The 72089-nt window shown below is 41.8% G+C and overlaps 3 protein-coding genes across 7 annotated transcripts; 1 reads left to right on the top strand and 2 right to left on the bottom strand.

The window, feature by feature from the left end:
* Positions 1–548: 548 nt before the first annotated feature.
* LOC105050722 (uncharacterized) lies at positions 549–13030 on the bottom strand. 3 transcript variants are annotated; one of them, XM_010930849.3, is made up of 10 exons: positions 12596–13030; positions 11911–12025; positions 5995–6105; positions 5634–5806; positions 5214–5540; positions 4994–5119; positions 3730–4545; positions 2939–3644; positions 2729–2822; positions 549–609 (listed from the first exon to the last, which is right to left on the bottom strand). In XM_010930849.3, the coding sequence occupies exons 1-8, from the start codon at positions 12875–12877 to the stop codon at positions 3012–3014; spliced, it is 2583 nt and encodes an 860-aa protein (XP_010929151.2). In that variant the 5' UTR covers positions 12878–13030; the 3' UTR covers positions 549–609; positions 2729–2822; positions 2939–3011. The 3 variants fall into 3 exon arrangements, with proteins under 3 accessions (XP_010929151.2, XP_019708101.1, XP_073117800.1); XM_019852542.3 differs by lacking the exon at positions 549–609 and adding an exon at positions 1257–2195; XM_073261699.1 differs by lacking the exon at positions 549–609 and having other exon boundaries at positions 2411–2822.
* A 15010-nt stretch (positions 13031–28040) lies between these two features.
* Positions 28041–30640, top strand: LOC105050723 (BTB/POZ domain-containing protein At2g24240). Its single transcript, XM_029266268.2, has 2 exons — positions 28041–28296; positions 28416–30640. The coding sequence occupies exon 2, from the start codon at positions 28530–28532 to the stop codon at positions 29862–29864; it is 1335 nt and encodes a 444-aa protein (XP_029122101.1). The 5' UTR covers positions 28041–28296; positions 28416–28529; the 3' UTR covers positions 29865–30640.
* Positions 30641–45648: 15008 nt separating this feature from the next.
* Positions 45649–49443, bottom strand: LOC105050724 (probable WRKY transcription factor 40). 3 transcript variants are annotated; one of them, XM_029266269.2, is made up of 5 exons: positions 49145–49443; positions 48984–49048; positions 48097–48342; positions 47872–47988; positions 45649–46118 (listed from the first exon to the last, which is right to left on the bottom strand). In XM_029266269.2, the coding sequence occupies exons 2-5, from the start codon at positions 49017–49019 to the stop codon at positions 45744–45746; spliced, it is 774 nt and encodes a 257-aa protein (XP_029122102.2). In that variant the 5' UTR covers positions 49020–49048; positions 49145–49443; the 3' UTR covers positions 45649–45743. The 3 variants fall into 3 exon arrangements, with proteins under 3 accessions (XP_029122102.2, XP_073099008.1, XP_073099007.1); XM_073242907.1 differs by having other exon boundaries at positions 48097–48353; positions 48984–49442; XM_073242906.1 differs by having other exon boundaries at positions 48984–49442.
* Positions 49444–72089: the final 22646 nt, after the last annotated feature.

Below are 72089 nucleotides of genomic sequence, written 5' to 3'. Positions count from 1 at the left end.
AAATATTTTTATTCTGATCGATGAAACAAATGGGCAAAAAGATTTAGAATCTCCAAAAATAACTTTGTACTAACTTTTCCGGATAACATGAAATGAATTATGAAATAAGTTGAAAAAATGATTTTATTTCCAAATAACCCAAGGTAATCCCATAATTTGACACTGCTTTTGATTGGTAAGGCATGGGTGAAAGCAAGTTTTCAGCACACTGAGCCAGCAATAAGTGAAGGAAACGTGTTCGCATGTACTCAGAGCCTGTGATGCAGAAGTGGAGAAGGACAAAAAGCTCATACAGGTTGTTTATTCTCAACTTCGTTGTCAGTAAATAGCAAGTCTCGGTGGCTGGTGCTCATTCCGCTCTTCAAAAGAAAAACAAAATCAAAAACATGAATTAATTATAACACTAAAACATGGGCTACAATAACAACAATTTGCTCCTTTCTTTTTCGCCATCATATCCTGAATGGTTGATTCCCAGATCTGGTCTGGTCCATCTTCATCTTCTGCTGTGCTTTTACCCAGCAAGTCTCCTGGAATGGGTTTGGTCTCCCAAAAAATTGTCTGCATTTCTTTACCTTCCTCACCTTCCCTCGGTCATACTCCTCATCCCTGAAAATTATCAGACATAATCAGCAGGAAGAACAAATTGGAACAACTAATGATCACTGAAATCGCCAAAAATGGATTATTAGAGGTAGGGAATGTTAACTGGCCTTATAATTGGTTAGACAGTGGAATGCAGAATCTAAAATTATTTTTGAGTGGCTGCAGCAGGAAACATACTCTATTCAGTGTCAATGACGGTTGGAACTTCACGACAGCGTGAAAGAAAATCATATCGCCGAGCCCGATAAGTATGAGACTCATGTCAGATAGTTGGAAAGTAAAACTCTTCCAACAGTGAGTACAACAAAGCACTCAATCAAATCCCACAATTGTCTTAGAAGTAAGCTTTTGTTATTTCCGGTGCCTGGTTACTTAAAACTGTTATGTCATAAAACCTGTAAGATTTGAGGTTTCAACTGTAGTATGGATGAGTAACATATGCTCTGATCCCTAATACCGTCCAGAAGCCATGCAACGCAATTTTAAGTTTTTAGAACCACGCTTAAGATACCATATTACCACCATGCTTGCATCCTTTTTCACAATTCTTAACACTCATGCCTTTTAGTCTTAATAAACTATAACAAACAAAGATTTTTGCTTTTCATGATTATTATTTGCGGCCAATTTTAAGGTCTGCGAAGGCAATATAAATCAGTATTCCACATTTTAATATACTAGGTAGAAATCGAGCACCATCTTGTCACATGAATTGACTAAATACCAACGGGCACTTTACAACAAGAGAAGCAATTTCTCGAATTAATATATATAATTTTAGTAGTTCATGTACTACACTATTATAAAAACTTTCCACGCTCTTTTACCTCTCTTGACGCTCTTGCCAAATCAGACACTCAAATGCACTCTAACCCAACTCTTGCATCCACATCCATGCAACACCAGTTATTTGTTCGCACTGTTTGTTCAAGTAGTAACAGCTAATTGCATTCAGACAATACCAAGAAAGCTGTCTTAAATGATCCAACAAAACCATCTGCAGCAACTGCATATTCATTGGTAAAAACCACCAAACCAATAAAAATAATTTGTGGCTCACTTTATGCATGCTCCCTTTGCCATTCATTCCTTCAGAAAACTGCATCTGTTGTCCTTTGCAGCTTTTTGAACTCTCGTGCATCTTTTATCCGTATTATCTTCTCTTTTCCTTGCTTGACCCTTCAATGCAAATCTAAGCCTGTATCATTATCAGGCCCTTAACAGATTTAATTGAAGATGCTCATACAATTTTACTTGTTCCCTATCACTCTTAACAGTGATGGAAAGATTATGCTTCCACTATATTCACTTCAAACCCCCCTTATCAAATATATCCAGCAAAATGAGCCACTGTGTCACAGACTTGGGTCTGAGATTAGAGCAAGAATTCGTGTTAAATCTTTGGATCCTTCCAATTTTTGAGAACTACTTACAGATGACATCCATTTTCCATAGTGACACCCATTTGTTGTGGGTTTTTTGGAGTAAATTGAATGGTCCAGAAAATGTAGTGGGACCATAAAATCATGGCTTAAAAATCCGTAATTTATGCATGTTGCCTAAAACATTCTGGTTTTCGCATAGCCAAGCTGAAAAAAAAAAAAAGGGATCAGTTTATACCTTCACCAGTTCATTTATATAGTCAGTTTGTTAGTTAATGTTCAAGTTTATAACATTCTTCTGCATTTTGACTAAAATAACTTTCACTCCCAAAGTCAGGCAGCGGCTCAAGTTTATGATGCAGTGATAGTAATAATATATCATATAAAACATGACCATTTCATGATAAATAATAACCTCATAGTACACAGAAATTAGACATAAGATTCCAACATCAATGAATTTGAGTTTTTAATGTTTGAAGGAAGCTTAATCAATCTACAGGATGAATACTGAAATCAACACATCTAGATTTTTATATTCCCTCTTTCTAATCTGGGAACCAACTTAAAATGGCTATGCCAAAGATTATTGGGTGTGGCTAGGTAATTATATACCAACCACCTAAAGACTGATCAGCCAACATAATATCTGACAATAAAGTTACTAGTTAATCATAGTTTTTGGACTCTGTGATATCATTCTTAGCTCACTGTTTATCCTGCATGGTTAGGAAACTCACCATTTATCCAGCACATAACCAATGCTGTTATTTCTTAAATTTTTTGGTCCCTGTGCCTCAGACTTCGGCAATTCTAAGTCATCCCACCGTGTAACTGCATACAAGAAAGTGGACCTTGATTAGCTTGCTACAATTCAAGTGCAAAAAATATAAAAATGAAGGGAATCAAAACAGGAATGGCAAAACCCGTAAAGCATGTCAAATACACACCAGTAGTTTCTTTCAAACCCCTCATCAACAGACTCATAAATTCATACTGACGTGGCCCTTTGTCATTTGCATCTTATTCTCTCGAGTTGCATTGATTTGCTGCAGAGTTCAAACACCTTTTCACTCGCTTTGATGCAGCAAGCATGGAAATATTTTTATCATTTCTCTCCTGTATTTGTCCATCAGCATCCGCAGAATCACCATTACAGTAACTATTATCATTTGCTCCCTGGCTATAATTATCTTTGATAGCACTAGAATGGGGGCGTTTTCTATGGGAATGCTTGGAATGCATACCAACTTTAATGGCCTGAGATGTTGACATTGTTTGCTCACTTGTGCCAAGATCATCTAGGACTCCATTTTTTGTTGCGTTTCTATAACGTAACTGGTGTTTTCTGCTTCTCTTGTCTTTTCTACTTTTATGCAGGCTTAAAGAAGTGAAAAATAGTCGCTTGCATCCAAAATACATGCCCTTTGATGAACATTTTGCAAGCTTCCTCAGCTTCCTGTCTGTTTGGTAGAACTGACCAACTGAATGTTCTCTGCCAGTTTCCGCAAAAGCTTCCTTCCGACCATAAGCATCTGAAGTGCTTTGTTGCGTTGAAAGATTGACCAACCTAGGTTCACTCAGCTTAAGAAGGTTTTCCTCATCATTCTGGCATGGAATGTTGCTTGAGTACTTCTCATTCTCACTGCCAGTGTCCTGGATGAACAAACAGAAGAAAAACTTTAGCTTGATTCAAGCAAATCAATCATGGAAGCTGCAACATAAAGTGAAACAATGCTACCTGCTGCCCCACGTGTTTTTTGCTAAACACCTCCTTCTGAATGGACTGTTTCATGGGACTTGATTGGTTGGGAACATTAAAAGGCTTATTTTTGCTGTCCATCATGTTGTTCTCTGTGAGAAGTTTCTTGGTATGTTTCTCAGTAGTTTTGGGGAAGGCATTGACACTCGGCTTCACAGTAAGGATATCTGACTTCATGCCTGCCCTACAACCATTAGAAAGATGAAATCTATCATTTGATTGGACACCATGGATAAAGGAGGTATCACTTCCATGATTAGTGGTGGTGACAGTATTGTCCTTTAGCAAAGCTTGCTGTGCTAAGTCTTCATTCAACTTCTGGTCCTCAGTGGATGTTACAATGGGCATCTTCGGATCTTTATAAAATGGCAGCTCTTTAGGATCTGGCAACTGCAGTCCCTCAGATATAACACCACCATTTCTGTGCAAATTTGAAGCATCTTTTGGCATCACTTGGCCACTATTTTGTGAGTTCTGCACTGAAGAAACTACTTCCTGTGAGGGGTGATCTGATGAAATGCCACCCACAAAATCAGATTGGTGATTAGCATCAGATTTAATTTCAGCAGAGATACACTCTGCAGTGCTTAATTTTCTTTCAACTCCACAATTTTTAACTGCAGTATTTGAGGTTACAGCAGACTGAGAAAATAGTTTATTTACAGGGCCATTAGCAGAAAGGTTATCTTTGTGAGCCACATCGACTGATCTCCTGATTGAAGAACTTCTATCACGGACATAGAATAACATGTAGGCTTTCTGTGCCAATACAGTCTTCTCACTGACTTGGCTGACCTGCAATGACATGAACATAAAACCCACTTAAGAAAAATATAAAATTATACATGTACATACAACAAACTTCCATTGACATGATTCATTCTTTATAACACCTAAGTTGGTTTCCCATTTCATCCATTATTTCTCTTCCCCTACAAATATTCCATTCCAAGACCAAAAACTTTTCATCATTAGATCTTCCAAAAATTGATTGAACATGGGATATAATTCATTCCTCTCCCTTCTCTTCTCTTTTTTTTACTTTGTTATATCTGGTGGTAAGCTGTGCTGATATATGAGCAAGGTTATAGGGAAAAAATCAAATATCTAAAATTTCAATCAGAATGGATTGCAAAGGATTCACCAGGCATACAAACATAAAGACAAGAAAACAACAATAAATGAATTAGCAACAGAATTACATAAATAAGATAATGACATGGAAGGTTGTCCGTGATCTCACCTGGTTATCATCAAGCGAATGCCACATGCCACTTGAAGTACGAACATAACAGTAATAATGGCCAGAGTGGATACTCCAACCCACATGTACCAGTACACCATAAAGAGTATATTTTAAATTTCCTTCCTGCAAATATGGATGAAGAGTTGTATAGTTAACAAGGAAAAGGTAATGGAATTTTTCAAGATGATGAAAGCCCAAAGAATAAGTGTACACTGACATGTGCATCACTGATGAACGGTTTCAAGTCTAGAGTGGGCTCAAACTCAACTTGTCTGTTAATCTTTTGTCCAGGAATATGAGAACCAAAACGCTTAAGATGAATTGTGAGGACATATGGGGCCTTATCAATAGTAAGCTGCTTCAGGGCTCTAACTTTTTCTTTGCACCTTTGGCATTGGTACTGCCTCTCCCCTCCATCTAACTGCTCCACTGCAGTGAAATGTGCAAGTGCCTTGCATAAAGAATCAGCCTTCACTATTTCCAGACTCAAATCTAAGAAGGGATCAAACTTATTGGAACAGTAGGAACACTGCATGCATTTCACCTGCAGCACGTTATACAGTGCTCAGCAATAAACATATTTGAGAGAATGTTTTCATTGGCAAGCATCTGTTATAGAAGTATCTCCCTAAGTTACCTGACTCCTGAGACGACCCCCAAATATCTTATGGACCAAACTTTTTTCATAAGCACTACGAGACTCACTTGGGACTCCAGAAGGCAAACAGCATTTGTGCATGGACTCAAGCAAGTTAACCATGTACTCATGTGCATCTTCTTGTCTGTAATTACGAAAATTCCGAGATATGCCTGATGATGTAGTCAAGAATTTCAATTCTCACACCAAGGTAAACAGCAAAGGTCAAGAACTACAATACCAATTATCATTCATGAACCATCCATTCCAACATTTTAACAAAGTCTAAGAAGATGCTGTCTTACATTAAAAAAAAAAAAAAAAAACAGAAAAGAAAAAGAGGAATCTGCATTGAGGATACATCGCAAGTTCTTGACAATATGAGAAGGTGACAATATCTTCCCAGTTGATTGTAGAGCAACCATGACATGATTCTGAAGAGCGCACATTGCACAAAATCCAGTAGTATGGCCTACAAAAACAAATATCGACTAGAAGTTAGCAAACAAAATGACAATAACCAATAGCAGCAACGAACTCAACATGTACTAAGTGCAGTTTACGTATTGAATGCACTTGCATGCATAAAAGGTATTATTTTAACTGCATAAATTAGAACAATAATCACGACATTTCATCAATTTGCAGACAATGTTGTGCTTCATTACTTAAGAATATCAGTCAGAAAAAACATTCTGACATAGCTAACCTGTATCTGGACTATTTTTTTCTTTTAAAAGACAATTCTAAATTTCAGCAATATTCAAGGAATATTATGTCAGTCAATTTTTGTTCCCAAAATCATCCAAGGTTGCTGGTCATTTGGATAGGTTTTCCCCTTTTTTTTTAACTTATTAACAGCAAATCCAATCAGATCTCATTTTCCTTTCCAAATATGATCATACTGAGTGCCATCTAATCTAAACTCCACATTTCATCAACTAATATCTTTAATATGAGAAAGATAGAGAGAGAAGCTTGTTTGGAGGAAGACTAGCAGGGAGGAGGACATTCTTTTCTTTCTTCAACCAATACCACAATTCCATATATATTTGCTCGACATTTTACCTTTGTCTCGACTACAATTTCTCCTTTGACATCTCCTGTTAATTCCCTCAAAATATGGTGTGCTTATCAATGTGTAGGAGTGATTTTTGCAGAGCCCAACCATGACACCAAAAGCTTTTCCGGCTCCATTGGCATGCCAGCTGGCACAATGGGATTGGTTCACTTCATGGCATCAGTGTGATCAACAACAAATTGTTGAATGAAGCACCCATCCTCTTGTGTCACATGGCATGGCCAAAGAGCTAGTAGAATATGGAATTTATAAGAAAATCCAAACCACAGAAACAGTACACAAGAAAGGTAAGTCTTCCAAGTTATGGGGAGAGTTATAGTGAATTTACAAGAAACAATACAAAATCAGGGGAAAAAAACAAGGCAATTTTGCAATTCACTGCTGTGAATTTTTTTTTTCATATTACACTGGAAAACAAGCTACCACTTAAACAACTATCTAGTAAGAGGCCTATGATTAGTTGTCCACTCAATGACCTTACTGTTGAAAAATAGTGCATATAACTGACACATAACAGAACAACAAAAGGACCTCTAAAACCTGACTTGCAGCTCCATTCACTTAACAGAGGCTTTAGAGATTATACCATTAATTACTCAAGTACCATCTAAGCCTCAGATATGACATGCAATCTTTAGCATGATACAATTCTACCTCAAATTCATTTATTGTTAGCTAATTTAAAAGACTGTTAGGTTTCACCTATAATACCTAATAGCTTGCACCTATTATCCTTTCTATCAAATATGCGTTGGCTTCTTATTTATCATTAAATACATTTATCATTAAACAGAACCTTGGTGCTCCTAGTGAACATGCAGTATCTGATGACACACCGTCAAAATTCTTAACCAGATAGACAAGTGCATTTGGCCAACAAGTGAACAATTGTATAGGCAGATGGACATGGGCATCAGGCAAACAAGCGAACACCTTCATCAACAAAGATTGTAATGACTTGCCAGATGAGGTGTCATATCCTTAAGCTGCTCATGAGTAAATGTTATTGCCAGACCATCCCTGCAGATTCTAGGAGCTTCATATGGTTGAATTTATAAATGTTTCAAAAGGTTGTACTCTTGAGATATGATGCCCCAATCATCAGTCAGTTTAAGGGTAGACTAAAACCAAATCATTAGGTTTCTGCAATCTCTAAACCATGCACCCTCCTTCTGATAGGTTAAGATGTTTGGTCATTTTTATCAAAAGTTCTTCCAATGCAAAGACACCAAACATGGAAAGTCATCAGGTCGTGAACATATGGCAGAAATCGGAGTATCTTTATCATTCGAAAAAAGAAAGCTCATACAGATTTTCCAAGCTCATCAAAATTTTCAAAAAGGCAATCAATTTTAGTGTTTAGACATCTTTTGAGCCCTCAACTCCAATTCCTTTCATAATTACCATATTGGCAAAATGCTAAGCATTTAACTCATTAAAACTCTACTCATTTGTTTTATACATCAAATTCTTACCAGGATGCCCACAAGAATGATGAACACGGGCTAACAAAGTTTGATGAGCTCATAACCACCTGCATTAAGTTCAACTAGTGCTCATAATATTTGCTTGCCTAGACTTGATTTAGTTGTATTAAGCCTACAATGGCAGACCCACTTAACCCTTATTATGGCCTTTGACTTATACTAAAGAAATACAAATGAGACTACGATCAAGAAGAAACATATGAGATAATCAGAGTTTTGACAGTCTCGCATTAATCATCAAGATTATACTTTAATTTGGCTATATCATGTCCACACTCAAGGATAAAAAAGGGTTGATTTGTAGTTGATATAGCACAAAAACAACACTTTCTTAATGCATGCTATTGCGGTGGGTCAAGCCAGGCTCATGAGGTCGGATCCGGCTCCTGAGAACGCACCTGTAGCTTGGAATGGACGTAGGGCGGCTCCACCCGCATGTGAAGTATTGCCTGCTTTGGGCGTCCCCATGGGGTCCCCTCACAACTTTGTCCCTTTGGGCCGCTTTGCGGGCCAAAAGGCGCATCACAAGAGGCTGGAGGGTCTCCTTTCCTTATAAGCAAGGGTTCCTGACTCAACTGTCCGATGTGGGACTAAAGTCCCATCTCCACTTCAACAGTAGCCCCCCCAGTCAGGAAACCGCAGCCTACTCCTAACGAATTTGCCCTTCAGCTCGGATCTTTACCGAGAAGGCACTATATTGCGGTTACCAGTGTTTCGGTCGGTCAAGCCAAGCTCACGAAGTCAGATCCAGCTCCTGAGAATGCACCGGTAGTCCGGATGGGCATAAGGCAGTCCCACTCGCATGTGAAGTATTGTCCGCTTTGGACGTCCCGTGGGGTCCTCTCAGGGCTTTTTTCCTTTGGGCCGCTTTGCGGGCCAAAAGGCGCCTCACAAGGGACTGGAGGGTCTCCTTTCCTTATAAGCAAGAGTCCCTGATTCAACTGTCCGATGTGGGACTAAAATCCCATTCCTGCCTCAACAGTAGCCCCCCCCCAGTCAGGGAGCCGCAGCCTACTTCGAATAAATTCGCCCTTCAGCTCGAACCTTTATCGAGAAGATATTGTATTTTGAGGGACATGCATAGGCCACCAGTGTTGCGGTCGGTCAAGCCAGGCTCATGAGGTCGGATTCGACTCCTGAGAACGCATTTGCAGCACGGGATGGACGTAAGGCGGCCTCATCCGCATGTGAAGTATTGTCCGCTTTGGACATCCCCGTGGGGTCCCCCACAGCTTTGTTCCTTTGGACCGCTTTGCGAGCCAAAAGGTGCCTCATAAGGGACTGGAGGATCTCCTTTCCTTATAAGCAAGGGTCTCTGACTCAACTATCCGATGTGGGACTAAAGTCCCATCCCCACCTCAATAGTAACCCCCCCAATCAAGGAGCCGCAGCCTACTCCAAACGAATTCACCCTTCAACTCGGACCTTTATCGAGAAGACACTATATTTTGAGGGGCCTACATGGGCCACCAGTGTTGCGGTCGGTCAAGCCAGACTCATGAGGTCGGATCGACTCCTGAGAATGCACCCATAGCCGGGATGGGCGTAAGGCGGCCCCACCTGCATGTGAAGTAGTGTCTGCTTTGGACGTCCTCGTGGGGTCTCCTCACGGCTTTATCCTTTTGGGCCGCTTTGCAGGCCAAAAGATGCCTCACAAGGGGCTGGAGGGTCTCCTTTCCTTATAAGCAAGGGTTCCTGACTCAACTGTCCATGTGGAATTAAAATGCTATCCCCACCTCAATAGTAGCCCCCCCAATTAGGGAGCCGCAGCATACTCCGGATGAATTCGCCCCTCAGATCGGACGTTTATCGAGAAGACAATGTATTTTGGGAGGACTTGCATGGGCCGCCAGTGTTGCGGCAGTCAAGCCAGACTCATGAGGTCGGATCCGGCTCTTGAGAACGCACCCGTAGCCTGGGATGGGCGTAAGGTGGCCCCACCCGCATGTGAAGTATTGTCTGCTTTGGGTATCCCCATGAGGTCCCCTCATAGCTTTGTCCCTTTGGGCTGCTTTGTGGGCCAAAAGACGCCTCACAGGGGATTGGAGGGTCTCCTTTCCTTATAAGTAAGGGTCCTGACTCAACTGTCTGATGTGGGACTAAAGTCCCATCCCCGCCTCAACAGTAGCCCCCATAGTCAGGAAGCCACAGCCTACTCCGAACGAATTTGCCCTTTAGCTCGGACCTTTACCAAGAAGACACTGTATTTTGGGGAGACTTGCATAGGCCACTAGTGTTGCGGTTGGTCAAACCAAGCTCATGAGGTCGGATCCGCTCCTAAGAATGCACCCGTAGTTCGAGATGGGCGTAAAGTGGCCCCACCTACATATGAAGTATTGTCCACTTTGGGCATCCCCGTGGGATCCCCTCACGGTTTCGTCCCTTTGGGCCGCTTTGCGGGCCAAAAGGTGTCCCACAAGGGGCTGGAGGGTCTCCTTTCCTTATAAGCAAGGATCCCTGACTCAACTGTCCGATGTGGAACTAAAGTTCCATCCCCGCCTCAACAGTAGCCCCCCCAGTCAGGGAGCCGCAGCCTACTTCGGATGAATTCACCCTTCAGCTCGGATCTTTATCGAGAAGACACTATATTTTGGGGGGATCTGCATGGGCCACCAGTGTTACGGTTGGTCAAGCCAGGCTCATGAGGTTGGATCCAGCTCCTGAGAATACACCCGTAGCCAGGATGGGCGTAAGACAACCCCACCCACATGTGAAGTATTGTCTGCTTTGGGTGTCCCCGTGGGATCCCCTCACGGCTTTGTTCCGTTGGGCCGCTTTGCGGGCCAAAAGGCATCTCATAAGGAGCTGAAGGGTCTCCTTTCCTTATAAGCAAGGGTCCCCGACTCAACTTCCTATGTGGGACTAAAGTCCCATCCCCGCCTTGACACATACTGTCGCAATGTCAGCATAATGCTTTTGAACATAGAAAAGGACCAAAAAGCCTTTGCTTTATTATTGATACATATCAAAGCTTTCTAGGGTTTTGCTCACATACAGAATAAGCATGCCCAGACAACGGAACAAAAATTTAATGATTGATTTGATACTTCACAGAAGGTGCTTATAAAGTGTTCAGATTGTTTAAGTGTATCGACCCAGCATACTAACCTCAACAAGGAATCCAATCCACTCTCACGATCTGCCACCAACTAGTCAATTATCTTAAAAATTGAACATGCTATTATTATACCATTGAGAAATGCATATGACGTTTAAACTGAATGTTAATGTACCTTCTGATAGATTAATAAAGCATGGGTGGCTCCTTTGCCCCCCTTACCGTTCAAAAAAAAAAAAAAAAAAAAAAAAAAAAGAAATGTGCAAGTGCTTGTCCTCCTTGCCCCCTCTAGTGCATTCTACTAATTTTCCCTGCGTGATAATTTAAGTATACCTATTGCTATTATTTTTCCATCCAAAATCCAATTTACAACTATCCACTTCAGCCGCCAAGATTCTCTAAGACCCAATTAAACATTACCTGTGGTGCATTGACACAAATAAACCTATAATGATTAGAATTGAAAAATAATATAATTCCTTAAGCGTTTTTTTTTTTTTTTGTCAAAAAGAAGAAAAATTTCTTTCAGTGAGAAGAATCGGATAGATACTAAGAAGACATGATCAAGCTGCATTGTATGGAGTATTGCAAGTATTGCAACAGAAACAACAAACTCAAAAGCAGAAGAAATTAAGGAAAAATAATACTTACATGAAGATTTATGTTTGCCGCTTTGCAAATAAGCAGCAAAAGGTTCAGTGTATGTCAAGCATTGGAGAACCGAATTAAGAAAACAAGTGTTTCCAAGATTCTGCAAACCAGCACCCTGCAAGATATCACAGATTTTTGTCATCTACTAAAGAAAAAGATTGACTGACCAGACATAATTTTCATGAAAAAAAATGCAAAATAATCAGCTCATGACTGCATATATAGATTACTGGAAAGGGAAACTACCAAAGCGATTGAACTAATTTTTCTCAAAAGAATGAATAAAACCAACAAATTGATGCCCAAACAACTTGAAGCATTAATTAAACACATCAAAACTATCATCCGAAATGGGGAAAGAAAATGCCCAAACTTACAATAAAAAGAAAAATTGAATGCCACGTGCTATAAGCAATGTTAACAATTTTAGGAAAAACAACATTAAAGAATGTTAACAGATAAATCCTGCAACTTGTCCCCGATAATCCAATAAATAAAATATAATAACCGAATCACCGTCAAAAAAATACAGAGATCCAGAACTCCAGCAAACCAGAAGCGAGAAAACCATACAGACTGGACATCAAAGCCAAACTCTGAGAGGGGAAATCTAAAATCCAATCTTTCACTGTAAATAAACTCCGAAAAGGAATCCAACATAAATCAAAACCAAGACCGGACTCACGATTTTCCGGAAGGTGATCGTTAAGCGGAGCTCGGCATCCAATCCATGCTCGTAGAACTCCCCGCAGTCCGATCTCTTCTTCCCCGACGCCTCCGCAGGGCCGCCGGGGCTCGGCGCCTGCCAGTGAGAATCCATGCTGGGTTTTAGGGTTTCGAGGTGAAAATCCCCCCCGGCGAGGGTGATGGAGGAGAAGGGCTTCCTTGCGGGATGGAACTCAATCCTCCCCGGCGACGAGGCCGCCGCGGCGTCCGGCTTCTTCGCCTTTGCCAATCCTTCAGCCATCGGGACCGAGGTCGGATCGGCGAGCCTAAGGTTTTGACGGGGTTTTGAGCTCGGCGATCGGCAAAAGGTCCTTCTCTTTTTCTCTCTTGCGCGCGCCCTCGCTCCTTCTCGCGCTCAGTCTCGCATGGCCGGGAGAGAGAAAGGAAAAGGGGCGATCGGGAGTGGATATAAACCCTATACCCTTTGGTTGGGTGGGGGCGCCCGCTGTACATTTCGATCGATTCAACGGCTGGGAATGGACCGTGGGTGATGTTGTGTGTCAAGAAGTGATCGGAGCCGTTGATTTGTCTGGAGCTGGTTGGGCGCTATGTGGCTGGTGGGCATTTTTCGCTGGACAGCTGGAAATTAGCGTGATGATGATAAAAAATTCTTTAGATCACGTTTTTCACGTCATTATATACGCGGCGTCGGGTACCAACCGCCGTGGCCTGTTTGTCTTCTTTTGGGGTGAATCTCCCACGGGGGCTAAAGAATCGATCTGAATGCAGCCGAAACTCTACGGTGACATCTTTGGGCCAGTTGGGCCGGCCTAGTCCATTAACACTTTTAGGGGTTTTTTTTTTCCTAATAAAAAACGTTCCAGAGCTAGTTTCATTCTATCCTATTTCTTCGGTGCAGAAACTGCTGAACCAGATACGTAAATGGTTATCACAGCATGGGCTTCGTATCTGGATTGGAACTGTGATACCAACTGTTGCGGTCAATTCTTTATTGTCTGATCGTCGGGAGCGAGCGCCTGCCAAGAAGTCCACACTGATCGGAGGTATCTCCGACAGGGACCCTCGACGGTCAAGTCAGAGAGGAGACTAGGCAACAGTAGAAAAGAATCAAGAAGCTCAGCGATGAGAGAGAGAGAGCTGGAGAAGGGGAGTTCAGGGGTTTCGAAAGAACCTCCTCCAGCGCTGTTGCCTTCCCCGTTTTATAGTAGAGCGTGGCATGGCGCCGTCATTAATGACGCAGACAATGGGAGGAGTTGTCAAATCGTCGGAGGCTGTCAGAGTCGCCGTGGTCTGTCAAATCGCCGCGGATTGTCAGAACGAACCCATGTCTTCGGCAGGACAATGTTCCAGGGTAGCTATGCCGCATGCCTTTGTCAGGACGGTGGCCCTCAGTAGTCGTACGGCGTTTGAGGAAGCCGACCGACCATACGTCGGTATTTGGTTGTGGGATGTCGGGTGATGACCCGGAGACACCGTCGGCTGGTCAAGTGTCTTGCTTAAGTCGGACGTCGGCTGCCACCCCCGATAGTGAGTCGGCAATATGGGTTCGGCCGCTCGATTGGTCGGGAACAGCATGGGTCGGTTCGGCCGACACTCCTTCAGTCGGACAATATCGGCAGCTACTATTGGCAGTCATCGATCAGTGCGGTCGTAGAGTCGGGCGTCGGTCGGTCGTCGGTCAGACCGATCCGAGGGTAAGTCGGCGTATGGGGGTCAGTCGATATATCCCAACAGTTGCCCCCCCACTCGAGTCCGATGTCGTGTTGGCTCGCTTGGACACGTGGGCGACGGCTTCGGGCGAAAGGAGTGGTTTTCCTCATGTCTTGCCCCGACTCTGACGATCGCATCAACGAACGATCCAATGTCGGTCGTCCCGACTGCAGGTCGAGCACGCACGTTGGGTGGAGGTCGACCGACCTCTAAACGTAGCATGACACGATCATCCCGTAGAGTCTGATAGTTGAGTAGCATCCGACGTATCCGATAGTCGAGTAACGTCCGACGTATTCAGATAGGATAACGATGGCAAGTCGAATATCCGTTGTCCGGCCCTTGGTCGGGCGTGCGCGTTAGGGCGTATGATAAACGGTGGAAGCCGAATATCCTTCGATCGGTCGTGATCGGATCGGTATGTCACAAGTCGAATATCCGTTGACGTAGCATGTCGAGTCGTATGATAGACGGTGGCAAGCCGAATATCCTTCGACCGATCGTGATCGGGTCGGTATGTCGCAAGTCGAATATTCGTTGCCCAGACCTTGGTCGGCAGGTATGTCGCGGTTGTCTTGGCGTTTTGCCCTTTCTTAGTCGAAGCTAAGTTGGCAAGTTAGCCAGCCGCGTTGGTCGAAGCCTTTTGCCTTCAGAGGTGGGGCCGTCGGTTCAACGATCGATGATCGAGCCGTTGATTCGGTGACCGACGATCGAGCCATGTTGGTCGACGATCGAGCCATTGATTCGGCGATCGATGATCGAGCCGTTGATTCGACGATCGAGATCGAGCATTGATTCGGCTATCAGCGATCGAGCCGTGTTGGTCGGTGATCGAGCCGTTGGTTCGGCGATCGGTGATGATCTAGCCGTTGATTCGGCGATCGACGATCGAGCCGTTGATTCGATGATCGACGATCAAGCCGTGTTGGTCGGCGATCGAGCGTTGGTTCGACGATCGATGATCGAGCGTTGATTCGGCGATCGACGATCGAGCCGTGTTGGTGGTGATCGAGCCGTTGGTTCGGCGATCGATGATCGAGCCGTTGATTCGGTGACCGACGATCGAGCCGTGTTGGTCGGCGATCGAGCCATTGGTTCGGCGATCGATGATCGAGCCATAGATTCGACGATCGATGATTGAGCCATGTTGGTCGGTGATCGAGCCGTTGGTTCGACGATCGATGATCGACGATCAGCCGCGTTGGTCGGGGCCTTTTGCCTTCATAGGCCGAGACCGTCGGTTCGACAATCAGTGATCGAGCCGTTGATTCGACGACCGACGATCGAGCCGTGTTGGTCGGGGCCTTTTGCTTTCAGAGGTCGAGGCGTCGGTTCGGCGATCGATGATCGAGCCGTTGATTCGACGACCGGCGTTCGAGCTGTGTTGGTCGGTGATCGAGCCGTTGATTCGGCGATCGAGTCGTTGATTCGGCGATCGAGCCGTGTTGGTCGGGACCTTTTGCCTTCAGAGGCCGAGGCTGTCGGTTCAACGATCGGTGATCGAGCCGTTGATTCGACGATCGGTGATCGAGCCGTTGATTCGATGATCGACGATCGAGCCGTGTTGGTCGGCAATCGAGCCGTTGGTTCGGCGATCGGTGATCTTGCCATTGATTTGGCGATCGACGATCGAGCCATGTTGGTCGGCGATCGAGCCGTTGGTTCGACGATCGATGATCGAGCCATTGATTCGCGATCGACGATCGAGCCGTTGATTCGACCGATCGAGCCGTGTTGGTCGATGATTGAGCCATTGGTTCGGCGATCGATGATCGAGCCGTTGATTCGACGATCGATGATCGAGCCGTTGATTCGACGATCGATGATCGAGCCATGTTGGTCGGGGCCTTTTGCCTTCAGAGTCGAGGCCGTCGGTTCGACGATCGATGATCGAGCCGTTGGTTCGGCGATCGGCGATCGAGCCGTGTTGGTCGGGCCTTTTGCCTTCAGAGACCGAAGCCGTCGTAGATACTCCACTCCTTCGATCTCTATAAGGATTTGCGCACGAGGAGGGGGAGAAGGGTGTAGGAGTCATACCTGTGATGCGTCGGTCTCAGACTCCATTGTCGGGGTGAGACCCGTCTATCGATGGGGCCCGCTGGGTTCAACAGGAGCTCGATTTTTCTTCTGCTTCTCCTTCTGACCCGTGCCCTCGGTCAAGCGCTGGTAGAAAGCTCCTTCGTCTGCGTGTATGTATTTGTACGTGCGCTCCAGCAATTCGGCATACGTCCGGGAGAGGATCTTGTCCAAGGAATAGGTGAACCGAGACTCCCTTGTCCCCTCTTCATGGCCGAGATAGCCATGTCTTCGTTGAGATCCCGGACCTCAAGTGTGGCCGCGTTGAACCGGGCCACAAAGTGTCGGAGCGTCTCGTTTTCTCCCTGCTTGAGGAAAAAAAGGCTGTTCGATGTTCGTGGGGGCTTCCGGCTAGTGCTGAAATGGGCCACGAAAGCATGTTCGAGCTGACCAAAGAGTGGATGCTTCCTGAGCGGAGGCCGGAGTACCAGATCCTGGCAGCTCTACGGAGTGTGGCGGGGAAGCCGATGCAAAGGAGGGCATCGGTTGCCCCTTGGATTGTCATGAGAGCCTTATAGCTCTCCAGATGGTCAATTGGGTCGGTGGAGCCGTCGTAAGGCTCCACGTGAGGCATCTTGAACCGACTAGGGATCGGCTCATCGAGGATGAGTCGGGAGAGAGGTTGGGTGGTCCGGAAGTCGACGTCGTTCGAAGACTTCTGACTATCCACCTGGAGTTGAGCGAGTCGACGGTCGATTTCTTCGAACCTATGTTCGTAGTCGTTGGCCCGTCGGTGCTGAGAGACCCCGGGAGTGGAGTCTCCCGATGAATCTGAGAGGGAGGCGGACGGTGTACGCGGCCGCTTCTCCTTCCTTGCTCGTTCCAGTTGGGAAGGAGACGGTCGTCGGGATCAGTGGGCATCATGCCGTGGCCGCCTCTCCTCCTCTCGGTGGGAGTGTTGCGATAGCTGCTCTTGAGGGGGAGACGGCGACCGATGCGGGCATCGGCGGCTGCTCCTGGAGGGCATCGGATGCCCGTCGGTTGCCTCGCTGGCGAGTGCGGCAACCGGTTGGTTGTTGTTGAAGGCTCTTGACCGCATCCGTCAGCACGGTCATTTGCCGCACGATCGCTGCGATCTGCGCCTCCGTGGTCACCACAGGATGCGGAGAGCTGGGTTCCGCCATGGAGGGTGGAGGAGAGGCCTCTTCCCGACGGAAAGAGTGCCTTGCCGATTCAGTGGCTCTCGATCGCTGAGCCCTGGTTCTTGTCATCTCGAAATGATGTTTCGAATTCTATGGGAGTCGTGATCCCTGTCGTCCCCTTCCTAACACGCCAAAACCTGTTGCGGCCAATCCCCTCGTCGCCTGATCGCCGGAGCGAGCGCCTGCAAAAGAAGTCCGCACTGACCGGAGGTGTCTACGGTGGGGACCCTCCGACAGTCAAGTCAGAGAGGAGACTAGGCAACAGTAGAAAAGAATCAAGAAGCTCAGCGATGAGAGAGAGAGAGCTAGAGAGGGGGGAGTTCAGGGGTTTCGAAAGAACCTCCTCCAGCGCTGTTGTCTTCCCCGTTTTATAGTAGAGCGCGGCATGGTGCCATCATTAGTGGCGCAGACAATGGAAGGAGTTGTCAAATCGTCGGAGGCTGTCAGAGTCGCCGTGGGCTGTCAAATCATCGGAGGTTGTCAGAATGAACCCATGTCTTCGGCAGGACAATGTCCAGGGCAGCTATGCCGCATGCCTTTGTCAGGACGGCGGCCCTCAGTAGTCGTACGGCGTTTGAGGAAGCCGACTGACCATACGTCGGCATTTGGTTGTGGGATGTCGGGTGATGATCCGGAGGCACCGTCGGCTGATCAGGTGTTTTGCTTAAGTCGGACGTCGGCTGCCACCCCCGATAGTGAGTCGGCAATATGGGTTCGGCCGTTCGATTGGTCGGGAACAGCATGGGTCGGTTCGGCCGACACTCCTTCAATCAGACAATGTCGGCAGCTACTATCGGCAGTCGTCGATCAGTGCGGTCGGTAGAGTCGAACGTCGGTCAGACCGATCCGAAGATAAGTCGGTGTATGGGGGTCAGTCGGTATATCGCAACACCAACAATATAATTTTTTTCTTCTTTTTGAAAGGTTTTCTTCGCCGCTTACACTATTACACGGCATTTTTGGGTTACCTTTGCTCCATACTTCTGGTCCTGTAATATTCACTGTAAATATTGTGTTTCAATACTCCAGCTACTTTCATGTAATCTTTTGTATCTGCTTTTGGCCTACTTTGTGGATCAAGCCTTTAGCGTTTTTTGTACTTCACTGGACAGTTCTTTATTCAATAAATACACTACACTTCTTAACCAAAAAACTCACTTGGCTTGGGATGACATGATGATTATAAGTGGCCTGGCCAGAACTACTTGGGCTGGATTTTGGCTTAACTTTAGGCCTATATTGAATCACCGGTGCTTGTGATACAGTACATGGGCCTTTCCGGTCTATGTGCAATGCAATGTTTAAGATTAATATCACAAAAGAAAAAAAATGTGCTTGATGTTTAAATGAAAAACTCATCATGACTTTCTAATATGGAAACTTGTTATAATTTTTTGTATTATGAATGAATAATCTTGATCATCCATAGGCTGATTCAAGATTGATAGCTCTTACTCATGACCATAAGATATTCTTGTAATTTGGAAAAACTTTGGTTAGATTTCAATGTAGAACACATCACCATGAAAATTGAGGCATAAAAGGATACGCAATTTTAAAGGACTTCAATGTAAATTTGTGCGTGAGACTTATACTCAAACCAAGGCCGAGCTTGCAAAATTCTAGAAAATATAATCGGATTCCCAACATATAGTTCTATCTTTTGTGTTTTCTTGTTAGAAGCAACTCGTGATTTGGTGCACTCCAAGCTAGTGATAGGCCATACAAGGCAAGGTCTATTAAAAGTGAGTGTAACTAGGGAGGCATCTCATAAGTTCTGGGAGAAGTTTTGCTAGACATTAATATGATGAAGCAGCAATGTCATCTGGTAGTTAAATGCGTGTGTATTGTTCTTTAGTTATGCATGCTTAGGATATAATGTAGGTACACATTGTCTTTTGGATGGGAGGCATATATGGATTTTTTGGGGTTATTGCTGTTTTGACGATCCTTTGTCTTGATTGATGCAAATATATGCATCGGTCAAATAAAACATGTATGTAGAGTGAATTAATTTCCAATATAAAAAGCTCATCTTTATTAACTTTTCATAATAGACAAGGAAAAAAGCTTTCATTCATGTACGCTAGAATCCCATGATTAATAAAATTCTCTCTTTAGAAAAGCTGCCTTCTTTCAAAATTCCCTTTAATTTGCAAATTTCAGATATTAATTATGGCAACCATATAGAAGGCACATATTGTAGCAACCCGTTTACTTGGGCCTGTAGCCCAGATGGCCCAACAACACAAAAAAAAAAAAAAAAAAAGAGAAGGAGGAAGACTCCTAGCCGGAGTCTTCTTCCTTCACGATTTCCGGCAAAATCGGACTCAAAGAGTCCGGCTAGGGTAGGAAACCTCCACTATAAGATCCTCCAACCTTCCTTTAGGAATTTACAACAAAAATTTCGAAGTAAATCAAGGGGATTTGAGAGATTTTTCTCAGAGATTTCCGTGGTGGTTGATCGGAAGAAAAGAGGTCGCCGGAGCTGTTTTGGCCGCCGGAACAAGGTATTTCCTCTTCTCCTTGTTATTCTCCGATCACCGGTGTTTTTGGAAGCCGGCGAGGTGCCGGTTCGGGCTTCCGGTTCGGGCTCAAACAGGGATACCCTGTTTTTATGATTTTCTTCCTTCTCTGCCGCCGGCAACAAAGAGGGTGACCCTGCCGCCGGCCAGCTTGCATGCTCGGCCGTCGTTGCCGGATCTCCGGCCAAGTCGTCGGAGCTCGAGCCACCCTCTTTTTCCTCCCCTGTTTTGGCCCAACGGAACCCGCGGGAAGAAAAGAAGAAAGGAAGAAGAAGAAGAAAAGAAAAAGAAAAGAAAAAGGAAAAAGAAAAAAGAAAAGAAAAAGGAAAAAGAAAAAGAAAAGAAAAGAAAAAGAGAAAAATAAAAATAAAAATAAAATAAAATAAGAAGAAGAAGGAGAGAATTTTCCTCTCTCTCCTTTCTCTCTTCTTTCTCTCTCTTTTCTCTCTCCTCTCTCTACCTTCTCTCTACATTTTCTCTCTCTAGATTCTCTCTCTAGACTTTTCTCTCTCTTTACGGATTTTGTCTCTCTAGGATCTTTCTTCCTCTCTGATTGCATCATGAATCCTAGAATAAACTTGAAGATGAAAATAAGATGATCTTAGGTTGCTCCGAAATTCGTGCAGTAGATCTGATCCCAGTTCGATCCTATTCAAAATTTGTAACACTTGATTCATATTGAGTTACCCTGATAGGACCTCTGATGATCTCGATCATGAGTGTCTCATCGGAAGGATACGAAAGTTTCTCTCTCCACTTTCTCTCTCTACTTTCTCTCTCTAGAATTTTCTCTCTCTTCATGGATTTTCTCTCTCTAAAAGTCTTATGGATCAGTGGAGGATCCAGATACTTAGGTAAATCCTAATTTTGGTTAATCCTAAGAGAGATCCTAGATTTGTGTTATCAGATCGATTATCGGTAATTTTCTCCATATATGTGATTTTTATATTGATCAGGGTTATGAAGAGATGATTGTCTGCATATGATATCGAGTGGAATATCTTGTTAGAGAAATTCATAAATCAAAGAAGAACATTAATTTCTGTGTTTGGATCAGTCACCAGTAAAGGTAAGAATCCCTGTACATGATCACTATTATGTATATGCTATTTTACTGTTGGTCTTGCATCGTTGGTTTTGCATCGTCGGATTTGAGATCGATGAATTTATTATACCTGAGATACTGTTATTTGATTTTGAGCAATGAGTATGTTATGTCAATATATATGTATCAGAGATTGATGGCATGATTATATGGATATGACATATCTGAATTGATCATAATGCAAGACATAATTGATTGATGAAATCAACACATAATGATTAAATGAAAAGAAAGAGATATATGGTATGGACTAGCCTTGTCATGTGGAACAGCCGGCCAGGAGCTTATGCCTGGGACAGCCCGCCAGGAGCTTATGCCTGGGACAGCCCCCACTGGCTTACAGGTGGATCAGCCGGCCAGGAGCTCATGCCTGGGACAGCCCGCCAGGAGCTTATGCCTGGGACAGCCTCTCACGGGCTTTGGTACGTGGGACAGCCAGCCAGGAGCTCATCCTGGGACAGTCTTGAAAGACTTTTTAAAGTGGATTCGATCCGGAAGATGACTGAGGTATAGACTTGGATAGTCCAAAGCCAGAAAGAAAATGTTAAAATCATATGATTATGAAAGTAGAAATGAAAGATAAGATATGAAACAATTGTTGAACAAAAGTGTTTCACCGGTTAACATATGATGATGCATCTATTTTGACAAGACAGAAAATTTATGAATGTTTGCATTATTCTGGACATTGAACATGAGATTTTATATTTTATTGCTTATCCTTATTTTCAGACTATATTACTATATCAGTGTGATATGGGAATTCTTACTGGGCTGTAAAGCTCACACCCCTTCATCTTTTTTTTTTTCTCAGAGTTGCAGGATGACTTAGATTGGCTATGGCTTGGATTTACGGGTGAGCAAAAGGATAAATAGAGTGTCATAGTATCTGATCAGAGAATTGAAGGAATGTTAATTGTTATTATGCAAGTTTTATGAATTACTGTTGAAATTAAATATTATGGTTGATAAGATTGTAATGATTTATTTGGCCTTGCATATTCTTTAGGGTTTACTCTAAGGAGTGTGCGGCCATCACGTATCCGACCCGGGTGTTGGGTTCGGGGCGTGACAAAATGGTATCAGAGCATAGGATATGATCGTTAGGGATTATGATATGAGTGATTAGAATATTACAGAGTAATATCAGAGCTTAGGTTATGATCATTGGAGATTACAATATAAATGATTTGGATGTGATAGAATAATATCAAAGCTTAGGTTTAAGATCACTAGAGATTATGAAGAGATATTAAAACTTTATGTAAGATCAGTAGGATGTGACAGAGTGGCATCTGAGCTTAGAGCTTAGGTTACGTTCATTTGGAGACAATGATATAAGTGATTAGGATATGACAGAATAGTACTAGAGCCAAGTTTAAGGTCACTAGGGATTGTCATATAAGTGATATCAAAACTTTGGGATTATAATCACTAAAGTATGATTGATAATATCAGAGTTTAAGATTTGGATCATTAAAGGTATGATAGAATGATATTAGAGTTTAGGTTATGATCACTAGAAAATATGATTTAAGTGGTATTTGAGTTTAAGGTTATAATTATTCAAAATTGTAATTCTAGTGATATTTAAACTTAGGTTATGATCATAAGGAACATGATAGACATAAAACAAACGATCCGGTAATTAGATTTTGAATCAATAGATATTAAGATAAAATTTATGCATAAGTGGCATATGATATCTATAATAGAATTGACGAGTTATATCTTGGATTTCAATTAGTAGGGTGGCCTGAATATAAGAAGAGTTGACCATGGAAGGAAGCGGGAGGTATTGATATGTTATGTTGAGTATACTCGATGATTTTGGAATGTTAAACTTATATGATTGAAGATCATGATATTTTTTTTAATTTCGATGATAATTATCTGATGCATTATGAATTTTAGATTTATCAAAAGAAAGTTAATTAGGGTATGGTCTAAGAAGAAATTTCATCATATGAGAGAAAAATATTTTTTGAACATTGAATCTATAAGAGGATCATATATGAAACTCAATTTTAAATGAAAAATATACTTCAATTTTATTATGAGAATATGAGATACACATCTTGGTGAAATCTTTGGTTACTCAAAATATCATATTTTGAATATGATTCCTTGATCTTTCAAGTTGTATTGAATTTCAAGTCAAAAGTTTATTTTTCTAAGTAGATCAAAAGTATTTTGATATTGTTGTTAAAGTAAAGAAGAAAATTTATTTTGTCAGAGTATGATATACGGGTTATGATGAAATCTTTAATAATTCATATTATTATCTTTGGATTAGATTTTTTTTTATTTTTTTGGTGATTGTTGAAGATGGTGAAGTGTATTAATCATTCAAGTCAAAGTTTGGATTTTTAAATTAAATTAAGATATCTTGTTAATGTTAAATTTTGAATGACTTATACAAGGGACAAGATTTTGTATAGATTTATTGATTAATATTAATAGTTATGATGAAGAGAATTCTATAAGAAATAATCAAGTTGATTCTACTTAAGGATGTTGACTTGAGTTCTTTTAGTTGTCAAATTAGAATTAATTCTTTTAAAAAAAAAAAGGAAGATTGATTTAGAAATTATCTAAATGATTGTAAGGTAAATCTAAAGTTAACTCTAATTGATTCTAGATATGTTGGATTCTTGAAAGAGTGATGAAACTTATACAATAATTTCAAATATAGGAAGTAGATCAAGATTTAATTTTTATATGCTATACCCAAAGGTAGTAAAGATGAAGAAACTTAAAATTTTGCCCTAAGTTTTATCTGAAATTTGAAGGTTGGATCTATCTTGGATCGATCTAACATATAAGGATATTTTTATCTTTGATATAATTATATAATTTGATAAACCAAGATCAGAGTGCGCAGCAAAAGCATGGTGGGTTAAATTGATTAGAAATATTAATTCTTTGATTCTGAAGATATTATGGAATACATTAGTTGTTAATAAAGAATATTTTTTTTTTCTGATCATAGTCGGATAAATTTTATTAGTAGGTTGCTTCATTGTAGATAATGCCAAGAAATTTTAGATATCTCAAGTTTATTAATAGCTTGATAGTTCTGATATTAGTTCAAATTTAGAATGTCCTGACATAGATCTCATATTTTTTTTAAATTTAATATTGTTACTTGAACTGATATAGAAGATTGAGATTTTTCTTAAGATGAGAGTCTATATATAAAAATTTGTTGAAAAAAAATCAAGTGAAGAAAGAAATCGATGATTGTAAAGAGTGCTCGATGTTTGATCTTTATTTATCAGGGGTAGTATGAGATAATTATGAATTTCGAGTGAAATGTATTAGACAAATAACGGTGGTATATTAATACAAGTTTAAAATGTTACAGTTCTTCAAAAAGTTGAGAAATCAATAAGAAGGGATGAGTTTGAAATTTTAAATAATTTTGTTATAACAAGATCATGAGAAATAAAAGACATTATTGTAAGCTGGAGAATGACATGAAGAATGTATACTTTGAAATAGATATCTCAAACGACATAATCTAATTTCGAGGACGAAATTTTTTTAAGGGGGGGAGATTGTAGCAACCCGTTTACTTGGGCCTGTAGCCCAGATGGCCCAACAACACAAAAAAAAAAAAAAAAAAAACAAAACAGAGAAGGAGGAAGACTCCTAGCCGGAGTCTTCTTCCTTCACGATTTCCGGCAAAATCGGACTCAAAGAGTCCGGCTAGGGTAGGAAACCTCCACTATAAGATCCTCCAACCTTCCTTTAGGAATTTACAACAAAAATTTCGAAGTAAATCAAGGGGATTTGAGAGATTTTTCTCAGAGATTTCCGTGGTGGTTGATCGGAAGAAAAGAGGTCGCCAGAGCTGTTTTGGCCGCCGGAACAAGGTATTTCCTCTTCTCCTTGTTATTCTCCGATCACCGGTGTTTTTGGAAGCCGGCGAGGTGCCGGTTCGGGCTTCCGGTTCGGGCTCAAACAGGGATACCCTGTTTTTATGATTTTCTTCCTTCTCTGCCGCCGGCAACAAGGAGGGTGACCCTGTCGCCGGCCAGCTTGCATGCTCGGCCGTCGTTGCCGGATCTCCGGCCAAGTCGTCGGAGCCCGAGCCACCCTCTTTTTCCTCCCCTGTTTTGGCCCAACGGAACCCGCGGGAAGAAAAGAAGAAAGGAAGAAGAAGAAGAAAAGAAAAAGAAAAGAAAAAGGAAAAAGAAAAAAGAAAAGAAAAAGGAAAAAGAAAAAGAAAAGAAAAGAAAAAGAGAAAAATAAAAATAAAAATAAAATAAAATAAGAAGAAGAAGGAGAGAATTTTCCTCTCTCTCCTTTCTCTCTTCTTTCTCTCTCTTTTCTCTCTCCTCTCTCTACCTTCTCTCTACATTTTCTCTCTCTAGATTCTCTCTCTAGACTTTTCTCTCTCTTTACGGATTTTGTCTCTCTAGGATCTTTCTTCCTCTCTGATTGCATCATGAATCCTAGAATAAACTTGAAGATGAAAATAAGATGATCTTAGGTTGCTCCGAAATTCGTGCAGTAGATCTGATCCCAGTTCGATCCTATTCAAAATTTGTAACACTTGATTCATATTGAGTTACCCTGATAGGACCTCTGATGATCTCGATCATGAGTGTCTCATCGGAAGGATACGAAAGTTTCTCTCTCCACTTTCTCTCTCTACTTTCTCTCTCTAGAATTTTCTCTCTCTTCATGGATTTTCTCTCTCTAAAAGTCTTATGGATCAGTGGAGGATCCAGATACTTAGGTAAATCCTAATTTTGGTTAATCCTAAGAGAGATCCTAGATTTGTGTTATCAGATCGATTATCGGTAATTTTCTCCATATATGTGATTTTTATATTGATCAGGGTTATGAAGAGATGATTGTCTGCATATGATATCGAGTGGAATATCTTGTTAGAGAAATTCATAAATCAAAGAAGAACATTAATTTCTGTGTTTGGATCAGTCACCGGTAAAGGTAAGAATCCCTGTACATGATCACTATTATGTATATGCTATTTTACTGTTGGTCTTGCATCGTTGGTTTTGCATCGTCGGATTTGAGATCGATGAATTTATTATACCTGAGATACTGTTATTTGATTTTGAGCAATGAGTATGTTATGTCAATATATATGTATCAGAGATTGATGGCATGATTATATGGATATGACATATCTGAATTGATCATAATGCAAGACATAATTGATTGATGAAATCAACACATAATGATTAAATGAAAAGAAAGAGATATATGGTATGGACTAGCCTTGTCATGTGGAACAGCCGGCCAGGAGCTTATGCCTGGGACAGCCCGCCAGGAGCTTATGCCTGGGACAGCCCCCACTGGCTTACAGGTGGATCAGCCGGCCAGGAGCTCATGCCTGGGACAGCCCGCCAGGAGCTTATGCCTGGGACAGCCTCTCACGGGCTTTGGTACGTGGGACAGCCAGCCAGGAGCTCATCCTGGGACAGTCTTGAAAGACTTTTTAAAGTGGATTCGATCCGGAAGATGACTGAGGTATAGACTTGGATAGTCCAAAGCCAGAAAGAAAATGTTAAAATCATATGATTATGAAAGTAGAAATGAAAGATAAGATATGAAACAATTGTTGAACAAAAGTGTTTCACCGGTTAACATATGATGATGCATCTATTTTGACAAGACAGAAAATTTATGAATGTTTGCATTATTCTGGACATTGAACATGAGATTTTATATTTTATTGCTTATCCTTATTTTCAGACTATATTACTATATCAGTGTGATATGGGAATTCTTACTGGGCTGTAAAGCTCACACCCCTTCATCTTTTTTTTTTTCTCAGAGTTGCAGGATGACTTAGATTGGCTATGGCTTGGATTTACGGGTGAGCAAAAGGATAAATAGAGTGTCATAGTATCTGATCAGAGAATTGAAGGAATGTTAATTGTTATTATGCAAGTTTTATGAATTACTGTTGAAATTAAATATTATGGTTGATAAGATTGTAATGATTTATTTGGCCTTGCATATTCTTTAGGGTTTACTCTAAGGAGTGTGCGGCCATCACGTATCCGACCCGGGTGTTGGGTTCGGGACGTGACACATATTTTGATGCATCATAATTCAATCCATAAAACCAGTTCTATATAAATTAGCAAATACTATTGATGGTGCGATCTAAGCATTACCTACTATCCCATTCTTAAATGTCCGATTTGATTTCTTAACCTCCAAAGAGAACTATCAAAATAGACCTCCTCGAAGCGAAAAATGGTCTCAAAGATCCTGATCAATCCTCATGTTATGAGCCTAGATTCCCATTTAAAATATTACAATCTTAACTGCTCCCGGAAGGACAGTAGAGATCACCTTTTAACTAGAATATAACTTGTAGACTTTTAGAATCCCCTCCTTATGGCAAACATTTAAGGCATTGGATGAATATTTTATAAAAAATTATTCTCTATATTGCATGTGCCAGCATGATCATCCACTCAGCCAATCACAATATTGGTTTGTATGATAATGCATTGAGGCACATGCTTGACGAACGATGTCCGTAGAAATCCGTAGTTGTTATTAGCTCAATATCCAGCCATATGGAATATTGGCAATAATTGCTCTTATTTTGGCGTGGACCTCCAGATTATTTAATCTCCAAATTTGTGCCCCATGCGACTCTCTCACACGCTTAACAGCACACCGCCATCTATTAAGATCACCACCATCACCAGTGGTCCGGCGGTACACGTCGCCCCTATAGCTCTTCTAGGTGCGCCAGGAACACTCGCCCTCTTTGCCAGTCGAGTCGTTTCTTTTCCATAAATAATCCTACCGCAGGGGGAGAGGAGGCCCCACGAGACGGCTTCCCGTTGGACCAAAGGAGAGACTTCTCAACGCTAAATGTCAAGCTTTCAAACGTCCCAGAGAATTTTACCAAAAAAAAACACACGACCCAGAGAATAAGAAGTTCTGTAAGTTGGGAGGATGGGGGAGGGGATAGAGGTGGCGAGACGGAAAGAGGGGGGAATAAAGGTTCTCGCGTTCTTAAATTAGCGCATAATTTTCGAATTCTCTGCCACCAAATCCGGCGAAATCCAAAGGACAACTCCAAAAAATCTCCTGTTCTCTGATTCCCTTATCTCAAAGTCTCTTCTTTATTTCGTTAGCTGTACTGATTCGCCTCTTCTTTGTTCTCCCCTCTTTTTTTTTTTATTCCTCGGAATTCCATTTGAGTTCGATTTTCTTTGTTTTTCTTCTTAATCGTAGTTTTCTTCCGATATTATCCAGTTGATTCGGACATTACGCCACCAAAATCTCACTTTCGGTGTCTCAAGTTTGAAATTTGGATCAAAGTTTCGATCTTTTTGACTCGAATTCAACCAAGGTATCTGAACTTGAGCCATGGCGAGCGGAAGCGACCGGGTCCGATTCAATGTGGGCGGCAAGATCTTTGAGACCACCGCCACCATCCTCGCGAACGCCGGCCGCCAGTCCATGCTCGGCTCCCTCCTCGACGAGTTCTGGAAACCCCGGCAGCCCGCCGGCGGTGGCGAGTACTTCATCGACCGCAACCCCGCCTGCTTCGCCGTCCTTCTCGACCTCCTACGCACCGGCGAGCTCCACGTGCCGCCCAACATCCCCGAGAGGCTCCTTTACCGTGAGGCCCTATTCTACGGCCTCCTCGACCACGTCCGCGCCGCCCGGTGGGGCCCTTTCGATGGCAACCTCCTCCGGCCTGCCGCCTCCGTCCCCGGCCGCGCCCCCGGCGACGGCACCGCCATCCGCGCCGGCCCGGACGGCGGCTGCTGCGTCGCCCACGGCAGCATGGTCCACGTCTACGACTGGATGCTCGAGGAGCACCGTCCCATCAGCCTCGACTACCAGCAGGTCAACGACGTCGGCTACCTCGACGCCCAGAGTATCGTCGTCACCGCCCGCGAGCGGCTCGGCAGGGGCGAAGGAGGGATGGGACTTTTCTCCTCGTCGACCGGCGAACTCCGGCATCGGTTTCGGGTCGCCCACGACGACCAAGTTAAGAGCTTTACTGCCGGCGCTCTCAGCTTCAGCAACTCGGACTACAAGATCTTTGCTAGTTGTAAGGGGAGGTGCAATGAGTATGGAATTGGTGTCTGGGATCACGACACTGGCCTGCAGGTAGATTTCTTCTACGAGCCAACCGGTTGCCTTCTCGGAGACGCCGACAAGCTCCAATGGCTGGACGGAAGCAATTGCCTGATGGTCGCCACCTTGTTCCCGAGAACCGACAACTGTTTCATTGGTTTGTTGGACTTCAGGGAGAAGAGTGTGGTGTGGTCTTGGTCTGATGCCAGAATCACGTCGTCTCTTGATGATAAGAAGGTCGTCCATGCAATTGCAATGGAGGATGGCCGGTCCGTTTGTGTTGTAAACCAGTATGAAGACTTGGGGTTCATGGATTTGAGGAGCAATGCAGGAGGGGTCAGGTGGAGCTCTAGAAGTAAGCTCATGAACCGGAAGGTGCCCGAGGAGGAGAGCTGCTATCCCAAGCTCGCAGCACACGGCGGGCAGCTCTTCTCCTCCATGAATGACAGCATCTCGGTGTTCTGTGGACCTGAGCGGGTTTTGACATCGACGCTGCGGAGTACCTACGGTGGTTCGATCTGTGATTTCTCGATCGGAGGTGATCGGTTGTTCGCTCTACATAGCGATGAGAACGTGTTCGATGTGTGGGAGACGCCCCCTTCTCCAATCTTTTGACATTCGATTGTAACTTCTTTTGTTTAGCAGAGACAAAAGGAAGAAGAGTATAAGAGTGGCAGTGTTGATTGTGTGCAGTTCTTCATGATCTTTTGTGACTTCTTAGCAAAATTAATCCCAAAGAATTGAGGTGTAATCAGCTAGATGTTGATGCAGGAGTGAGTGTCTCTGTGATTTTCTCATCTTTCAATTCTCCATATTTAAGATTGAAGCCAAAGGCAAGCTTCTATTTTGGACTGTTTGGAGAGGTTCCATGTTCTGCCCCATTTCCCCCAAGGCTCCCACACCTTTGATCTGCTAGTCTTTTCTTTTTGGGACAGCAGCTCAGAGAGGCTTTCTTTTCCCTTTTGCTTTTTATCTAGCTCTAGCTTTTCCTCTCAAAGCAGGAGAACCAAATCCACAAAAACCACTCTCTCTGCTTTCTTCTGGCAGTCCTAGGTAGGCCCGGCCAGCTTTGGTGAAGGGAAGATTCTTCCAAGGCAGTGGTGCTCCACATGAGCAGTTGCAACTGCAGGGCAGGGGCAGTGGTGGCTGAGCTTTTGCTTTAGATTTGGTAGAAACGGATATCTAATCTTCAAAGCAATTATACCATGTAGCTTAAGACTTTGGGCAATTGCAACAAATCAGCAAACGTACTATGTGTGATATACCATTCCAACCCACCAGAAAGGTAATGTGATGTATGACCTAATCCTTCAGATAACTTGCTAGAAGCTTGCAAGTTTCTTAAGTGAAAGATTTCTTCGAACCCATTATATATACTAAACTTTGCTTTGCTTGCACTGATGCCCCATATTTTGATATGGATTACGCACATATCACATTTTTGCAATCCAACGTATACTTACTTTGAACACAAGCATGAGATTTCAGAGTGATTGAAGTTTGACAAGCCCCCAGATCTATTTGGATTCTTTTTCAAGGCTCTGAGATGGGACCTCTGATGGCAACCAATATGCACCCGATCACCATTGAAGAACACCCAGTAATCTGGCTCAGGGGCACGAAATAATGGCTTGTGATCAGTGTCGCATGGTCCCCAAGGGACGGAAAGAGGTGTATGGAGGACTTGTTTCTAGACTTCAGAGGTTCACATGCAGGGGAGTCGATCAATTAAGTTCTATTTTTACATCATTTGACAAGCCAAAAGGACAACAAATAGAACGAACTAGTACATTGAAACCTTATGTGCTTCAATTAATTGAACTTATGCACCAACATGTGGGCTCCACTTCTGATCAATTATAGCAGCGGTTTCATGGGCAGTGCCATCAATGACACGGTAGCGCACAATCATGGACTGCTCATTGGATACCTTGAGATCTTTTTCCGGACAATTAGATACTCTTGAATGGGATAGCCTACCATGAAACATCACAAAATAAGAATAGGAAATTGGAGCCTTTCATGTAGCCAAAGAGGTCAATCAAGTTGCAGATTTGCTTGCCAATAGGGACATCACAGTATTCACACTGCTTTGGAAAAGGAAAAAATTCAAGATATTTGGTAATTTCATGTGTCAAAGGTCTTGTTGTGGTATGCCAACAAACATGTTCGATCAAAGCTAATGTATCCTTTCTGCAACAAAAATCAGAAATAATGCAACTAGCTAGGAGCAATTGAAATTTACACTTTCAATGCTGTTAGTTCTCTGGTCAATGGACATTTGCTACAGACTACACCCAGACAAATTATAGATGGTACAATCCAAAGGAATATATGCTCACACTGCAGTCGACAAGGATACAACACTCAGACAGGCCAGTATGTTACAGCCCATTTGATACATGCCAACATCCCAACCACATGCTAGAAGCTTAATAAATATAATAATCATCACCAACTTATCCACATAAATAAACGAACAAACACGGGAAGCAAGTAAAACATAATGATGGAGATGCAAAAGGAGTTTCCAGGTATTATTTAATATTTGTAGCACCAAACTGGAACAATGAGTTCCATCCCAAAATGACCAAACTCAAAGCATAAAGGTTTCTTGCCGGTTCCACAATAATCATCTTTGCTTGATCTTATCATTGTAGTGTTTAGAAAGATGCAGTGATCATTTCTACCAAATCCAAATAATGTACTAATATTTGATGAACTGAATTTTCCGAGAGCTACAACACAATAGCAGGAACATCGATGCAAAGTTTTTGGAGGGATTAATTTGCACTGACAATTAACGTGTGTAATGTGTATATCCATGCATAGTCATAGTTGTATACTTGGGTATATGTCCAATGTCTACATCTGTGTATAGTCATATATTATGTATATATGCATAACGTGTGCAAAGCCCTGTCCTCTCTCATGATTGTGTATCCTATGCATAGTTGCTTTATATATGGTTGTATAATGTGCGCAGGGCTCCAAGTGTCCCCCTCGCAACTGTATACATCTACGTATTATTGGCTTGTATATCTGCTTATATATATATAATCCAAGTTCCCCTCCCATAACTTTACATGTCTTTATATAGTTGTATATCTGTATATATGGCTAAATAAAATGCATTGGGATATTAGTGGCTGTATAAATGTACATTGGATCCTCTGAACAGCCATCATAGTTGAGTTCGGAAGATGGGATGTGATCTAACTGCGATCATAGGTTTCGAAAATGAGAAAAAAAAAGGGAAACAAAAGTAATACCAAATGGGATATTTGAGCTAGTGCATAACATAAAATTCAAGTTTCATGCATAAAGCCGATATAAATAGTTACGGGTCAAATACATCCTATATATGATTGGAAAGTTTCTTCCACAAGCCTAGCAATTTGTTAGTTTACATTACTGCAGACCCTTCCTCCTACATTTTTGTTGCTCATCAGTCTGGTTTGTTGAACTTGCTATTTTTCAGGCGTTCTATCTTATTACAGTTACGTTGCAAATAACATTTCAGGTTGGATTAGAAAAACTACTAAATTCATATCTTCCAATTTTCCATTTAAGTCCTTTTCCCCCTTCCTAATTTTTGTTGCTTCCCATGGAAAGGGTTAGTGTACGATTAATGCCTTGTGCAAAGCCTTCCTTTTAAAAAGGTTGTATGGTGTAACTTATTTGTATTAAATGGGGAGCATAGTTCTTATGAAATAAAGGAATGTGTGGTTAAAGATGGTGCAGAAAAGGGGGAGAACAATGATCTAAAAAATGTCTGGTGGTTGGATCTGTTAGTAAATAAATTTAATTATACTATTATTAGTATTGAAAGTTTAAGAGTTTTGAAAGTCCAAGAGTCATATAAAAATTCTTATTATCTAAAATATGCATGAGTAATTATGAGTTAATCTCGAAATATGGATGTGATCCTTGGAAAGAAGTGTTATAAATGCATATTTAGTGATGTATTGTGTCTAGTAAGTTTTCCTAGTGGTTATAAATATCCATGGGATCATTTTGTAATGCAACAGTAAGCATTTTGAGCCTTTGAGTACCTTCAAAATATATAATATTATTTTATTTCAAGCCCATCATTCTTCTTCTGATAACTTCAAAGTGGTATCAGAGCCATACTGTCCACCAATAGTCTCCTCCAACCCTCCTTTTCTCGCCTCATCAAAATAAACTATGAAAATTGGTGCTTGCAAATGAATGCTCTACTTGGGTCTCAAGATATTTGGGATCTAGTAGAAGAAGGCTATCAAAAGCCAAGAGAAGGAGAGGCTCTCACCAATCAACAAAGAGAGTCTTGAAAGAGGGATAAGAAAGCCTTATATTTCATCTATCAATCTATAGATGAATCAGCCTTTGAGAAGATCGCGGCGGCAACCACTTCAAAGCAAGCATGGGAGATTTTCCAAAATTCTTATAAAGGAGTAGAGAAAGTGAAGAAAGTTCGCCTCCAAACTCTTCGAGGCGAATTTGAAGCCCTACAAATGAAGGAATCCAAATATGTTTCGGATTATTTCACAAGAGTCTTAGCTGTTGTCAATCAATTGAGGAGGAATGGCGAAACTATGGATGTCACCAGAGTAATAGAGAAAATTTTGCGCTCATTGGATGTCAAATTCGACTATATTGTGGTTACCATCAAAGAGTCAAAGGATTTGGAAGAGATGACTATAGACGAGCTTATGGGTTCCCTACAAGCTCATGAAGAAAGATTCAATAAGAGGAGGCAAGAGCCCTTGGAGCAAGTTCTTCAATCTAAGATTTTTTTGAAGGAGAACAAAGAAGACTCCAAGAATAAAAAGAGTCAAAGAAGTTGAGGACGAGGCCGTGGCTAATAGAAATGTCGTGGACGTGGTCGAGAACGTGGAGGCTATAATAACAAAGAGGAGTTAAATCAAATTTCAAAAAGAGGATGTGGACAAGGAGGCTCATCTAGAGGCAGAAGGTATGACAATTTCAAAGTTCGTTGTTTTAATTGCAACAAACTTAATCATTATGCTTCGGATTGTTGGTATAATGATGTTAACCAAGTTGAAGAGAATGCTCATTATGCAAATAAGAAAGAAGAAGATTGTGATGAAGTCTTATTGCTTGCTTGCAAAGAAGATGACACCGGTGAGCAAAATATATGATTCTTGGACACCGATGTAAGTAATCATATGTGTGGCTATAAGAACATATTCACGAAGTTGGATGAATCGGTGAATGGACATGTGTCTTTTGGTGACTTCTCCAAAGTAGACGTGAAGGGCAAAGATAAAATTCTTATTCAATTAAAAGATGGAAGTCATAAATTTATCTCTGATGTTTATTACACATTGGAGATGAAGAATAATATTTTGAGTTTGGGACAACTTTTGGAGAAAGGATATGATGCGCATATGAAAAATAGAAGTCTATTTTTGAGAGATCAAAAGAATAATTTGATAGCCCATATTCAAATGACAAAAAATAGAATGTTTATGCTTAATATCAAACATGTTGATACTAAATGTTTGAATGCAAGTGTGAAAGATTGCTCATGGCTTTGGCACTTGAGGTTTGGTCATCTTCACTTTGGTGGCCTTAAGCAACTATCAAGCAAAAAGATGGTGAAGGGCTTACCACATATTGACTCTCCAGAATAATTTTGTGAAGGGTGTGTTCTTAGTAAGCAATCAAGAAAGAGTTTTCCCAAAAAAGCTTCCTATCATGCAAAGAAGCCACTTGAACTCATCCACACTGATATATGTGGGCTAATTTCTCCCACATCTTTTGGACAGCATCGTTATTTTCTAACCTTTATAGATGATTTTAGCAAAAAAACTTGGATGTATTTCTTGAAGGAGAAGTCTAAAGCATTTTTCACATTCAAGAAGTTCAAAGCTATGGTGGAAAAAGAATGTGGCTACTACATCAAGACCTTGCGATCCGATCGTAGAGGCGAATTCACATCCAAAGAGTTCGAACATTTTTGTGAGGAGCATGACATTCGACGACTCTTGACGGCACTCTATTCTCTCCAACAAAATGGAGTGGCGGAGAGAAAGAATCGGATCATTCTTGATATGGTTTGAAGTATGCTAAAGACAAAGATCATGCCGAAGGAATTTTGGATGAAGGCCGTAAATTATGCGGTCTACTTGCTCAATCGATGTCCTATCAAGAGCCTAGAGGATATAACTTCATAAGAGGCATGAAGTGGAAGACAACCTAGTGATGCGGGACAATCCTAAAAAGAAAATCAATCCTAATAATCAAGCTCTCTTCTGTTCATCAACAACAAATCACGTCCGGCCAGGGGCTCATTATTCCCAGGACAGACAGTATAGTTGCCTATACTCTGCTCAGGAGGCGTGATTGATTGATACGAGACTAAAGCGAGATCAATCTAAATGATATAGACGAATGCCATTCGAGAGATCAGTAAACAATTAGTAATAGAAAATTTCATAAACAGATAGCAGAAATTAAACATGCTCACGAGTAGATGCAAAAAAAAGAAATAAGAATGGAACGAGAGAAAATAAAACATTAAACCCGTGAGAAAATCCAAGAAGATGATAAGAATCCGGATCGTGGTAGTTAAGAAACTACTCTGATTAGGGCTCTTAATCTTTTAACCAAACAGATCATCGATAAAGAACTAGGTCTTTACCAACATCGGATTAAAAAAAAAAAAAAATCAAAGATCAACTGTTAAGGAACGAAGGTCCTTGACAGCATATGATCTGTAGAATAAGAAATCACTCCTTCTCTCAGCACGACAGATGAAAATTCTGGAGGAGACAGATCTTCTCTTGACGGAATAGGCTTGCGTGGGTAGATGGTGGAGTCGATCAGAGTCGCAAGAACACTGAATCTTAAGTAGAAGGAATATGATAGAAAGTGGGCCTCACACCCTCCCCTTGTGGGGCGATTTTGGGTCTCACACCCTCTCCCTCTCGGAGCGATTGACACAAGTATTTGTGGAGTTTGTAAAATCATTCATTGTTTTCTTTCATGAAAGATACAAGGATTTATATAGGACTCTAAGGGTCCTATTTGTTTAGGAATCTCTTATTTTTACAAGGAAGAAATCAACCCTCCACAAAAAAGTAAAGCATTATAATCTACCATAGGAAAGAAATCAGCCTTCAACAAAATAAGTAAGTAGCCAAGAACTCTTAAGGAATTCTAAGGAAGAAATGGAATTTCATGTGGGTGCTTGATGCTTGACACAACTTGGCATGAGCACGGCATATGCTGGCATGCATATTCTTCTCTTGGCATGTGGAGAGTGGTGGCTCCAAAGGTGACGTGGACAAATCCAAGTATGGCCCTATGGACCCAAAGCCAAATGCATTAAAATTTATTGACTGAAAATAAATAACTGAAGTAGAATCAATTTAATGAGGCTTCTTCGATCCAAATCGAACTTAAATTATGTTGCCGATTTTTGATGGCTCTGGTGTCCGCACCAATTCTCCCGAGGTGGGAAAAACTCGACCCTGTCGAGTGTGGATCGATTTCGCTCTGGTGACGCTCAAGTAGATCGGGATCAATGCGTTGCAGCTCTTCTCGAGTGATCCAGGTATCTTCAGACTCCGGTCGACCTCGCCATCTGACCAGATACCGCTGATAGCCTCGACTCCGGGTGGAAAGGATCTGCTCATCCAAAATTCTCTCAATCTGATCGTGTTTTGCTGACATTTTGGCTGGTGGACACTCAGGGATAGGTTCGCTCTCAAAGGTTGGTTCAGGCTCAAATGGCTCACTAGGTATCCGAGTTGATTTTTTATAGGCGACAAGATCTGTAATGTTAAAAGTAGAGCTAATTCCAAAATCAGAAGGTAGGTCCACAACATACGCATTTGATCCGATTTTCTTTATGATCTTAAATGGACCTGCTCCTCGGGCATGTAACTTCTTCACGGTTCCGGGAGAAAACCGTTCAGGCCTCAATCGAACCATCACATAGTCTCCCTCTGCAAACTCTTGAACACGTCGATGAGAATCTGCATTCTGTTTATAAACTTTATTACTCATACTAATTTTTTTACTGATCTCTTTATGCAGACTCTTGACATGCTGTGCAAATGACTCTGCAGATTCGAAAATCCTAGCATGCATGGGTAGTGGGATGAGGTCTATTGGTTTTCTAGGTTGATATCCATGAACTACTTCAAAAGGACTCATGCCAATGGACCTATTAACAGAGCTATTATATGCAAATTCGGCTCGGGGCAGCAAAAGATCCCAGTTACCCATATGTTCCCCAATCAAGCAACGCAAAAGATTTCCAAGACTCCTATTAACCACTTCGGTCTGACCGTCTGTTTGCGGATGATAGGCAGAAGAAAACTTTAGTTTTGTGCCTAAAAGATGCCATAGGGTTTTCCAAAAGTAGCTCATAAATCTAACATCCCTATCAGAAACAATGATTTTAGGCAATCCATGTAGTCTAACAATCTCATCAAAGTATATCCTTGCAACTTTCGACGCGTCGGACGTTTGGCAACAGGGCAAGAAATGGGCCATTTTTGAAAATCTATCTACAACCACTAGAATGGAATCATGCTTCCTGGCTGTCCTAGGTAATCCCAAAACAAAATCCATACTAACATCTTGCCAAGGACAGTCTGGTATAGGTAAGGGTGTATATAAGCCGGTGTTTTATTTTCTCTGCTTGGCCACGGCACATGTTCTACATTGGGCAACAATTCGGGCGACATCTCTTTTCAAGCTTGGCCAAAAGAACTGGGCTTCTACCAACTCTATAGTTTTATTCCTACCAAAGTGTCCAGCTAATCCTCCAGCATGTAATTCCCAAACTAAAAAATCTCTCAAAGATGTACGGGGGATACACAGCCTAGTTTCTCTAAATAGGTAACCATCCTGAAGGATATATTCACTACGTTCTCTAGATGGCCCTTACGTAAAGCGGTAAGTATGTCACCAAAATCTGGACACTCCTCATAATTTTCTTTAATCTTATCAAAACCAACAACTTCTATACTAACGGTGGACAGCAAAGTATGACGACGACTCAGGCATCAGCAGCACGATTCTCTACACCTGCACGGTGTTTCAAAACAAAAGTATAGGCTTGCAAAAACTCGACCCACCTACCGTGTCTATGATTCAATTTCTTTTGAGAATTCAGGAATCTAAGGGCCTCATGATCAGAGTACAAAATAAATTCTTGCGGTAGCAGGTAATGCCTCCAATATCTTAAAGCTTGAATTACCGCATAAAACTCCTTATCATAGGTAGAATACTTGAGTTTAGAATCGTTAAGTTTCTCGCTAAAGTATGCTACCGGATGACCTTCTTGACTAAGGACACCACCAATCCCAACTCCTGACGCATCGCACGCTACTTCAAAAACCTTAGAAAAATCAGGGAGACGTAAGATTGGGGCATGAGTCATCTTATCCTTAATGTCTAGAAAGGCTCTATTGGCTGCCCTAGTCCATTCAAAATTTTCCTTTCTAATGCAGTCAGTGATGGGAGCGACTATGGTGCTAAACCCTTTTATGAACCTACGATAAAAAGTTGCTAATCCATGAAAACTCCACACGTCATGCACACTCTTGGGCACCGGCCACTCAACTATTGCTCTAATCTTTTCAGGATCAGCAGATACACCATTGGGGGTAACAATAAAACCTAAAAAGATGATATGGTCTGTCATAAAAGCGCACTTCTTAGGATTAGCATACAAGCTTTCTGTTTTAAGAACTTGACACACTCTTTGGAGGTGATCTAAATGGTCTTCCCTAGTTCGACTATAGATCAAAATGTCATCAAAATATACGACTACAAATACTCCTATAAATGGTCGTAGTACTTGGGTCATCAACCTCATGAAGGTACTAGGAGCATTAGATAATCCAAATGGCATCACCATCCACTCATATAAACCATTTTTTGTCTTGAAAGCAGTTTTCCACTCATCTCCCGGTCTAATCCTTACTTGATGGTAACCACTCTTAAGATCGATCTTAGAAAAGATAGTGGATCCGGCCATCATATCTAACATGTCATCTAACCTAGGGATGGAAAGCGGTACTTAATGGTGATCTTATTAATGGCACGGCTATCTATGCACATCCTCCATGTACCATCCTTCTTTGGAGTCAGTAGTGCAGGAACCGCGCAAGGACTCAAACTCTCCCTCACAAATCCTTTTTTTATCAGCTCTCCAACTTGTCTTTGTAGCTCAGCATGCTCATTAGGGTTCAACCTATAGTGGGGCAAGTTGGGTAGGGTAGATCCAGGAACTAAATCAATGGCATGTTGAATGTTTTTCATAGGCGGTAAGTAATCTGGAAGATCCTCAGGAAAGACATCATGAAACTCAGCAAGAAGGTTAGCTACTTCCTTAGGATAATCCACCTTAGAATCCTCACGAACTTCTCTAGCAACAAGCATCCAAACTGGTGATCCTTCACTCATGACCGTCTCTAATTCTTTAGCACCTATCAGATTGAGGCTTTTCTTCTTAAGATTTTCTTTTGGTCCATCGCCTATCTTTCTATTAGTAGCCTTAGGTGGGGAAGGATTAATCGTGATCTTCTTACCCTGATGAGTAAAGCTGCAGGAGTTGGTACGGCCATAAATCGTAACATCATTGTCGAATAGCCAAGGCCGACCTAATATGATACTTCCGACTTCCATGGGTAAGACATCGCACCACACATGATCCTGATAGGAATGAAGCTGGATGGGCACACGACATCTAAATTTGATGGGAATAGAGGAGGAATCAATCCAAGACACACGGTATGGACTAGGATGATCTACAGGAGTTAATCCTAATCGCTTAACCGTGTCGGTGGAGATGGCGTTGATACAGCTACCGCTATCAATGATCACTTTACAAATTTTATCGCCAAATTTTATGAAGGTATGGAAAATAGAGGTCCTACGCCAGTCTTCACTTTCCTTAGTTTGGGCTAGGACATACCTAACGACTCCAAGCCTAAGGTCTGACTCAGGTGTGGCATAACCTAGGATGTCCTCAGTACTCTCAAATTGCTCGGCTAAATCTGGATCAGCTTCATAAACTTCCTCCTCAATATTTTCTAGAGTTTCTCCTTCTAATTCTTCTACGAATAATGATCGGTTGGGGCATTGTGCAGCAAAGTGACCGTAACCATGGCACTTGAAGCAATGAGATCGAGAACTACTTCCTTTTGATAACTCTCCTATAGCTCCTTTTCCTTTATCTTCTTTTCTCCCAATAGGATTTGTAAGTGGAGGTCTGTTACTAGGAGTTTGATTAATATTAGGTCTCGATCCAGAAGGGGTTACTCGGTTGGGTTCAGGACGACGGAGAGTCGAATATCTAGAAAATCTTTCAAAATCTAAGGCAAGTTGATAAGCTTGTTCCAACGTGGTTACCTCTCGCAGAAAGAGCTCACGCTGAATATCCTCTCGTAATCCAGCTCTAAATCGAGATAAGGTAACAACTCTATCTTCGGCTACTCCACATCTCATGAGGTATTCATCAAATCTCGTGATATACTCAGTGACTGATCTATTCCCTTGAGTAAGCCTCTGCCATTGATCTAAAAGTCTTTGTTGGTAAGAGGTGGGGAGGTACTTCTCTCTGAGTTTTTCTTTCATCTCATCCCAGGTTTCTATCGGATCTTGTCTTCTCTGATTGAGAAGACGCTCTACACTTTCCCAATAAAGTCGGGCTTGCCTCATCAATTTCATCCTAGCAAATCTAACTCTCCTTGCTTCAGACATTTCATACCATCCAAAATAGTGGTCCATACCTAATTCCCAATCTAGGTACTCTCTCGGATCTAGACAACCATCAAAACTTGGGGCTTCGACTTTCACATTCCTAAGAATATGCTCATCTTGATCGAACTGGTTATGGTGCGGACGTGCCCCTATAGGTCGATCAAGTTCTAGATTCCTACCTCTTTGTCCTATAGGTAGTCGGAGAGACTCAGGTTCAGGTTGTTTCTGCCTAGCTTCTTCTAATACCACTATTCTCTCATCTATGGCTTTCATAAAATTTTTCATGTCATCAAACTTTTCAGTCAGAGCATTAATGATGGCTGCTATATTGGGATCCATATTGGTGTTGGGTGGGGAAGTAGGATGTTGGTACCAGGCACCTGATCTAGTGGTCATGCAACTCTAAGATGCAGAAATAAGGTGCAATAAAATTAAAATGCTTGAAAGTAAAGTACGAAATTTAGAGTGCGAAAATTTAACTTGCGAAAATTTAAATTGCTGAATTTAAACTAAAGCCCTAATCAACCTGCTCTGATACCAAATTGATGCGGGACAATCCTAAAAAGAAAATCAATTTTAATAATCAAGCTCTCTTCTGTTCATCAACAACAAATCACGTCCGGCCAGGGGCTCATTATTCCCAGGACAGACAGTATAGTTGCCTATACTCTGCTCAGGAGGCGTGATTGATTGATACGAGACTAAAGGAGATCAATCTAAATGATACAGACGAATGCCATTCGAGAGATCAGTAAACAATTAGTAATAGAAAATTTCATAAACAGATAGCAGAAATTAAACATGCTCACGAGTAGATGCAAAAAAAAGAAATAAGAATGGAACGAGAGAAAATAAAACATTAAACCCGTGAGAAAATCCAAGAAGATGATAAGAATCCGGATCGTGGTAGTTAAGAAACTACTCTGATTAGGGCTCTTAATCTTTTAACCAAACAGATCCATCGATAAAGAACTAGGTCTTTACCAACATCGGATTAAAAAAAAAAAAAAATCAAAGATCAACTGTTAAGGAACGAAGGTCCTTGACAGCATATGATCTGTAGAATAAGAAATCACTCCTTCTCTCAGCACGACAGATGAAAATTCTGGAGGAGACAGATCTTCTCTTGACGGAATAGGCTTGCGTGGGTAGATGGTGGAGTCGATCAGAGTCGCAGGAACACTGAATCTTAAGTAGAAGGAATAGGATAGAAAGTGGGCCTCACACCCTCCCCTTGTGGGGCGATTTTGGGTCTCACACCCTCTCCCTCTCGGAGCGATTGACACAAGTATTTGTGGAGTTTGTAAAATCATTCATTGTTTTCTTTCATGAAAGATACAAGGATTTATATAGGACTCTAAGGGTCCTATTTGTTTAGGAATCTCTTATTTTTACAAGGAAGAAATCAACCCTCCACAAAAAAGTAAAGCATTATAATCTACCATAGGAAAGAAATCAACCTTCAACAAAATAAGTAAGTAGCCAAGAACTCTTAAGGAATTCTAAGGAAGAAATGGAATTTCATGTGGGTGCTTGATGCTTGACACAACTTGGCATGAGCACGGCATATGCTGGCATGCATATTCTTCTCTTGGCATGTGGAGAGTGGTGGCTCCAAAGGTGACGTGGACAAATCCAAGTATGGCCCTATGGACCCAAAGCCAAATGCATTAAAATTTATTGACTGAAAATAAATAACTGAAGTAGAATCAATTTAATGAGGCTTCTTCGATCCAAATCGAACTTAAATTATGTTGCCGATTTTTGATGGCTCTGGTGTCCGCACCACCTAGTGTCTCACATTTGAAGATTTTCGGGAGTATTGCCTATGCTCATACCCCAGACTAAAGAAGAATGAAGCTTGAAGACAAGAGTAAAAAATTTATCTTTATCGAGTATGATGCTCGATCTAAAGTTTATAAGCTCTTTGATCTAAAAACTAAAGAGATTCATATTAGTAGAGATGTGGAGTTTCATGAAGATGGTATGTGGAGTTGGCAATCAAAGAAAGAGCTATTTTATGAAGAGAACGAAGAAGAAGAGAAAGAATCAAAGGTGCATTTTGAAGTTTCTTCACCACCTTCATCTTCACATTCTAGAGTATCACCTCTTTTGGATGATAGTCCAATGCAAAGGAAGACAAGGAGTTTGCAAGAGCTATATGAGGTAACAAACGAACTTAATCTCGTTTGTCTTTTGGCTAACAATGAAAATATTTCTTTTGAAGATGCAATACAAGATAAGATTTGGAAAGCTGCCATGGATGAGGAGATCAAAGCAATAGAGAAAATAATACTTGGAAACTTACTACTCTTCCTGAACGCCATAAATCTATAGATGTTAAATGGGTTTACAAGAAGAAGAAGAATGCTCAAAGACATATAGAGAAGTACAAAGTAAGATTGGTAGCTAAAGGCTACAAGCAGCAAGTTGGTATCGACTATGAAGAAATATTCACCTCGGTTACTCGCATGGAAATTATAAGATTGCTCATTTTTATTGCAGCACAGTTCAAATAGCCAATTCTTCAAATGGATGTCAAATCAGCTTTTTTGAATAGAATTTTAGAAGAAGAAGAAGTCTATGTGAATCAATCCGAAGGGTATGTGAAGAAGGGTCATGAAGAAAAGATCTTAAAATTAAAGAAGACGCTCTATGGCTTGAAACAAGCACCTAGAGCATGGAATAGTAGAATTGATGCATACCTCAAAGCTAATGACTTCATGCAATGTCCATATGAGCATGCCTTATACATGAAGAAAAAGAATGAAGATATATTGTTTGTTTCCTTATATGTAGATGATCTTATTTTTACAGGAAGCAACCTTCAAATGTTTGAAGAATTCAAGTAAGCTATGACCCTAGAGTTTGAGATGACAGATTTGGAGCTTATGTCATATTTTCTCGGCTTAGAGGTCAAGCAAAATAATGAAAGCATCTTCATTTCTCAAGAAGCATATATAAAGGAGATTCTTAAGAGGCTTAAGATGGAAGATTGTAAGCCAATAAGCACCCCAGTTGATTGTGGAGTCAAACTATCAAAATTTAAAGAAGGTAAGGTGATAGATCATACTCTTTATAAAAACTTAGTTGGAAGCTTAAGATATCTCACATGCACAAGACCGGACATTCTATATAGAGTTGGCTTATTAAGTCGTTTCATAGAGGAACCAAAATCTATACATTAGAAGGCCGCAAAAAGAATTCTTCGTTACATCCGAGGTACTATATCTCATCGATTAATGTATTTTTCTTCTTATGATTTTTGACTTTTTGGTTATTCGGATAGTGATTGGGGAGGAGATTCGGATGATAGAAAGAGTACAATCAGATTTATTTTCTATATGGGTGATACGGCATTTACTTGGCTTTCTAAGAAGCAAGCTATTGTGACTCTTTCTACTTGTGAGGCAGAATATGTTGCAGTATCTTCATGTGTTTGCCATGCCATATGGCTTAGAAAATTGTTACAAGATATCTATTTCTCTCAAATTGATGCTTTTAAAATATATGTGGATAGCAAGTCGGTAATGGCATTAGCAAAAAATTCGATCTATCATGAAAGGAGTAAGCATATCGACATCCGTTTTCATTTCATAAGGGAGCATGTAAAAGAGAAGAATGTGGAGTTAACTTATGCGAAGACTTATGATCAAGTTGCCGATATCTTCACCAAGCCACTTGCAGCAAATCATTTTTACAAGCTCAAGAACTTGCTTGGCATGAAGAATGGAATACAATTAAGTTTAAGAGAGGGTGTTAGTAAATAAACTTAATTATACTATTATTAGTGTTGGAAGTCTAAGAGTTTTGAAAGTCCAAGAGTCATATAGAAACTCCCATTATCTAGAATATGTATGAGTAATTATGAGTTAATCTCGGAATATGGATGTGACCCTTGGGAAGAAGTGTTATAAATGCATATTTAGTGATGTATTGTGTCTAGTAAATTCTCCTAGTGCCTATAAATACCCATGGGGTCATTTTGTAATGCAACAATGAGCATTTTGAGTCTTTAAGTACCTTCAAAATATATAATATTATTTTATTTCGAGCCCATCATTCTTTTTTTGATAACTTCAGGATCAATCTAGTCATATGATGAGGCTAAATATTTCTTGTAGGTGTTTTGTTAGATATATGCAAGCATTTATCCAAAAAATTATCATAAAATTCACTGAAACCACACAAACTAAGACGCAATTCATCTTAGCTACATTAGACATAAAAAGGAGGTGCATCGGTTTCGAACGTCTCCAAGCCTTTGAAACTATTTTTTGCTATATAGAAGACACCGAAACTCATCATAACAATGTATTAACTTGAAGTAAAAAGGTATTGGCTAGATTTTTTATTTTTAATCTATAATTTAGCTACATAAACAAGCTGGGAACGCCATCTTCTGGGGCTTAATCAAGAGACTACAACAGTACATTCACCAAGAAGATGGGTGCTGACCCCTTTAGGCTGTGCTCCCACCTATCCTGTTTCTTTTAAAAACCTAAAAAATATCAATCAGTTTAAAAAACTATTTTTTACTTTAAATTATTTTAACACAATGGCAGAAACTTCTAAGCCCTCATGAACCAAGACATATACTGGTACGTCATGTACCTATCCTAGTTCTTTAGAAAATCTGAAAAAAAAAAAAAAGAAAACTCTCAATCCGTTTAAAAAAAGTTTTTTACTTTCCATAATTATTTTAACACAACGGAAGAGACTTATAAGCCTTCATGAACCAAAACATATATCAGTACGTGATGTTCAGCTATTTGATGGATGATTAGAGATAATTGAGCGTGCCACTGCAGCCGCCAAGGCTACTCTAAAGTTTGGATCTCCACTTAAAAGTGTGATGCACTCTTCCATGATATTCTTGTTGTTGTCGTTGGTATCGTTTTTGAGGGTCTCTGTGGACCTTGCTGCTTCATGATTGCTCCCACATAGTGCAAGATCAAGAGTGACCGTGGGCTGAGATAGGTCCCTCGATGTGGAAGAAGAAGAAGTTCCAGCCATTAAGCCAGTGCTGGAGGTAGTTGGTAATGAGGTCATGCCATCAAGCTCTCCAGGTAGGGGGTGGTTGTGTTCTCCTTCATATGTTGCCACCAGAATCGATTTATCATCTGGACTTCGTTGAACCTAGAGCATATAAAGGGAAATGAAAGATTCGGATAACACACTCGTAGTTAGAACTTCTTGTAAATGCTATTATAAAAGCAAAATTTTCATGACAATGCAAAATTTTTATTGCAGGATTAGCTTTTTTGGGAGATGAGTCGTTAGATCGCGTCCATATATTAGAATTGTAAGACCATCTGCAATGTTTTAATGCCTGGTTATGAGATTTAACATAAATGAAGTTGTCCATGCAAGCAAAATAAAAATAATTTCCCATTTAAAACTACAAATACGGAAACTAGTTTTGGATAGGTCACTTCGCTGAAATTAACTTTCAAATACAAATAGAGAAATAAGTATAAGATTGCTTGCTAGTGAAATGATTTTAGATGGACTTTTATTTTAGCCAGCACATATTAAATCTCTTGTTTCAATCTATGCAATTTGACTGATCCTAATTTTGGCTTTATGGGATTTATTCAGTCCAAGTTTTCGACCATAAACATAACACCAAACAATATGGCGACTCAAAAGTCTTCCATATCCTACAGTCTTTTGGACTTGTGAAACTACATTTGAATTAGATAAAATCAACTTTCTTGTTTTCATTTGTGTCAGCTAGAAAAATGAACTTAATGGTGTTACTTTAATACAAATTTTCAACCTAATACTGTGAAAGTTTGAACCATGAGGTGTTCTTGGATTCAATATTTTATCTTAAGCAATAAGTGGGTATCCTTTTCATTTTCACTTTTTTCAAGGATGAGTCCAAGAAAACATAAGAGTTGATGCATTTGCATTTTATGTTGAATTCAAGAAGATTAAGAAGATTCTGAAACAGCAAAAACTTGGATTAGATAACAAAAACAATTGCACCATATATTAGCGACAACATTTATTTCATCATGAAATGTCGAACATGCATATTGTGACGAGTTATTATTTTCATTGTAGATGACTTTACCGATGGGGCATTGCTTATGAACCTGGCAAGAAATTTTTTTCATCGCCAAATGTTTTAGATAACACAATTTATTTTTTAGCAACAAAACTTTTTTATGGATAATGCATAAATTTTTGCATTTGGCACCATATCAAGTATGTTAATTTACTTAATTTTTGCAAAAAATTGATGAGTTTGAAAAAACATGAAAAACTAAGAAGCGCATCGAGCGGGGTGTTTTTTTGTTGTTAAATCAACTTGTGAAACTTCGGGTGGCTATTCTCTCCCTTTCCATCATAGTTTTTTTTTTTTTAAAAAAAAAAATTGACATGCAAAACAGATTATTTATAGTTATTAAATATTTCAGCTTTTCAGTTTTTTTTTGCAAATTCTCTTTTGTATTCAAGGCATGTTCTTGTGAGCCCAAGGATTTAATTTTTCTAGAGAGGAGATGCTATTGTCTGTCTATTCTTTCTTCCATCTCAAGCAACCTAGTTGATCTGTAGAACCTGCAATTATTTTGAAGATACTACACTGAATTCACAAGCATGGTTTCTGAAAGATAGGGTATGCATTCTTTATGCAGAGAATGTAAACTATTCGTGAATTATCAATGTAGCCCTATTGAATAGTGCGATTCTGTCTAATTCTAAAGGTTTCTTCAAGCAAAGGTGGAAACCCACCAGATGCTAACGGTGGAGTTTAAAGAGCCAAAAGGATTAAAACAAAGGAATCTGCAACAAAAAATGAAGATAAATACTTGGAGCCATATGAAGAAAAGTTGTATAATCGTATGAAGAAAAAAGCAAAGCTGGGAGTTTAGAAAAGAACCTTCTTCTTAACATGACAGCTTGGAGCCATAGAACACCTAAAATAAGCCCGAGGGGATGGATTATCTTTAGTAATCTTCTGTCCATACTTTCTCCAATGGTACCCATCCTTGACTATCTGTTGTTATTGGCAACAAATAACTTATACACCACATGGGAGGAAATAAATTTAAAACCGAGAAAAATGTTAATCAGACTGCAAGAGCATATATGCAAATAGACTTACTAAGCTCGTACTATCTTCATTTGTTCTGACAAATATGCGTGTAGATTTTGGCTTTATGGACTCAATAGGCCGTCTCTTGGTCAAGTAATGGCTCGAACAGCTTTCATTCATAAAGTCCACTTCTTCCCTTATCTTCTCTACATGAGCTTGAAGGGCGGTGTACTTATTATTCATCATGTGGAGCATAAGGCAAAGCTCCTTGTTTTCGGCATGCAAACGTTCTAGTTCTGCTCCAATTTCTTGAATCTGTGTACATACTAAAACAAAGTATGAACCCAAAGGATCTCTAAAAATTTTCCTTTCCATTCAAAATATTATGACAATACAGAACTTCTATTTCTTTTGCATAGAACGTTACTAAGTTTAACAACGATTATGCCGTTTCGATATTTTTAAATCACATTCACAAGTGATATTCAGGTATGGTTAGCAGAAATTTGGCAAATTTTTTTTTGGTCAAGGACAGAAATTGTTAACTAAGAAATCAAGAGAGGAGAATGTCAGATAGTTCTAATTAATGAATCTTTTTCTTTGCTTGCTTGTTTTCACACTTCTGTATGTCATTCGGGTTTTGATGGGTGCGGGCATTTCTACAACATCGCATGCAAAGCATTAGGGAGGGGAACTTCAACGGCAACGAAAACAAAAATAACAAGTGACACCAAATAATATAGTTAAAAACAACGAAGATCGAATGATCCTTGGAGGATGCAAGGGATAATGAAATACATGAATTTTACGAAAGTACTTCATGATTTATTATTTGAAACTGATTCTCAAATCATTTGATCGATGAAAAATTGCAAAGAACTTTGGAATTTTCTCTAAATATGTTGCGACAGTGTTACAAAATTAACCATGCACAAAAAAGAAATACTGCCACTAACCTTCTCTTCCTCAGAGATGTTTCTCTGGCCATCCATGGTTTTGGTGAAAGCTCCTCTCTAGCTCGCTATGCACATATAAAACGAGAGGAGGCAAAGAGGTGAGGAAAAAAAAATTAACAGAAGCTGGATTTCATTGGAGAACACAAAAGAACATCAGAAACCAGAAAGTTCTCCTGGTTTCTGCAATCAAAACCCTTTAGATGTCCACGCAGTCAGCACATCTCTTTCTCTGTCTCTCGCCCTCTCTCACGTTCACACGCACACAAGAAGGTAGTAGGAAGGTATATTAAGAAGCCTATGGGCCATTATTGGAGTTGTTAGGAGTTGTTAGGAACATCCGAATTGAATACTCAAATTCATGATGCCAACAACTTGGGTTTCACGTAGCAAATACTGAATGCATCACATAAGGAAACGTAAGCACCTCATCCCTTTGCCCCTCTCTTTTCTTGAGGGAGACCAACTTGTGGTGAGGGCAGTGACCGTTTGACACCAACCCATTCCGTTCACCCCTCATTTTGTCGCCATCCCCGGTGCCTTATTCTATTCCATTGCCCGAGGAATAAGACGCATCTGATTTTGGGGTCTGTTTGATTTTTCTTTCTCTAACACTGCATTTACTCATAGAAGCAGCCTGTCAATGCTGTATTTGTCTAACATTCTTTCTCATCACTACCATCTACATCACAAGATTTTTTTCAGGCTTAAATTAGAACAAACATGCTCATTCCTTCTCTCTCTAATAGTTGTCAGGGCTAAATAGCTAGCTATTTATATTAAGCGAATTAGAGGAATTGGGTGATCTGATTAATGTTAATTACCATTAAAAGACCAATTATGGAAAGTGAGATGGAATCCAGAAAAGGATCCTGGGGAGAAAAAAGAAAAGAAAAAGAAGGGAAAGAGTGTAGGATGTCATGAGTAATTGTTCAAATACATGAGTTGTATCCTTGAATTAATTAGAAGCATGTTAACCTACCTTCGGCCTCTACTTGAAAAGCTCATGCAACATATTGGAGTAATCATGTGCCCAAGTGATGCTTGACATTGTTAATCTTGCATGTGCATTCACAGAAAGCATATATTGGATGCGAGCAAAAATATTAGAGAACCAATCTCAAAGTTTTTGTTACTCTTTTTTGCCCTTGCACACTTCATCATATGGTCCTAGCAGCTTATAATTATTTTTCTATAAAAATAGTTGGGCAAAGCCCACCACAATTTCATTATGGTAGTGAAAAGGTTATCCATTAACCCACTTGATGTTGAGGAGATTAGTTACTAAACTCTTGCAAGTTACACTTCAAAAAGATGCGAGTAATAAGGATCGGTGTTTTCAGTAGTTATACACTTGATCTCTGATCCAAGTTTCTAGTGCAGTTAAGAGGGACCACTTTGTCGGTCATCAAGATTTAGAAAGTCTTCGGAATGCGGCGGTCAACCGCTGCTTGAAGTGGAAATTGGGGAAGCTGGTCCACTTACGGCAGGCCAACCATTGACCGTTGACGAGACTTTACATTCAGGACCACACGTGTTTGGACTTGAAATAAGGTAGTGGGGCCACTCGCCCGACGTCCAATCAATCGATCCTAATCTCCATATTTTGTCCGGTGAACCGGGTCACCTCTCTTCGTCAGTTGCGTGATGAATGTTGGTTCACTGGTTTGAATCGGGCCGGCCAGGTTCAATGTTTCAACTTGCGCTCGGCAAAGGTATCAATATAGTCGTCAACACAATGGCTGGTCAAAATCCCTAGTTCGTCTAGGTTCCATGTCAGTTAAAAGAAGGTTGAGTTTGGTTTAGATTTTATCTTAGATTCTTCGGATCAGACCCGTGAGTTGAGAAATTATGTATCTTCATATTTTCAACGAGTAATAAAGCAAACTGTTGTGGCTCGTTGCGGTCAGACCAGTTGACCAATGGTGGAGTGTTGTGTGTATAGCCGACTAGCCACTGATAAAGCCCCACATATCCCTGAATCAAGGCATATTAAGGATAGTTAAGGATCATTAACGAGGAGAGTCATGATTCTATGTTTATGAGGTATGTTGGAAAACAGTTATAGCTCTTTCCATATATCTTGGCAGTTACCATGCGTCCAACGGCTACTCCATGTCCGATCTCTTTCGGATTATAATCTTACACCTATACTTATATATACATCAAGCCTAAATGGTCTCCAGATACATTTTGCTCTTACTTGATTTCATTCTTTATTGTTTTTTTTTCAAATATTTTTTATTTCATTAAAATTCAACCTGATTTGAGCATCAAAAAATCGTTCATCAGATCAAATTCAGCAACATCCAGTGCTTCTCTTTTACTTGCTGGTTGGATTCTTAATTTGGAGCAAGCCTAATCTGACCAATCCACATCAGGTCGGACTTCAACACCATCTTCGTCAAGCCGATCTTTGATGGCAACACTCACTATCCTCACCAAAAACATGGTTAAGCTCATCATGAAATGGGAGGAAAATAAAGGGTGTTAGTGCAGCTCTCACAAAACATCGATGCGTTTCTGGTCTGGTCGTTGAATTGAGAAAATAAAACATGCTCTACAATGGATCTAAAGCCTATTCTATTGCATTCGGTGCTGTTCACGTGAATCATGTCCTGCTTAGAGATCCATAATTTCACGCAAATGACGGCAGATTCAATGGACAAATGGTTAGCAGGTATTCATTCCCATGTTCATACGAATTTGCGAGCCAAACCACACAGCAATCTGTATGATAAACTGGCCATCCGACAAGGATCGGTATCCAGATTAGAATGGATGGTCATCATGTCGTGTCGAATCTTTCATTGAATCAAAACATTCAAACGGTCGGTCCATTCACAAACCCAATTTTATTATTCTGAGAGGATCGTCACGTTACGGCTAATTTGGGCGACGGTACCCCGGTCTGCGCGCCCAGGTGGTTTGGGCCCCGCCAAGCCCAATTTTTCTTCTAAAGGGATGGGCGTGGCACCAGTTTTTTGACCCCAATTACGCTGGACCTAGACCAGAATGAGCCTAAGAATGCAGAGGTTAATGGAATATATATTACTTAGAAGCGGAATTTACTTGTCAAGTCTTTGGCTAGTGCTTGTTTGAGAATCCAATAGCTGGCTAGCACTTAGCCTTTTTTTTTTTTGGTGAGTATGGCTTTTACGTGCATCAATTCTTGGCGATGGAAGGGTGAGTATGGCTTTTATGTGCATCAATTCTTGGTGATGGAAGGGCAAAAGTAAACGTTACCGTCTAAGCAACACTCACCAACTACCAATGTAATGCATTTATTGATAATGATTGGAAAATCTTTAAAAAATTCCTAAAAGAAAAACAAAGAAGATTAAATCTATCTAGAAATCTTCCCATCCCAACATATTAGGGACTGCAAAACATATCAGGTTGGACCTGGAAAAGATTTAGGCGGTGTTGGGTATGAAATGCCCACAGCCAAAGTCCTCAGCGGAACTGACTACAGCACAGCTCCGCCCGGACTCCTACGGGAGCCAGGCTCCGCCGCCGACATCGGCTACAGCGCAGCTCCGCCCGGGCTTCTACGGGAGCCGGGCTCCACCGCCGACACCGACTGCAGCACAGCTTCGCCCGGACTCCTACGGGAGCCGGACTCCGCCGCCGACATCGGCTACAGCGCAGCTCCGCCCGGGCTCCTATGGGAGCCGGGTTCCGCCGCCGACATCGACTGCAGCGCAGCTCCGTCCGGACTCCTACGGGAGCCGGGCTCCGCCGCCGACACCGACTGCAGCACAGCTCCGCCCGGGCTCCTACGGGAGCCGGGCTCCTCCGCCGACACCGACTACAGCGCAGCTCCGCCCGGGCTCCTACGGGAGCCGGGCTCCACCGCCGACATCGACTGCAGAACGGCTCCGCCCGGGCTCCGTCCTCAACAACGACTGCTGCTAATCCCCGTCCGGACTCCTACGGGAGCCGGACTTCGCCTTTAACTCTAACTGCAGGGAGACTTCGCCCGTACTCTTATGGGAGCCGGGCTTCATCCTCGACGCCAACAACTGCAGCCGCCAGCAGACTCCGCCCGGACTCCTGCGGGAGCCGGGCTTCGTCCTCGGCTCCAACGACTGCAGACAGATTTAGTCCGGACTTCTACAGAGGTCGGACTCCGACTGCTGTCGAGCCTCGATCAACAGGTCCGCGCCCCCTGACAGATCACAATAACAACCATGATTCTGTTCCGCTTCCTGTAGCGGATTCCGCGCGGCTCCATCACCCCCTGCGACGGACCCATTACTCTCTGACAGGCTGTGTCAATGGCCACGATTTTGCTCCGCTCCCTGCGGCAGGTGCTGCACGACTCCACTACTCGCTGACAACTAGCGGCAACGGACGCCGCTCCACTACCTGCAACAGGCCCTACGTGGCAGGCTATGACAATAGCCACGGGTCTACTCCACTATCCTTCGCAATAAATTCTCCTGACCATGGGCGGCCCACGATCAGGCGGTTACAGACGTCGCTATCAAACCGTTACCTCCTCCGCCTATAAAAGGGGGACCCAGATACGTTATTCTCTAAGCTCATTTCTTATCTCAAAACTCTGCAAAATTATCCGTTCGAGCACTCCATTCTTGTTGAGGCAGAGAACTGACTTGAGCATCGGAGGGTCTTGCCGGAGCAACCCCACCTCTGGTTTAGACTTCCTTTGCAGGTCCCGGCGGCGACCGCGGCTTCCTCGACTCCAGCTTCTCCGGCGCAAGCAGATTTTTGCACCAACAGGATTGGCGCTAGAGGGAGGGCTGTGTCTTCACAGTACCCTTGTTCTTAAAGGAGCGCTCAACGGATCCGCTTCCGGCCATCTTTTCCGGCGCCCAATCCTCCTTCCCTCATCTGATGCCCTCTCACGAGGTCTCTGCACAACTACCTCCGGCTATGGTCGCCGATAAAGGGTGGCCGGATGACCGGTCTCTACCGGATTCCGTCAACGTCATCTCGGGAGAATCCCGGCGGGGGGCAATCAGCACACCAGCTGCATCCCCCAAGCGACAAAAAATTGAAGAACCCATAGCCTTCACTGAAGAAGACGCCCAGGGAGTCCAATTCCCTCATAACGATGCGGTCGTAGTTTCCTTGAACATAGCGAATTACGACGTCCGTCGCATTCTCGTCGATAATGGAAGTTCGGCCGACATCTTGTTCTACAATGCCTTTTCAAGAATGGCCACTCTTGGCGGTCATTTGAGACCAATTTGCTCCCCTTTGATAGGATTTACCGGTGACTCCGTTCCGACGGAAGGGATGATAGCTCTGACTGTGACCGCAGGTCAGCATCCAAAGCACTCCAGAGCTCTGGTAAATTTCCTGGTGGTAAAGGCGCCATCTGCCTACAATGCAATTCTTGGCCGACCCGGCCTCAACGCCCTCAGAGCTGTTGTTTCAACCTACCATTTGAAATTGAAGTTCCCCACCAGCCAGGGGATCGGAGAGGTCCGGGGAGACCAAGCCCTGGCCAGATATTGCTACAACATCGCCTTGCAGAGAAGCGATCAAGCGGACCTCTGTCCGGTCGATGGATTGGATGCGCGCGATGATCTCACTGAAGAGAGGGGTGGTCCAATCGAAGACCTAATACCAATTCCTTTGAATGATGGGAATGCGGAGCATGTGGTGTTAATTGGCTCCAACCTGGAGGAGGAGGTGCGGACACGTCTTGTGGATTTCCTCCGAAGGAATGCGGACGTTTTCGCATGGGTCCCGACGGATATGTCGGGGATCGACACAGAAGTCATGGAACATCATCTGGCGGTCGACCCGAAACATCGGCCGACAAAAGAAAAAATCCGGAGTCATGCCCCGGAGAGGCAGAAGGTGATAGCCGAAGAAGTGGATAAGCTTCTCAAGGCCGGATTTATTAAAGAAGTCAATTATCCTGAGTGGATCTCCAATGTTGTTCTGGTCAAGAAAGCAAACGGCAAGTGGAGGATGTGTATCGACTTCAAAAAGCTGAATAAGGCTTGTCCAAAGGACAGCTACCCCCTTCCCAGGATCGACCAACTAGTGGACGCTACCTCAGGCCATGAGCTCCTCACTTTTATGGACGCGTTCTCCGGCTATAACCAGATTAGAATGGCATCGGAAGATGAAGAAAAGACAGCTTTCATCACTAATCGCGGCCTTTACTGCTACAGGGTCATGCCATTCGGCCTCAAGAACGCAGGCACAACCTATCAGCGACTGGTGAACAAAATCTTCAAAGAGCAGATTGGCCGAAACATGGAGGTTTACGTGGACGATATGCTTGTAAAAAGCAGGTCTTCCAGAAATCATGTCGCCGACCTCGAGGAAACCTTTGGTGCTCTTCGAAAGTATAGAATGAAGCTGAACCCGACCAAATGTGCTTTTGGAGTAACCTCAGGAAAGTTCCTGGGCTTCATGGTATCGGGGCACGGGATTGAGGCCAATCCAGAGAAAATTCGCGCCATCCAAGAGATGACCGCCCCAAGATCGATCAAGGAGGTTCAGTGCCTCACGGGAAGGATTGCAGCTCTTAATCGCTTTGTCGTGAGGTCGGCCGAACGATGTTTGCCCTTCTTCCAAACTCTCAAGCAGCCGAAGAACTTCTGTTGGACCTCTGAATGCCAACAGACATTAGAAGAATTAAAAGGCTACCTTAGCTCACCCCCACTGCTGGCGAAGCCCGAACCTGGGGAGGAACTATTTTTGTACCTGGCAGTCTCTCCCACAGCCCTCGCAGCTATCTTTGTCAAAGAAGAAATGAAAGTCCAGCGACCGGTCTACTACATTAGCCGCGCGTTGAGGGACGCCGAGATCAGGTATACTAAATTAGAAAAACTGATCTACGCCTTGTTAATTGCAGCTCGGAGACTCCGACCTTACTTTCAAGGGCACACGGTGACGCTACTCACCGATCAACCGATCAAGGCAGTTTTGCACCGAGCTGATACCTCTGGAAGAATGGCAAAATGGACAATCGAGCTCACAGAATTCGACATCAACTACAAACCTAGACCAGCAATAAAGGCCCAAATATTGGCAGATTTCATAGTAGAATGCACCATCCCAGAGGAGGCCGAACCTGAGCAAAGCAAAGTTGACGACCTGAAGACTCAACCGAACTCCCCCAACGAAGAAGCCAGTTCCTCCGATTGCTTTTGGACCCTCTATGTGGACGGATCTTCCAACATGGCAGGCGCGGGTGCAGGCCTGATCTTGGTCAGCCCAGAGGGAGTCGTCGCAGAGTACGCTCTGCGTTTCGGGTTCTCCGCAACAAACAATGGAGCGGAATATGAAGCTCTGATTGCAGGATTAAGGATCGCCAAAGAGCTTGGAATAGGTCAACTCCAGGCGCACAGCGATTTTCAACTTGTGGTGGGATAAGTCAGCGGGAGCTATGAAGTGCGGGAGGACAGTATGGCCAAATATCTTGAGAAAGTAAAGGAGTTTACCCCCGCCTTTAGCAGTTTCGACATCAGGCAGATCCCAAGGTCGGAAAATACCAGAGCCGATCTTCTCTCCAAGCTGGCGACATCAGCTCCGGCCGAATTGCCCAAAGGCGTCCTCTTTGAAGTTCTAAAACATCCGAGTACGGAAGAACCGCGGCCCGTAATGGAAATCGACCACGAGCCCAGCTGGGTCGACCCGCTGATAACCTATCTTAGAGATGGAGTTCTCCCCCAGGATGCGAAAGAGGCCCGGAAGCTCCCGAATCAAGCCTCCCGGTACATCCTTTATGAGGGCAAATTGTACAAAAGATCGTACTCCTTGCCTTTCTTAAGGTGTCTCCGGCCCTCAGAAGTTGACTACGCTTTATGGGAAGTGCACGAGGGAGCTTGCGGAAACCATCTGGGAGCCAGATCTTTATCCCACAAGTTACTCCGCCAAGGATACTACTGGCCAACAATGCATCATGATTCGATCGAATATGTCAAAAAGTGTGATCGATGCCAGAGATACGCCAACATCCAGAGACAGCCCGCTACCGAGCTCACACCCTTGAGTGCCCCATGGCCTTTTGCACAATGGGGGATGGATATTCTTGGCCCCTTTCCCATGGCATCTGGGCAAAGGAAGTTCCTCCTTGTAGCGATCGACTACTTCACCAAATGGGTCGAGGCCGAGCCACTAGCAAAAATCACAGAAGCAAAAGTACAGGATTTCGTTTGGAAGTCAATTGTGTGCAGGTTCGGTCTACCTAGAACCCTAATCACTGATAACGGACGGTAATTCGCGGGAGCAAGATTCGTCGAATTCTGTGAAGATCTAAACATCTCCCACAACTTCACATCAGTAGCCCACCCTGAGGCGAACGGCGAAGCTAAGGTAACTAACAGAACCCTTTTGCAAGAAATTAAGACAAGGCTTGAAAGAGCGAAAGAAACTTGGGCGGACGAGCTTTATCACGTGCTATGGGCGTATCGAACTACCCAGAGGTTACCTACAGGGGAGACTCCCTTTGCTTTAGCCTTCGGTACGGAAGCCGTCATCCCGATCGAGCTTAAACTCCCATCGGCACGAGTCGTGGCATTCGACGAACCCCAAAATACACAAAGTCTCAGAGCCAACCTCGACCTGCTGGAAGAAAGACGGGAGATTGCTCAGGTTCGAATGGCAGCTTACAGACAGAAAGTTGCCCGATATTACAACGCCCGGGTCAAGAACAAAGCCTTTAAAGCAGGAGATCTGGTGCTTCGACGAGCTGCTGTCTCGCAACCTCAGGACCGGGAGAAGCTCGCCCCGAACTGGGAGGGACCCTATGAGGTCAAAGAAGTTGTTCGGCCCGGAACTTACTATCTCAAGGAGTTCGGAGGAGCCGACCTCCCGCGACCGTGGAGCTCAAAAAACTTACGGATGTACTACCAGTGACTTCATTTTAGTCGAAAATCGCATACCCATGTGTCTTTAGACAATTCAAGCAAACTGTGTCAAAAACAAAAAGGCAATCTCATAAAGTCGAAGGCCCGGTTCTTTTAGACCGGATGGGGGGAGAGGCCTGGCAACGTCCATATGTGCCCCCACAGCCCTGTAAGGGACAGGAGGAGAACCTCGCCCTAACTTGAGCAAAGTCGAAGGCCCGGTTCTTTTAGACTGGATGGGGGGAGAGGCCTGGCAACGCCCATATATGCCCCCACAGCCTTGTTAGGGACAGGAGGAGAACCTCGTCCTAACTTGAGCAAAGTCGAAGGCCCGGTTCTTTTAGACCGGATGGGGGGAGAGGCCTTGCAACGCCCATATGTGCACCCGCAGCCCTGTTAGGGACAGGAGGAGAACCTCGCCCTAACTTGAGCAAAGTCGAAGGCCTGGTTCTTTTAGACCGGATGGGGGGAGAGGCCTTGCAATGCCCATATGTGCCCCCGCAGCCCTGTTAGGGACAGGAGGAGAACCTCGCCCTAACTTGAGCAAAGTCGAAGGCCCGGTTCTTTTAGACCGGATGGGGGGAGAGGCCTTACAACGCCCTAATGTGCCCCCACAGCCATGTCGGGAACAAGAGGAAAATCTCATCCTGACACGGGCAAAGTCGAAGATCCGGTTCTTTTAGACCAGATGGGGGAGAGGCCTCACAGTGCCCTAACGCGCCCCCACAAACCAGGCTGGTAACGAGAGGAGAACCTCACGCCGGCTCGAGCAAAATGGAAGGTCCGGACTCCTACGGGAGCCGGGTTCCAACGATAAAAAAAAAAAAAAAAAGAGAAAGAGACTTCACCCGGACTCCTACGGGAGCCGGGTTCCGTCCACGACGTCAAAGAAGACTTCACCCGGACTCCTACAGGAGCCGGGCTCCACTGACAACAGCAACTGCCGGTAAGCCTTGTCCGGACTTCTACGGAAACCAGACTGTTGCCCAGCTATGCAACCCAAGAGGGGGGGTGAATTGGGTTTCTAAAAATTTTAAGCCCAACAGATTACTTATGAAGATTAAAACAAAGACTTTAATTCAATATTAATTACCTAAAGCAGGAATGCAAGAATATAATAAAGAAATAAAGTGAAGCGATAAAGCACAACACAAACACAAGGATTTATAGTGATTCGGTGCTAACCTTGCACCTACATCCACTCCCCAAGATCCTACTTGGGAATTTCAATCCACTATCCTTTGTATTCAACCCGAATACAAAACGTCGGAAACTCCGACACTAGCTATCCCAAGCTAGATCACTTATTTTCCGGGTACAAGTAAATCCAAAATACTCCGATTTCAGGTTCGGATCAACCTTTCCTTGTTTTGAAAATCCTCCAAAAACAAGAACAAAAACTCACAAAGAGTTAGAAAATTTAGAGCACAGATTAATACAATAACAGCTCCTTAAATGAGCGAATATAACAATAAAAGCTTTACTCAAATGAAGAACCCCTTTTTCAGATTTTCTCAAAGTGGATGAACGCTTGAATGCTTGAGAAGAGGTTGATTGTTGATTGAAGATCTCTTGAAAGCTTTGAACGATCTCTAGATCAAGGTTGAAACAATAGGCGTGAAGAATTCTCTCCTTAAAAGATCTTGCTTTTCTCTTTCACAATCTCTCTGGTATATTGTGGATCTTCTCTCTTTTTTTTTTTGGATTTTTCGTTGATCTCAGGCTTTTTCTTGCAAATTTCGGATCCTTTCTTCTATTCTTCTCGTTTTTTGATTTCACGTTTGATCCACTATTTAATCTGCAATTTTTTTCACCATTTAAAGCATTTTGTAGCGTTAGAAGCAAGAGAAAACAATTTAGGTAGATAAAGAGCCGTTAGAGGATTTTTAGGAAGCATAAATGGCAATTAAAATGGGCAAAAAAATAGCCGTTGCTGACATTTCCCGTCGCAGGGGTCGACTCATGAGTCGACTCATGCCTTGTGGGTCGACTCATGGGTCGACTCACAGGTCGTGCCAAGCCAGAAAACTAGCGTGCCAAGGAGAATTTTTGCGTGCCAATCAGCTCACAGTGCCATGAGTTGACTCATGAGTCGACTCATGCACTTCAAACCTTCATAACTTCAAAAATATAAGTCCAAACACAATGAAATTTTCACCAATAGATTTCAAATCATTTGTTCTACCAAATGGTACTATCAAATCAGGATTTTAGTGAAATTATGATTTTGCCCTTGAAGAGCATAAGGACTTTTTCATTTTAAAATTATTTGTATCCCTTCAATCTGCTTTGTAATCATCAAAATCAATCTAGGAGCAACAATCTTCCCCTTTTTGATGATGACAAAATATTTGAACAAAAATATTTATGTTAATGCATTAATTTCAAAAGAATCCATTATAGGTGTATATGCTTGAAAAGAGTATGATTCTTTTGGCATGTAATATAAATGCAAAAATAGTTTATCCATTTTCTTAAAGATTTGAAAAGGGTATTAGATCATTTTGAGTTTAAGATATATCAGAGTAAGAGAAGAGAAATAAATTTTGCAATGTATTAGAGCAAGAAAAATAATTTTTACAATGATATTAGAAAAGATTTTATAATGTATCGGAGCAAGAAAATTTTATAATATATCAGAGAAAATTTCACACTGTATTAGAGCAAATGTTATAATATATTAGAGAAACCTTCACACTGTATCAGATTAAATTTTATCATGTATCAGAGCAAGTTAAAAGAAATTGTAGGGTGTATCAGAGTAAAACAAATTTCTTAAGATGTATCAAGGTGAATAAAATTTCAAAAGATGTATCAGAGCAAGTTTGAATTTTGAAATATATCAGAGCATATAAAAAAAATACTTATTTGCATTGTACTTATGATTTTGCTTTTGATGGATGGCTTTTTGTTTAAGTTCTGTCTGATACCAAATTTCGATACCAAATTTCTCAAAGTTTTGTTTAATCTTTCAATCCTTGTTTTTGTTTAATTTCTCCAATATTTATTTAATTTTTCCAATATTTGTTTTAATCTTCCAATCTTTGTTTTTGTTTAATTTCTTCAATATTTATTTTAATTTCTCCAATATTTGTTTTAATCTTCCAATCTTTGTTTTTGTTTAATTTCTCCCCCTTTTTCTCATAATTTAGGGTTTTACTTTTTGTCTAATTTCAATTTTTATTTTTGTTTAATTTCTCCCCCTTTTTTTCTCATAATTTAGTGTTTTGCTTTTTTTTTTTTGTCTAATTTCAATTTTTGTTTTTGTTTAATTTTTCCCCCTTTTTTTCTCATAATTTAGGGTTTTGCTTTTTTTTTTTTTGTCTAATTTTAATTTTTGTTTTTGTTTTATTTCTCTCCCTTTTTGACATCATCAAACATAGTTAACTATTCCTTTTTTTTTTTGATACATTCTTTAATTTCTTCCCCTTTAGAGTTTTTCACAGATGTTTGCTCCCCCTTAATATAGCAATTATCAACAGCAAACAATAACAAGGAGAAGACAATTTTTCACAAGAAGAAAATATATAACCAAAATATGATCATTACAAAGAGGTAGAAATATAGGTAAAAGATGATTCCATTAAAATCATAATTGTTTCAATACATAGTTCTTTAAAAAATAAAATTCAACCAGTTAATTGTCAATACATGGCCCCGAGGTATAGATCCTAGAACAAAATACTAACACCTAGGATCTAGTAATGATCAAGATAGGTCAATGATCGGAGTCATCAGATATAGGGTGAGGAGATGATGGATCAGAAGTGCGTCCTCTACCCCGTCTGCCTCTGGCACGAGCAGGAGAACGAGATGAACTGGGTGGCTGAGAACGCTGAGATGCTAGGGACTGAACAGAAAGGGTGAGTCTAATAGAATCAAGTACGTTCAGTGCTCTGGAAACAGATTGAAGTAGAGCAGTGAACTGGGTGGTAGCATGCTCACTCGATCCTCGGATCTCTTTCCTCAGTAATTCATATCCACCTTCTAGTGCTCCTCTGAGCCTGCCAGCCTCTGCAATGAGGTCTGTGACCTCAATAGTAGACTCCTGTGGCTGGGGATGGGCCAATGCAAGGACTTGCCCCTGCAAGTCAAGAACTCTGCCAGTCAGTCTCCAGACTGTGTCCTCAAGCTGCTGTATCCTGACGGACTGATCTGAAATCATCTGAAATACAGTGGAGATGTGGGGAGTAATGGTCTGATCAGAAGAGGTAGCTCCAGGTGCAAAAGACATACTACTCCACTGGCTAGACAGCAAAGAAGCCACACGCTGTGAAATATGCTCGATCTGATCATCAGCCAGTCTGAACTCTGAATGAGGTGATCTGCTCTCTGGCTGATACACTGGTGTGGGCATCCTAGTAAACTCAGAAGGGCCAGCCTCAGTATCAGGAATGAACTGGGTATCTGGTGAAGCTGCCCTGAAGTCATGTATAGGAGAAGATGGACCTTCTTCTTCTACTCTGCCTTCAGTTCTGTCTTCAGCTCTTTCCTCAACTCTCTCCTCAGCTCTTTCTTCAGAGCCCTTGATCCAACCACCAACAGTCTTTGTAATTCCCATTCCGTGCAGGCTGTGTTGGTTGAAGGTGTCCACATGTGAGAGTTTGGTAGGTGCCTCCCCCTCACAGCTAACTCCAAACCTCCTGAATACTCTGGTAAGGGCCATACCATAAGGCAAGTGTGCCTTGAATCTGTTCAAAGTTTCTCTCATGGCCTCTATCATAAGTGCAGGGAGGTTTAGGGGGGTCTGAGTGATGACATGAAACATGACACATACATCTCTGCCAGATAGTAGATCATGCCTACCACTCCTAGGAAAGAAGAGTTTTGTTACAATCTGATGCAGGACCCTCATCTCAATGGACAATAGCTTTGCTTCCAATTTGTTTAAATTTCCTGAAAAAGCTTCTCTTAAGATAATTCTGATCCCTTCTTCTTTAATTGGGAGTTCCATATATGAGTATCCTTTACTAGGCAACTGAAGTATTTCTCCCAATATCCTAGAATCCAAGCATATGTCAATCCCCTTGACTGTTGAAGTCACTGACCCATTTCCATAATTTAGGTTCTGGTAGAACTCTCTAACAAGATCAACATAGGTGACTTCCTTAAGGGAGCAGTAGAGTTCCCATCCTTGATTTTTGATCTTGGTAGCAAAAGTAAAGCCTTCTTTCTCAAAGAACAAAAAATCTATATTTTTCCCGGTTTCTACTTTTCTATCAGAAAGAGGATTTACACTGGGGCTTATGGAGGATTGAGAGAGACCTTGAGCAGGTACTGAAACTGGATCGGGAACACTGGAAGACTGAGCATGCCTTTTCTTTCGGACAAATTTCTCAGGCTCACGGATTGATTTCCTTCTTTGGGGAAGTTTCATCTTTGGAGCCATATCCAATAAAGTAGCAGACAAGAAGACTTGAATTGAGTGGAGGAGAGATCACAAGAGAGTAAAGAGGAATTTTAGTGGAGAAAAGAAGTGGATTTTGGAAGTTCGATGAAGTGCTAGGGCACGTTCCAACCACGCCGAGCAATGCGAGAAAGCACGAGAAATCTCTTTTCCAAGGAGGCGATTTTTGGTGGAGAGGAGGAGGGAGAATTGCCTCAAAATTGATCCTTGGATTTGGAGCAAGAAAGAGTTGGAAAGAACGGCTTTCGGAAGGAAGACGATGGGAAGATGAGTCGTCTCACAAACAGGGTTTCCGTTATAAAAACAATGAACCCGTTGAAAGTTTGTGGGATTTACAAGTTTGCCATTGAGTCGACTCATGGGGGTCGACTCATGAAGTTCAGAAAATCAGGAAAAATGTGAATAAATTCTAAAAAAATTTGAAATTTTGAGTGAAAGAATTTTGCTCAATGATAAATTTTTAGAGTGATAAATCTGAGCTTTTGGGACCAGGATAGATGTTGAAAATTGAGCTCTAAGAGTTTTTGACATCTATTCTTTGGAAATTGAGAAATTTCAGACAAATGGATCTAGAATTCCTAGATTTCTCCTAATTTCACAGAATCTATCATCACTAAGGGCCTTTGTAAAGATATCGGCTAATTGATTTTCAGTGCAAACATATTCAAGAATTATATTTTTGTTTTGAACATGTTCTCTTATGAAATGATGTCTTATTTCAATATGTTTAGATCTTGAGTGTTGAATTGGATTTTTAGATAGATTTATGGCACTTGTATTATCATATTTTATTGGTGTTTCATTAAGTTTGATTCTAAAATCTTCGAGTTGTTGCTTAATCCACAAGATTTGAGCACAACAACTTCCGGCTGCAATGTATTCGGCCTCAGCCGTAGACAGTGCCACCAAATTTTGTTTCTTGCTAAACCATGAGATTAGGTTTACTCCAAGAAATTGGCAAGTTTCACTTGTGCTTTTTCTATCTAATTTACATCCAGCAAAATCAGCATCTGAATATCCTAACAAATTAATTTGTGAGTCCTTAGAGTACCATAATCCTATAGTTTGTGTACCATTTAAGTATCTAAGGATTCTTTTAACAGCATTCAAATGTGATTCCTTAGGATTAGATTGATATCTTGCACATAAGCAAACACTAAACATGATATCAGGTCTACTTGCAGTTAAATACAATAATGAGCCAATTATACCTCTGTAGTATTTTAAGTCTACGCTTTTACCTTCATCATCCTTGTCAAGCTTACTTGAGGGACTCATTGGTGTGCCAATTGGTTTGCAGTTCTCCATTCCAAATCTTTTGAGTAGTTCCTTGGTGTACTTGCTTTGGGTGATGGAGATTCTCTCTTTTGATTGTTTGATTTGGAGTCCGAGGAAGAAGGTGAGTTCTCCCATCATGCTCATCTCGAACTCTCCCTGCATAAGCTTAGCAAAGTCTTGACAAAGAGATTCATTAGTAGACCCAAAAATTATGTCATCAACGTAAATTTGTATAATTAGCATATCATTTTGGTTTCTTTTAATAAATAGGGTTGTATCTACATTGCCTCTTGAGAAACTATTATTTAGTAGAAATTTGCTTAGCCTTTCATACCATGCTCTAGGTGCTTGTTTTAGACCATATAAAGCTTTATTTAATCTAAAGACATGATTGGGAAAAGCATGATTTTCAAATCCAGGGGGTTGTTCTACATATACTTCTTCAGAGATATATCCATTTAAAAATATACTTTTAACATCCATTTGAAATAGTTTGAATTTCATAAAGCAAGCATAAGCAAGTAGAAGTCTAATGGCTTCTAATCTAGCAACAGGTGCAAAGGTTTCATCAAAATCAATTCCTTCTTCTTGATTATATCCCTTAGCAACCAGTCTTGCTTTATTTCTAATTACATTTCCATGCTCATCTAATTTGTTTCTAAAGACCCATTTTGTGCCAATTATTGAATAATCTTTAGGTCTTGATACTAAGGTCCAAACATTATTTCTTTCAAATTGATTAAGTTCTTCTTGCATAGCATTAATCCAGTTATGATCATTTTCAGCTTCTTCAAAAGTTTTAGGTTCAAGTTGAGATACAAATGCACAATGATTAAGTACGTCTCTAAGTGAAGAACGGATTTTTATCCCATGCATAGGATCACCAATTATTAACTCCTTAGGGTGGTTGTGAACATACCTCCATTCTTTGGGTAAGTCATTTGTACCTTGAGATTGTTCTTAAATTTCTTCACCTTTCTCATTTTGTTTGTCTTCTTGATCCTTGTCTTCTGGAGTTGCTGAGTCTTTCAGAGTGATCTCCTTTATACCTTCTATTAGTGGATCTGCATCATCAATACCCTCATTCTTCCTTGAAGGAAGATCGTTAGATTCATCAAAGACAACATGTATGGACTCCTCAACTACTAAAGTTCTTTTGTTGAAAACTCTAAATGCTTTACTAGTGGAGGAGTAACCTAGAAAGATTGCTTCATCTGATTTTGTATCAAATTTACCAAGTTTTTCTTTGCCATTATTTAATACAAAACATCGACAACCAAAAACATGAAAATATGCAATATTTGATTTTCTTCCTTTCCCAAGTTCATAGGGGGTTTTCTTTAAAAATTATCTAATTAAAGCACGATTTAAAATGTAACATGCTGTGTTAATAGCTTCTGCCCAAAAATATCTTGGAAGGTTGCTTTCACAAAGCATGGTACGGGCCATTTCTTCTAAGGTTCTGTTTTTTCTTTCTACTATCCCATTCTGTTGGGGTGTCCTAGGAGCAGAGAAGTTATGGCCAATTCCATTTTCATCACAAAAATTTTCAAAGTCATGATTTTCAAATTCTGTTCCATGATCACTTCTAATATTTTGAATTGAAAACCCTTTTTCATTAGTGACTTTTCGATGAAATTTAGTGAAAATTTGAAAAGTTTCATTTTTGTGAGCTAAAAAGAAAACCCAAGTAAAACGAGAGTAATCATCAATTATTACAAATCTATATCGTTTTTCTCCTAGACTAGTGGTTCTAGTTGGTCCAAATAAATCCATATGTAAGAGCTCTAAAAGGTCTAGAAGTTGAAACAGTATTTTTGGATTTAAATGATACTCTAGTTTGTTTACCTAATTGGCATGCATCACAAATTCTATCCTTTTCAAAGTTCAGTTTTGGCAAACCGAGAACTAAATCCTTTTTAATTAATTTTGAGAGAGAATGCATGCTAATGTGTGCAAGTCTACGATGCCACAGCCAACTAGTCTCATTTATTTTAGCATTTAAGGAAACTAGGCATTGCATGTCTAATTTTGTTAATCATTCAAGTCTACCATATAAACATTGCCATGCCTATGTCCTATAAATTTAATGCCATCGTTAATAGGACTCGTCACAATGCAAACAGATGATTCAAAACTTACTTTATACCCTTTATCACAGAATTGACTAATGCTAAGTAAGTTATGCTTTAAACCTTTAACTAATAAAACATTCTCAATGTATTTGGAGGGAGTGATACCAATGTTACCTATCCCGATGATCTTTCCTTTGCCATTATCTCCAAAGGTGACCATCCCTCCATCCTTAGCATCAAGCGTGATGAATTGTGATTCATCACCAGTCATGTGTCTCGAGCATCCGCTGTCAAGATACCATTTCCTGTTTCCTTCTTGGGATGCTAGACACACCTGCAAGCAAAGGTCACGTTTCTGTCTTAGGTACCCAAGCTTTCTTGGGTCCTTTCAGGTTAGTCAGAATGGTTCCTTTTGGAACCCATATTTTCTTTGTGTTTGCATATTTGTTAATAAGACATGTGTATGATTTATGTCCTATTCTTCCACATTTAAAACAAGTAATATTTGTAGACTTGTTACTTGAATAATTTACATAAATATCCTTCAGAAATTTTTGTTTCTTCAGGGGTTTATAATCAAGTCCAGCCTTATCATATATAGCTTTCTGATTTTCAAGGATCATATTTAGTTTGTTTGAACTTAAGGTGAACTTATCTACTATAGATTTCAGCTTGTTCATTTCATCCTTTAAGTTTTGATTTTCTTGAATCAAGGTGAATTTTTCAATTGAAAGATTTTCAGCTTGTTTCACTAAGGACTGATTTTTCAATTTCAGCTCTTTGTTTTTCTTCCCTAGTTTCTTTAATTCATCAATTGAATCATAGAATGCTTCATGCAATTCTTCAAAAGTAAATTCACTAGTGGATTCAGAAGTTACCTCATTTTCATGTGCCATCAGGCACAGGTTGGCTTGTTCTGTTGAGGTTTTCTCGTCGGAGCTTGAGTCATCACTCGCACTCCAGGTCGCCATCATTGCCTTCTTTTTGAACTTCTTTGGACCTTTCTTCAATTGTGGACATTCGGATCTGAAATGTCCCGGCTTCTTGCACTCGTAGCATATAGGGGGTTGATCTTTCTCCTTTTCTTTGTTTTGATCTCCTTTTGTGAATTTCTTTCTCATCCCCTGTTTTCTTTTTCTTAGAAACTTCTTAAATTTTCGGGTGATGAAAGCCATCTCTTCATCCTGATCTTCATCTTCAGAGTCATCCGTTTCATAATCAGACGAAGTTATGGATTTGAGGGCAATGGTTCTTTTCTTTTTGACTTCATCCTCTTGATGTTGCTTCATGCTAAGTTCATGAGTCATCAAGGATCCAAGAAGCTCTTCTAGAGGTAGAGTATTCAAGTCCTTTGCTTCTTGGATGGCAGTCACCTTGGCTTCCCAAGTTCTTGGCAGTGACCTGAGAATCTTCCTTACAAGTTCACTGTTAGTATAAGATTTGCCAAGACTCTTTAAACCATTGATTATATCAGTAAAACGAGTAAACATAACAGTTATGGACTCATCATGCTCTATTTTGAACAATTCATATTTATGTACAAGCATGTTTATTTTAGACTCTTTTACTTGATTTGTTCCCTCATGGATGACTTCTAACCTATCCCATATTTCTTTAGCAGATGCACAAGTAGAAATGCGATTGAATTCACTAGCATCTAGTGCACAATAAAGAACATTCATGGCTTTGGCATTTAATTGTGCCAATTTCTTGTCAACCTCATCCCATTCTTTCTCGGGTTTGGTTGACTCCTCACCATCTATAATCTTGGTGGGTGTGTGAGGACCATTCACTATGATACTCCATATATCATAGTCGAGTGCTTGTATGAAAATCTTCATCCGAGCTTTCCAATAGGTGTAATTAGACCCATTGAAAAGTGGAGGTCGGTTTGTTGATTGTCCCTCGGCTAGAGAAGTACCAACATGGGTTGCCATAGATCTTTGACTCTTTGATTGTTAGATCAAAGAAGGGCTAGAGCACCGGCTCTGATACCACTTGTTGCCCAGCTATGCAACCCAAGAGGGGGGGGTGAATTGGGTTTCTAAAAATTTTAAGCCCAACAGATTACTTATGAAGATCAAAACAAAGACTTTAATTCAATATTAATTACCTAAAGCAGGAATGCAAGAATATAATAAAGAAATAAAGTGAAGCGATAAAGCACACCACAAACACAAGGATTTATAGTGGTTCGGTGCTAACCTTGCACCTACATCCACTCCCCAAGATCCTACTTGAGAATTTCAATCCACTATCCTTTGTATTCAACCCGAATACAAAACGTCGGAAACTCCGACACTAGCTATCCCAAGCTAGATCACTTATTTTCCGGGTACAAGTAAACCCAAAATACTCCGATTTCAGGTTCGGATCAACCTTTCCTTGTTTTGGAAATCCTCCAAAAACAAGAACAAAAACTCACAAAGAGTTAGAAAATTTAGAGCACAGATTAATACAATAACAGCTCCTTAAATGAGCGAATATAACAATAAAAGCTTTACTCAAATGAAGAACCCCTTTTTCAGATTTTTTCAAAGTGGATGAACGCTTGAATGCTTGAGAAGAGGTTGATTGTTGATTGAAGATCTCTTGAAAGCTTTGAACGATCTCTAGATCAAGGTTGAAACAATAGGCGTGAAGAATTCTCTCCTTGAAAGATCTTGCTTTTTTCTTTCACAATCTCTCTGGTATATTGTGGATCCTCTCTCTTTTTCTTTTTGGATTTTTCGTTGATCTCAGGCTTTTTCTTGCAAATTTTGGATCCTTTCTTCTATTCTTCTCATTTTTTGATTTCACGTTTGATCCGCTATTTAATCTGCAATTTCTTTCACCATTTAAAGTATTTTGTAGCATTAGAAGCAAGAGAAAACAATTTAGGTAGATAAAGAGCCGTTAGAGGATTTTTAGGAAGCATAAATGGCAATTAAAACGGGCAAAAAAATAGCCGTTGCTGACATTTCCCGTCGCAGGAGTCGACTCATGAGTCGACTCATGCCTTGTGGGTCGACTCATGGGTCGACTCACAGGTCGTGCCAAGCCAGAAAACTAGCGTGCCAAGGAGAATTTTTGCGTGCCAATCAGCTCACAGTGCCATGAGTTGACTCATGAGTTGACTCATGCACTTCAAACCTTCATAACTTCAAAAATATAAGTCCAAACATAATAAAATTTTCACCAATAGATTTCAAATCATTTGTTCTATCAAATGGTACTATCAAATTAGAATTTTAGTGAAATTACAATTTTGCCCTTGAAGAGCATAAGGACTTTTTCATTTTAAAATTATTTGTATCCCTTCAATCTGCTTTGTAATCATCAAAATCAATCTAGGAGCAACACAGACTTTGCCTATAACTTTGATTACAGGAAAACTTTGCCCTGACTCCTACGAGAGCCGAGCTACTCCAACTTCAAGAGGGATTCTCCGTTCGGGCTCCCACGGGGGCCGAACTTGGCCTCGACTTCAGCGGAGAAAAACTCCAAGTAAAAAAAAAAAAAAAAAAGAGGGGGAAGGCAATGGATCGCAACAACGATGATCGGAAAACAAACAGCACACGAGGACAACGGGAGCTCGGATCCCTGAATTCAAGCTCCAGGAAGGACCCCAGACCCAAATGGCGCCGAGCGAACCTGCAGCCGTTAACGGAGCTACAACTGGGTATCTTCGAACAGCGTAAAAGTCGAAAAGGAGCTCGGCAAATAACAACCCTACGCGAATGAAAGAGGTCATCGATAACCTCGGGATGACGTGAAAAAGAAAAGAAGAAAAGAAGGAAAAAAGAGGAAAGAAAAATGAAGAAGTTCGACAGACAACTATTTAATGCGAGATACAGACGAGGTAACAAAATCTCTTTTTCATTTAACAAGAATATACGTTACAGGACCCGGTGGGTCAGGAAAAAAAGAAAAAGAAGATACACGTCATCGCAAGCCTCGATTCGGGAAGGATGAACCGGAGGCCGCTCCGAGCTGCAAACTCCTCTTCCCGTCTCTGTCCTTCTCAGTCGCGTTTTCCAGTACGTGTAACAGCTCTCGCCCCATCTCGCCTCATTCTGTCTCCTAAGTCCCGACCCTAGCGAGAAAAGGGTGGGATGGATCTCCGGGGGCGGTAAGGGCAACGGCGGCAGTAGCGAAGACCTGTTTCAAGAATAACCGGAGTCACCCTGGAAGTGGTAGCGACGCCAGAGATATGCCTCATCTCCGAATGCCCCACGACAGCCGCCACCCAAGATGCTCCGGCAAGGTCGGCATGCGCTACTTCCACCGCCTCCGCAACAAGTTCTACTGCCCCACCGTCGACGCCGACCGCCTCTGGTCCCTCGGCCCCGACGGCATCAAGGATCCCGTCATGGCTTATGACGACAGCTCTGCCCTCTTGACCGGTATCGCCCCGCCTTGCTACTCTGAAATTCACGGGCAGAATAACTTCACCGACAGCCCCCGTTATTAAACCCCTGTTGTTGAAGGAATTCTTCCTTGAGCCCCCTTTAAAACGACGGAGATTCTCCCCGGCCGCCGTTCTCCTCCTCACCTTCCTCCAAGCCCTAGAAATCCCCTCAAGAACAGATTTCTCCGAGGTAGAGGACATGGTGTAGAAACCCTCAGAGAAGAATTGGAGGGCTGAAGAAGGCGAGGACTGGTGCAAGGGAAGCAAGGCTCCCAGACGAAAGAAAGACGCCAGGATGAAGCCACGAAAGGACTAGGGGGTTTAAATAGCCGACGGATCCCAGCGCAGTTATAGCGGCGGGTATTCCTAGGCCAACTGGTGCGTGCCACGTGTCGCGCTTATCCCCTTCATCGCTATCGAGGGTTGACCGTTCGCAAATTCCCATGGCACGGCGCTTGGGATCGCGCTCCGACGAGGGTTCCGAAAAGACTCTTCAGGTCACATTCGCCAAAGAGCGGGCTCTGACGTACGCACATTAAATGCCAAAATATCTAAGGGCGGCAGTGCACAGGATTTGAAGGGACGGTTTCGGCTGCGCCCATTTCTCTCTCTGTACTTCCTTCGTTTGAAATTCAAACTCGAAAGTAGGGGGACTGGTGTTGGGTATGAAATGCCCACAGCCGAAGCCCTCAGCGGAACTGACTACAGCACAGCTCCGCCCGAACTCCTACGGGAGCCGGGCTCCGCCGCCGACATCGGCTACAGCGCAGCTCCGCCCGGGCTCCTACGGGAGCCGGGCTCCGCCGCCGACACCGACTGCAGCACAGCTCCGCCCGGACTCCTACGGGAGCCGGGCTCCGCCGCCGACATCGGCTGCAGCGCAGCTCCGCCCGGGCTCCTACGGGAGCCGGGCTCCACCGCCGACATCGACTGCAGCGCAGCTCCGCCCGGACTCCTACGGGAGCCGGGCTCCACCGCCGACATCGACTGCAGCACAGCTCCGCCTGGACTCCTACGGGAGCCGGGCTCCGCCGCCGACATCGACTACAACGCAGCTCCGCCTGGGCTCCTACGGGAGCCGGGCTCCGCCGCCGACATCGACTGCAGAACGGCTCCGCC

Source organism: Elaeis guineensis, chromosome 8 (genome assembly GCF_000442705.2).
Source record: "Elaeis guineensis isolate ETL-2024a chromosome 8, EG11, whole genome shotgun sequence".
Taxonomy (NCBI): Eukaryota; Viridiplantae; Streptophyta; class Magnoliopsida; order Arecales; family Arecaceae; genus Elaeis; species Elaeis guineensis.
This window is presented reverse-complemented; position numbering and strand designations above follow the sequence as displayed.

Excerpts from the sequence above, each read along its gene's own strand:
- LOC105050722 (XM_010930849.3), bottom strand. The coding sequence starts at position 12,877 with ATGGCTGAAGGATTGGCAAAGGCGAAGAAGCCGGACGCCGCGGCGGCC. Across the intron at positions 12,026-12,595 it reads CGATCACCTTCCGGAAAATC|GGTGCTGGTTTGCAGAATCT; the intron begins GTGAGTCCGGTC and ends GATATCTTGCAG. Across the intron at positions 3,645-3,729 it reads AAAAACACGTGGGGCAGCAG|GACACTGGCAGTGAGAATGA; the intron begins GTAGCATTGTTT and ends TTGTTCATCCAG.
- LOC105050723 (XM_029266268.2), top strand. The coding sequence starts at position 28,530 with ATGGCGAGCGGAAGCGACCGGGTCCGATTCAATGTGGGCGGCAAGATC.
- LOC105050724 (XM_029266269.2), bottom strand. The coding sequence starts at position 49,019 with ATGGATGGCCAGAGAAACATCTCTGAGGAAGAGAAG. Across the intron at positions 48,343-48,983 it reads ACATCTCTGAGGAAGAGAAG|ATTCAAGAAATTGGAGCAGA; the intron begins GTTAGTGGCAGT and ends GTATGTACACAG. Across the intron at positions 46,119-47,871 it reads GCTGTCATGTTAAGAAGAAG|GTTCAACGAAGTCCAGATGA; the intron begins GTTCTTTTCTAA and ends TATATGCTCTAG.